Source organism: Pimephales promelas, chromosome 10 (assembly GCF_988280905.1).
Source record: "Pimephales promelas chromosome 10, fPimPro1.hap1.1, whole genome shotgun sequence".
In the NCBI taxonomy this organism is placed as follows: Eukaryota; Metazoa; Chordata; class Actinopteri; order Cypriniformes; family Leuciscidae; genus Pimephales; species Pimephales promelas.
Genome location: NC_142778.1, coordinates 15545698 through 15617786, shown reverse-complemented (window position 1 = coordinate 15617786; position 72089 = coordinate 15545698).

The following is a 72089-nucleotide window of genomic DNA, read 5'->3' as shown; positions in this document are numbered from 1 at the left end:
TGAATGTTGACAAATGTCTGTCTTCCTCTACCTGCACTTCCACCACAGCCCGTGACAGAACGATCGACCACAACAGTGACAGCATGGGACTTCTCCTAACCCCAGCTCTCACAACCCTCAACCTGTTCCAGGATGGACGATCTTGTGAGGAGTATGTCGTCAGGTTCCTGGAGCTCTCTGCTGGGGTAAGTTGGTCAGATGACGTTCTAAAGTCAGTCTTTTGGCTGGGTTTGGACGATCATCTGTACCAGCAAGCCCTAGCAGCAGCGGTTCCAGGAACCTTTGCCGGATACCTGGACCATGTGTTGTGGTTGAGTGGGTCAGCCTTCACCGATGGTGAGGCTGAAGATGACAGCACCATTTAACCACACACACCCACCATCATCACCTACCGGTCAGAGCCCTCTTCCCCGCTGGTTCCGTCCAGCCCTCCCGAGCCTGAGCTCTCTTCACCGCTGGTTCCGTCCAGCCCTCCCGAGCCTGAACTCTCTTCACCACTGGTTCAGTCCAGCCCTCCCGAGCCTGAACTCTCTTCACCGCTGGTTCCGTCCAGCCCTCCCGAGCCTGAACTCTCTTCACCGCTGGTTCCGTCCAGCCCTCCCGAGCCTGAACTCTCTTCACCGCTGGTTCCGTCCAGCCCTCCCGAGCCTGAACTCTCTTCACCGCTGGTTCCGTCCAGCCCTCCCGAGCCTGAACTCTCTTCACCGCTGGTTCCGTCCAGCCCTCCCGAGCCTGAAATCTCTTCACCGCTGGTTCCGTCCAGCCAGTGGCGTAGCCAGGGGAGGGGCCATGGGGGCACTGGCCCCTCCTGAAAACTGATTGGCCCCCCAGTGTGCCCCCACCCTTCTAATTGTCTGTCACTCAAAAATTCAAATCATAATCTTTCAGCTTGTAGTAGAATAATTCATGATTCCGCGTCGCGCGATGCTTCTCAAAACCACACGGTAAGTTGATATATTTTATACAGCTTATTATTTTTTAAGGAAAGACGATGTGTATTCACCCTGCTGAGGGGAATGTGATAAAGCCTGGAGTGGAGCGAAAGCACGTTCCTCTCTCCACTCTAAGCATTCTGTAATCACTTCGCTCATGGTCCACTGCTCCATGTTCACTCAATTAGTCTTAGATTTTGAGAAGTGCATGTCAGGCTACTGCTCGCTCGTTTGCTGCGGTCGTATGATAGAAAACAGAACGCGGGTCAATATTGGTCGTTTCTCAATACCAAGAACGCAAACTTCGGAGAACGAACTCCCGAGGACGAGAGGACGCGAGTCCGGTCATTCTGCTAATGGAATAGCGCGTTCTTGATCGCGTCACTCAGCACGCGGCTACTCCGGTTATCTCTTATATGGTATAAAACACAACTTTGCTTCTTTTCATCAACAATAAAACGAAATACATATAAAACAGCACTCTGCCTCATTTAATTTATAAATGGACATATTATCATGAACAGATTAATGGCCACAAAAATGTGGTTCAGGTAGCCTACTCACATTGACTATCTTCACTGCATATATTTATAACACGAAATATAAAACACAACCCTGCTTCTTTTTGTTTTCATTTTAAAAATGTGAAACATTATTGATCATTAAAACTGACATTTAACAAACAGACATGTATCGTTTTATTGTATTACACACAGTGAAGAGAATAGTAAAAACATACACATATAAAGAATATTTTATATATTTTAGAATATATAAAATTACAACCCTGTCTCTTTTGTTAAATGTCAGTTTTAATGATAATATCCCATTCAAAAGTATAAGTAGCCTAATAGGTAGGCTATAATAAGCTATACAATGAGAAATAAAGTAAACAATTCAGTTAAACATAAGTCAGCTCTCTAATGGGATACAAAGTTAAAGTTAAATGGCCAGTTAAATATATAAAGTTATGAAACTTCACTTTTCCCACAGCCAGTTAGCATTGTTTGGTCTTATAAGATAAATAAAAACATGCACTGAAAAGTTATGTAGATGGTTGATTAGGCCTATTTGTCAAGATAAGTAATTGTTTTTCATAGATTAAAATAGCTTTTAAATTACGCAAACTGGCAATATTAGATCGGTTTAAAACATCTCTCCTTAAAACGCTATTGGTCTCGACTATTTAAATAAAGTTACAGGAATATGACTTGGCCTAAAAAAAAAAAAAATCAGTCAAAAGAATTTTTTTAATTTAATCCCTGCATCCAGAAACATTCTCAAATAAAAAAAATATAAAAAAGATAATTAAATAAAAATGCATGATTAAATAGCAAAATAAATAATTAATACTACTGGATAATTACGTCACTGTTTCTATGATCCACATATATTACATTAAACTAAATCATACCTTTTTGAAAAAGTAGCTATCTAACAAAGTATTATATGTCATATTTTACAATCAATATGCTCAAGACTAATTAGCCTTCCTCGAAATAAGCAGATTTGGTCTATTCATCAATGCAAATTTACTGCAACTGCTGAAATGCAAATTGAATAGGATGTGGGGAAAAAGATGTATACAATTTTATTACAGTTTTATGAATTCATTAATTGTGTATTTATTATATGAATGATTAATATAATTATGCATTTATATAAATAAGGCTGTTCTATTATTATTTGTGAGTTGGACACTAATACATTGGATTATTTTATTTATAACAGTTTTTCTATCACTTTTGTAAAGTGAAAAGTTAATAAGCAAGTAAATAACTGCTATTAAAAGATAACAGGGTATCACTGTTTATTGCTGATTTTAAAGCTTACTGAACTTGAAATGATTTGGATATCTATAGTTCTACATAAATACACAACATAAGAATGGCCCCTCTGTAATAATTGTGGCCCCTCTTGTGCCCCCCAGTAGAAAAAATCCTAGAATCGCCCCTACGTCCAACCCTCCTGAGCCTGAACTCTCTTCACCGCTGGTTCCGTCCAGCCCTCCCGAGCCTGAACTCCCCTCTCCGCTGGTTCCGTCCAGGCCGGTTTCATATAGACGCCTGTCTCAAATACAAGCCGGTGCAGTTCGATGATTTGGGAAAATAAGAGCCCGGGCTATTATTTTAAGTTTTACGGAATGTATGTATACATAAAGACTGTATCAAAAGGTAACTTCGCGTCCGCTGCCAAGATGGATCCATAGAGATACACAAACTGCTTCGGTGTTGCATAGACATCATCATCGTCTTGCCGCTCCCTTCCCATTCTGTGATTGGTTCCCTAGCTCAGGCGAAAATTTGGTTCATGGTGTCCAGGCTGCCTAGCAGCGTGAATAAAATCGCGCTGTGGCAAGACAGCATGGGGAAACCCAGATTAGGCGCTTGCACAATCCAATCACGTTTGAGAGGGAAACAACAAATTGAGGGTTTCCGAGATTTTTCTTATTTTAAATTTTTTAGAAGTAGTAATGGGTGCTCACGGTTATGGATAGAAATGTAGTGGAGTAAAGAGTACAATATTTCCCTCTCAACTGTACTTGAGTAAAGTCAAGAGTACTCCCCAAAAAATGATCCTCGAGTAAAGTACAGATCCCTCAAAATTGTACTTAAGTACTGTACTAAAGTAAATGTACTCTGATACTGTCCGGCTCTGCTAACTACATACATTTTTGTTTTACAAGATAACTTGTAAAACAAAAATGTTACTTTTCATGTATACTTTCACTGTGATTGTTCTGTGAGGTTTAATTGTGAGTTTTATAGGAGTAAAGGGCATAAATTTTGGGCATATTCGATTAGTAAATTGATCATTTGCATATTCAAATTCATTTTCAAAGAAACTTCTAATACAAAATGTTTTACTTTTCTTGTAGACTTTCATTGTGTAAAGTTTTATTGTGGTAGGAGTAAAGGAAAAAATTAAGCCTAATAAAATTAAGCCTACAAACTGTATATTCTAACCCCCAAATGTTATCACAAGAAACATTTTGCATTTTTACATTTTCAAAAAACATTACTTAGTATGATTTATATGCTGTTTTCCTCATGGGCACCGCTGTCTGGTCCCCACAATGTAGGTGATTTCAGGTTTTACTTTACTTTTGGGGTCCACACAATGTAATGTTAACATGAACACACACACACACTCACTCACTCAGGTACATTTTTATGTTTGTTTTGAGATTAAATCTTATTATTTATAATTGTTTTATTTAAAAATAAAATTATTACAATACATTTTAAACATTTTGTACCTGTTTGCCATGATACATTTTATATTAATTTTGTGTTCTCTCAGGTTAACTTAACTAAATTTGCAGAAGGTGCAATCCTTTTTTGTTATTTTGTTCATTTAGAAGACAAAAAACTAAGTTTGTATTCATATTAAGTTTGTATTCATACATGTTACAGTAAGTTCACTTAACTGTATGTTGTGTTAATTGTTGGCAATGCCAACTTGGCACTTAAAGGGTTAGTTCACCCAAAAATGAAAATTAAGTCATTAATTACTCACCCCCGATCGATTAATCGAGTAATCGGATTAAAAAAAAATTGTGTGTATTTTTGATCAACCAAAACAAATTATGCATAACAAAAATTATGTGGCTGTAAAATGATCAAGCATTTGGCTTTTATTTCTCAACAGAGGTATTTATTTGGCTTCAAAAGTTAAAGGGTTAGTTCACCCAAAAATGAAAATTAAGTCATTAATTACTCACCCCCATGCTGTACCAACCCCGTAAGACCTTCGTTCGTCTTCGGAACACAAATGAAGATATTTTTGATTAAATTTGAGAGCTGCATAACTACCACATTGGCTCCTAAAGGACTGCCTCTTGACGGCCCAGAAAGTCAATGAAGAAAATGTTTAAATATCCCAAGTGACTACCGTGGCTCAACTATATGTTTATCAAGCGACGCGAATACTTTTTGTGCGAAAAAACAAACAAAAATAACGAGTTTATTCGACTATTTCTTTTCTTCCTTGTAGGCCAGAACGAGACTTCCTTAGATTTCCACGACGCATGCGCGAGATTTGCGATCTGCTCACACCAGCTTCACTACTTCAGATCGCAATTCTCGCGCATGCGTCGTGGAAATCTAAGGAAGTCTCGTTCTGGCCTACAAGGAAGAAAAGAAATAGTCGAATAAACTCGTTATTTTTGTTTGTTTTTTCGCACAAAAAGTATTCGCGTCGCTTGATAAACATATAGTTGAGCCACGGTAGTCACTTGGGATATTTAAACATTTTCTTCATTGACTTTCTGGGCCGTCAAGAGGCAGTCCTTTAGGAGCCAATGTGGTAGTTATACAGCTCTCAAATTTAATCAAAAATATCTTCATTTGTGTTCCGAAGACGAACGAAGGTCTTACGGGGTTGGTACAGCATGGGGGTGAGTAATTAATGACTTAATTTTCATTTTTGGGTGAACTAACCCTTTAACTTTTGAAGCCAAATAAATACCTCTGTTGAGAAATAAAAGCCAAATGCTTGATCATTTTACAGCCACATAATTTTTGTTATGCATAATTTGTTTTGGTTGATCAAAAATACACACAATTTTTTTTTAATCCGAATACTCGATTAATCGATCGATTAAGTGCTAGATTAATCGATTACAAAAAGAATCGATAGCTGCAGCCCTAGTACTGTGCCAGTGACGACTGTTAGCAGCCTTAATAATGGAGACTGGTTAGCAGTAGTATACAGTATGATGACCACTGGTGGCTAGCCAAGACCATTGCTGTGGAAACTGAGCATCAAGATGTGAAAGTGGAGTTTCTGCATCCCCATGGTCCAACAGCAAAGTATCAGCCTAAGCTTCTCACAAAGGATGTCTGTTTCTGCCCAGTTAAAGACATCATAGTGAAACTAATGGGAAATGCATCACCAGTCAAATTAAGAAAACGAGAGATATGTTACTTTCTACAGGGGGAAATGCAGGTGCCTCTGTGCCTGGAGTGAAGCAGCCATGGCAGAATTACAAGTTGGGAGCCATGTATCGGTGTCGCACGTCAAAGCCATCAAGTCTCCATATGGTGTCCAGCTCCATTCGTCCACCTACACAAGAATCAAGGTTTGTTCTTGTTGTTGCTGTAGTTGTAGCAATATTGGGAACACGGGTTGGGTTTTTAAACAGGGACGTTTTCCGTCAAGGTCTCAGAAAACCGTAATTTAGCTTACAAGGAAGTTCTGCAGAAATAGCCTAAATTTCTATGATTATAAACTTGATTTGAAATGACAGTTTAAAGAACTAATAGGAGAAATTATGAACATAATGGAAAAGTCAAACAAGTAGCCTCGAAAAACAATTCCTAGCCGTCATTTATTTTGATTGACCCAAATGATAAAGAGCGAGCTTCATGTTTAGTAATTGGTGACAGATGGAGAATAACTTAACAGTATACAGAGACACGGGAAGAACAGGTTTATCAGCCTGGTGCAGAGTAGAAATGCGTGTTGCGAGTAACACCTTACAAAAGTAACGCAATTACAGTATTGCTTTTTGCTATAACGCAATACTAAAAACAAATCATATTATACGCCTACCCTTTACAATCTCAGTAATGCACGTTACAACTCATTTGTACCAAGAAACATTTTGGCACCAGAAAAAAAATCAGTGAGTACAAGAGTAACGTTATTTCCTGTTGCTGGAATCCAATGGTTGAGATTGTGCAAACTACGGGAGAGCTCGCCTCCTCTTAACGAGACGGTAGCTACGCTGATGAATCAAGCCTAAATAGATTTCTATAGGCTGTGTGTTTGTACTTTAAAGACATACTTTCATGATAAGAGATGCTGCTGTCAGCTCATCCTGATCGATCCTGAGTTTCTTGCTGTGCCCCGTGCGTAAATGCGCACAGCATCTTGATTCATTCACCCATAAGCAGAAACGGGCCAAAACGTTTTGTGACTTTCCGGGTGGGTGAAGCTGTCCACATTAAAAGAGACGCTGTGCGCATTTAATCACAGGGCACAGCGGCATAGCTTTATATTTTAAATTGACACGCCGACAGGATCAGTCCGAAATTCTCAGAACGTAGCCTAATGTTAAATGAAGTTTTATGTAACAAAGTTCGGAAGGAGCATGTTCAGGTAATCATCCAATTAGCACAAGAAGAAACCAGTATAAATAAAACCTTCCCTTACCTCCTGTCTCATGACTAATTTCTCAGCATCCCACCACCACCCCTTCACCCCACATTCGGCTGGGTCCGCTCATAGATACCTATGATCTCTAAGGTTAGGGGGAGTACTCTGGGGTCGGGCTGAATTCCGAGCTCAGAGCCCTCCCCCCGGACAGCAAACCAAATACGCATTATAATATTACACCAGATTTCATTAAAGGGCACCTATTATGCCCCTTTTTACAAGATGTAATATTGGTCTCGGGTGTCCCCAGAATGTATTTGTGAAGTTTCAGCTCAAAATACCCCACAGTTAATTTATTATAACCATTTGAAAATGTCATTTTGGGGCCTGCTTAAAAATGAGCTGTTTCGGGGGTATACCACCTTAAATGCAAATGAGCTGCATATCCCCGCCCTGCCTTTGGATGAGGGCGTAACTTGATACCTATCAGTGATGCGCGGGTTGATCCGAAATGAGCGGGTGCCTGCGGTCACCCGCGGTTACCCGCAGTTACGGGTCATCCAAAAATGTTTTTAATGATATTCGGGTCGCGGTCGGTCGGGTCGTTTGAAAAAAGATGCCAATTAAACATTTGTGTTAATATAGTAGCCTACTAGACACAATTTTTGATGAAATATACAGCCCTACACATTATTGGCTGAATACTGGCACGAAGATAACACACAAGCTCAGTCTAAACAGTTCTCGGTTCTGGTGATTCGAGAACCGCTGTCCCTGTGCGTTCGGTAGTAGCCTACGCAGTATCTATGCGCAGTATCAGCTGCTCGTGCTCATCACTTCTCTCAACAGTGGCACCAACATGTCTCGGTTCAGTGAACTTTTCGAGTTACTGGAGTAGGGAAATTCAGGATAAATTGATTTATTTCGATTCGGATGGACTGTCAGGCATGTCCGAAAGTGAGTAACTTTAGTAACTTGTGGTTTAGCGCTGACGCAAGACGCGAACTGTTTCGAACGATTCAGTTCGATTTAGTGTACTGGTTCGACCGGTTCACTAAAAAGAACCGGTTCAAAAGAACGATTCGTTCACGAACCGGCCATGTCTATGATCACTACAGTCTGCAGAGAGATGGAGGCGGCAAGAGAAAAGGTGAAGACTGGGGAGTGGAAGCTCCGCAAATACACAAATAGAAAGAGTAAAAGTGTGGGAGACATTTGCTGAAATAATGAAAGATGATGACTGGCTTTGCCTTTGTTATGTGTAGGCCTACGTCTTCTTGCGATGCTGTGTTGTTACACGTCTATGGCCCAATAACGCTCCGATGAGCATTTGCTACTTTTAAAAAATGCGGTCAGGAAGCGGGTCGGGTACAATATTTTTTTAATTTTTTTTTTTTTTTTTTTTTGCGGTCCGAGTTGCGGGCGGGTAGTTGAAAACGTCGGTCGGTTGCGGGTTGTTTATACATTGACCCGCGCATCACTGATACCTATGGCAGTCGGTACTGAGAGAGTGAGAGAAACCTCTGTTTTTAATGTCATTCAGCGTACGTTTGAATCGGAATTTATAAATGGTATGGACAAATGAGAATGGACCAGTACGTCTCGGTATGGTTATTTGATACATTTATGTACTTATAGAGTTATTGTAATTGTGTCCCATTTGCAATTATGGATGTGGAACACACACACACACACACACACACAGACACACACAAACACTAATGCTGGCACAATTTTTGAAACTACATACACATACTGTGATAAAGTTTGCTATGTGCAAGCGAAATTACATATTTCGCTATGCGAGGGACCTGTTGCGTCATGTTTACTTGTCATACAGATGCTTCTGTGGCAAATGTGAGGAGATGGCTCAAAATGGCCGCAGCGTGAGTGGGTACAACACTGCTGTCTGCTCATTGTTTTAGCTCTACACATTCTAATAACTGTGATTACAAAACTCAAGATCTGTTGAAAACATTTTCAAATTCAGTACAAGTGGTATTGGCACAAGAGGATCACTATCTGTCACTATAATGGCATCGGATCTACAAAATCAGATTTCCTTACAAACCTTGTGGAATGGAAAACAACAGATCAAGACAGATATGCTTTCTCATCTTGATCAGGGTTCTCAAGTTTGAGCAAAAGCTTGGAGTGAGATCACACACGGTTAGGGGAGGAGCCATAATGAAGCCCCGCCCCACCCATCCCGCCCCCAATTTTACCCATTGTTAATAATTAATCAGAACAAATTAAAATTATAACAATTAGTAAATCTGATAAATGACAGAGCAATTCATCACATCAAATACTCTTTAATGCAGTATTACAAATATAGCTAACCAAAAATATAACAAATTGCTCCAAACAGTTTCAAACAAATCTTTAAAAATTGCATTTTGATTTTTGAATGCGTCTTCTATCTAGACGAATGATTTATTGTGTGGTGGGACATTGAGAACAAATGGACAGATTAGAGTGCACCACCTCTTCCACTGTCTCCTCCTCTAATCTGGCAACCTTTTTAGGGGGCTTACCCTTTGGTGCCCAAAATGACAAAATATCTTTCTGCTTTTTTCCTGACATCTTTAAAAAATACAAATGCAACATTATGACAATGATTAAATATTACCCAGAGCAATCTGCTGTAATACATCCTTAATGTAACTAGAAAGACTATTAATTTTACAGTATAATATAATTTAAAATAAAATCAGTAAATCTTCATTCCTTTCCATACCCACTAACATTTCTCTTAGTTTCAGATAACGTAAGATAGCCAAACTGAGCCTGGTTGCAAAGTAGTTGTAGAGTTTTTGACTGCATCAATAATAATGTACGATGGGCTACATATTAAATGTTCTAGCCCAAAAATGTTAAACGAGCTTCTTCCAATTTACCCTCTTCTCCATCACGACACATGTGTTCGCGCGATGTTGTTGGTTACCTAGTAACGAACGTACGGTGGCCGAGGATGTTCCGTCCATTTCCGTGTGTTCGCGCTACTGAATGACATGTCATGAGGTGCGTTCCATTCGACAGGGTCCCTACGCAGTGTTCACTGCTCCCTACTCCCTGAACACGGTATATCAGTTGAAGTTGACTTCACTGACTTCCTGTGAAGTGATGTATTGATGTTCCCTTATTCCCTATGCCGTTTGCAGTTCGAACTGAACAAGTTCGTTTCGTTCGAATTGGAATCTCACTTAAGATGGCGAAATACCCTGTGAAGTCCACTTCGCAGTCCACTTACGGTCGAATGGAATGCACCTATGTATAGATCAGTGGTGCACGCAGCGCGCATGTTGCCTAGTAACGAACGCAATCTGGCGGAGATACGCGCTGGCGGCAGGAAACTTCACTTTGTTTGCCTGCGCCTCGTATACAACGTTAGAAAGCTTTCAGCCAGGACAACTTGGTTGGCATTGCCTTTTCAGCGTGAGAAATACACAGTGTGGCGTGTGAGCGTGTGAACCGGTCGAAATGCGTGTGTCTCACGGCCAATGCGTGAGACTTGAGAACCCTGATCTTGATTCAAAGGTTGATCCAATCCAAATAAAACTCAACAGCATTCAGATATCACTGGATACACATGGTGAACATGTCTCATCTTTAGAGCAACGAAATGGGGCCAATGAGGACAATTTACAAGAACTCATTACTCGGACTAACGAGCTAACTAAAGACAATGCCTACCTGATGGACAAGATTCAGGATCTGGAGAACCGAAGCGGATCTTCTAATCTTCGTTTTGTCAAGATTCTGGAGTTTTCTGAGGGCCGTGACATTCTAGGTTTTATGTCTGAGCTCCTCTCACTGCTTTTTGGACGAGAAAATTTTACAACTCCTCTAATGATCGAGAGGGCTCATTGCACTCCAACATTCCGTCATAGATCTGGTCCAAGGCCGATCCTGATCAAAATGCTCAACTTTCAGGACAAAGTGAGTCAAACGACGTTTATCTGGCCTTCTCATGGAGATGCCGTGGTATAAGATGGCTGGGGCTGCACGGCCTGAATTTTTGTTTTTTTGTGATGTTGTTTGTTTGTGTTGCTTTTTTGTGTTTTTGTTATTATATTATCATTCAATTGCAACCCTATTATTTGTTATTCTCTTTCTCTGTTACCTGTACTTTATATTATTCTCTAATGATTTTGTATTCCCTTGAACTCTTATTTTTAAATGAATAATCATAAAGGGTTAAAAATTATTCATCTGAATATTAGAAGCTTATACAAAAAATTGATTTATTCCGTGCATGGGTAGTCTATCATAATCCAAATATTATTACACTTTCTGAGACATGGCTTAACAGTAAAATTTCTGACAATGAAATTCAAATAGAAAACTATACACTATATAGATTTGATAGAGGCTCACTGGGTGGCGGTGTGGCTACATACGTTTCTTCTAACTTAGTATCCGACCTAATTACACCTTTAGTTGAACCAAAACATTTTGAATGTCTGTTTGTGAAAATAACTTTATCAGAATAAATATATAACTATTGGAAACGTGTATAGACCTCCCTCTGTCCCTGTTGAGTCCTCTGACTGTTTAAGCTCCACCATTGACTCGATTCCTCCACCATTGACTCGATTCCTTGTAAGAATGAAATTATTATTTTAGGTGATTTTAACAAAAATTGGCTAGATAAGTCTTCTACTAAGCATAAAAATAATTTAGGAAACCTAAACCTTACACAAATTATAATGGAACCTACTCGAATTGCCTCAACATGTCAGTCGTTACTCGATTGGATACTTGTCTCTCACCCGGATAGAATGTTTAAAGCAGGTGTTTTGTCTGATTGGAAGATTGCTTGTGAAATGGATGACATTTCTTTTGTTGTAAGAAGTGAAAGACATCCTTAGTCTTGGCGAGACAATGTACAATGGCAGGAAACCAAATGAGAAAAGAAATGATTACATACGTCAAAAAATGAGAGAGATGGCAAGACTCTTGATAACTGCAAGAGCTATCACACCTTTGAAGACCACTGAACCCTTGTTATGCCCAGTAATTTCCCCCACGTGATACAAGCAGTGAGATCTGTTGCTGGTTATGACTTGGATAACAACTCCTATAAAATCCCATCATTGGCTTTAAAATTGGGTCACAGTTTGGCTAAGGTTGCAGGCATTGTGCAATGCAAAGCCATCATTGAAAATCGCAATGCCGTCGCAGAGTCTGTCAAGCAATTCGCCACTCTGTATGAGAAAAGATGGGTGGAATCTATTTCAGGTGCTGCACTGGGTACACTTCATCAAGCCAAATGGAATAAACCACATGTTTTGCCCTTTACACAGGATGTGTCCCTGCTGCACAAGTTTCTTGCTACTGAGCGTGCTAAGTGCATGAAGGACCTTGAGGAAGAACCCAACATCAAAAGTTTTGGGAATCTTGCACAAGTGACTTTGACGCAGGTGGTACTATTTAACAGAAGGCGGCAAGGGGAAGTTTCAAAGATGGAACTCCAGGCGTTCACATCCAGAAATCGAACAGAGTTGAATCCTGACATTATGATGGGCCTTACGGAGTTTGAGACGAAGGTTGCAAAGTACTTTGAAAGAGTAGAGATTCGAGGTAAAAGGTCTCGAATGGTGCCCGTGCTTCTCACACCTGACATGATTGCTGCAATGGACCTCCTCATTAAAACCAGGAGTGAGTGTCAAGTCCACAGACAAAATGTCTACTTGTTTGCCCGCCCATGTGTGCTTTCCCATTACAGAGGCTCCGACTGCTTCCGAAAGTTTTCAAAACTACAAGCTCACCTCAACAAGACTGAGAAAACAAGTCGCCACTTTGTCAACAGTACTGAACTTGAAAGAAAATGAAATGGATCAACTTGCTACCTTTCTAGGACATGATATAAGGGTCCACAGGGAATTCTATCGCCTTCCAGAAAGTACACTGCAGCTCGCAAAAGTTAGCAAACTGTTGATAGCCATGGAAAAGGGAAGACTGTCAGACCTGCAAGGGAAAGGGCTGGATGACATTGAGATCAATCCCGAAGGTGAAATTTAGTTTTAAATGTAGTTTATAATTACTTCTCATATCACAATTATAATTGTATTTAGTCTTTGATTAAAATACTTGGTCCAAACTGTTTTTTTTTTACCCAACCAGATGAAGTAGCCACGAGTGATGATGATTCTAGTGAAGAAGCCATTGCTGACCTACATCAACATGAAGGTATACTGACTTATGTGATAACATCTTTAGGTTATGACCAGGGAGACAGACAGTAGAGACCTGATGATAGTGTTAGATGGGCTTAAAGGAACAGTGGTAAATAAATTAAAAAAGATTATGTATAAACATGGTGCTGAATAATTTGGAATCATTGATAGAAAGAAGGTGGACCGGTTTTAATTAATTAATTAATTCTAAACAGCAGCAAGAGATAAAGAAATGGTGAGTGAGAGAAGACAACTAAGCAATAGTTACAGTACATGATAAAGGTAATTAATGTTTTGCTAAAAGTCTGGTTAGCAGTACAGGAGGAGTAAGTTAGGAAAGTCTTTTATTGAGATGTTAAGTCAAAAAGAAATAGGTAACTTGAACATTTAAAGTAAGAGGTAGAGGAATAGTTAACTTAAAAGATTACTCAGATACAGGAAACAATGAGGAGAGATAGTGTACTTTTTGATACAAGTGGGCCTTTTCAAGCCAGCAGGTTCAGACTTCCACTCAGCTCGTTTGTTGTCTGACATTCAGTGATTCTTGAGAATTTGGATAAAACAGGTTTTAATTTTAAAAATAAAAAGTTAGTTAAATTACAAAATCTGAAGGTATATCATTATAAACCAAGGTCTTGGCTGTTCAGCAATGTACCGGTGCAACCTCCTCATTTTGTATTTTTTTTATAAAATAGGCGTTTCTCCAGTTATCACTTTGTTTTTGTCAACACCGGCAGACAAAATAAATAGCAAATTATTTTTTATTTATTTGGTCTATTATGTATTTAGACTTTTTAAATCATTATCTGGCATTCTTAGTACACATGCTGTTAAATGTTGAATATTTACTTTTGTTAATTTTTTTATGTTTCGCATGTAGTCCTTTAAAAGATCTAACATCATACAACGTTTACTTTAAGCCTAAATAGAAAAAGTAATGTTTTTTTTATTTAACAAACATATTTTTGTATTAAAAGAGACTATTACTTTAATAACTCAACAGCACCGAAGAAACATATTCTAAGCATAGTCCTGTCAAGCGTTTGTATGACTGTGCGTTTTCCCCACACTTGAAAGAGATAGGTTCTTCTCACTATCTGAAGCTATAAACTGGATTCCACTCAATGATTAGGCCTTTGAATTATTTCCATCCATTTATTTACTTGTAGGTAAAAAACCTTTAAAGACAAACAACAAACAGTATTAATCACAAGAAAATCCAATAAAGTGCATTAGTTGGCAGATTTAACAGGTTTGCAGTTTGCACTAAGTCACAAATACATCAGTACTTTAAGTTAATGAACCATTTAAACATGAACATACCACCAAACCCAAACCACATCGCACATTGGTTTTAGTTGACAAGTATTAAACATTCAATTCATGATGGTAAGTATTATACGGCTCAATAACAATAAATTACATTTAATTCTACATTTTAAAAGTACAAAATAAATGCATTTTTAGCTTCATTCGTAGCATGAAATAACATATACTTTTAACCATTTTTATAGATGAATTGCTATTTTAATAAATTAAACAAATCACTTAAGTTATTTTCTTTATTTCTGTCCAATGGCTTTAAGCAGTATTTCATGATTCAATATTAAATGATTAAAGCTGTTACAATTTCAAACACTGAGCTACTAGATTAAACCAGGCAAATTAGAAAACCTCTGCGATTCATTCAAATGTACACAAACAGGCATATTTTAACACACTAAAGCAATAAACACCATATTAAAATAAGCTACTTAAGGACAACGGCGGGATTTACAGAGAGACATACTAATAGCAGCAACCAGCGAGCATAGCAGTTCAGAATGACTTGCTTCAGCAGAGCTTCAATCTTACCGGCTGTCACTCCAGAGTTCTTTTGGTCAGTACCCAGTCCCGCACAGTGTTCAAAACAGACACCAAGCTCTACTTGAGCCAGCGCTGCTGTCTGCCGTAGCATTAGTTCCCAGTGCACACAAACAATAGAAGCGGCGCGTTGCCTTATCCAGCCTGTGCACGCGCAACTGATTTCAGATTAGCTTCACCTAGTACTAATGAGGGAATGCGGAGTGACGCACCGTTTGCCGCAACAGTCCTTTAAAACAAATAAAACTCCCTCTGACGGTGGTGACTTTAGAACTGACGGTGGTGACACTAATCTGACGGTGGTGAGTGGCCTCATTAAAACATAAAATTCCAAAATGTATACCACTCAATTCAATGGGTTCTTCCTTAAAAACTTTATTTAACTATTTGGTCCAAAAATTAGCAATCCTGGGCACTGTGATAAACATTTTTCAAGGAATATAAGGTACAATTAAGCAATATCTAAATGTACCCCATCCCCTTATCATCATATATATAAAAAAAATTACAAAATAAAGATAAAAAATCATAGTACAAAATAAAGTCATTACCAGTAGGAATAATGTACAATGCTACACTGACATCATCCTAAACTGTCATCTAGTGCCCCCTATTCATAAAATTATATTCTACTGAAATCTGGACAGTTAACTGTATATTGGATGTAAAGAACAGATAACAACAATTGTGAGCACTCTGGCAAACATTCAATAAGAAACGTTCAATTAGCAATAGGCTATCATTAATAGAAGTACCCCTTAATAATCATCAATTAAAAATATTTACCAGTAGCAATAAATAAGAAATATTTCATACCTGACCTCATATTTAATGTAGTGTCATGTAGTGCCCCCAACTCATATAGATCATATTCTTATGTGAACTAGACTACTGCATAAACTGAACTAATAAATGAATAATGTCTGGTCTATTTTCCATAAACTGAAATGTTTCAAAATACAGAAGCCATTCTGTGCACCACAAAATACATCTGGCACAAAAATAATAATTCAAATGTGAACTCCTGTGAGTATTCCCCAACTTATTAACATCACTCCACCACTCATTTAGCATTATCAGGAAGTATATGGTGTATATGTTTCTCCTCTATGAAGTCCATAACTTCAGCAGACAGGTTGTATATCTCCCTCGTCCTGCTTGCACGACCTGGTGATGATGGTTCCACAAGTTTGACCAGAATATGTTCAAATGGTATGAAGCACTTATCCTTTCCAACTCTTTTTGGATAGAATTGTGTGTTGGGCCCATGAGGGTGGAAAAACTCCACTTCCACATCTTGATGATTAGCGTCCACAGTGACAGCCTTTGCTAACCACCAGTTCTGGTCATAAATGACAGCAAGCCAATCTCCGCAATGAACTACATCAGCAGATAGATCTGTCACAGTTCCATCAGGGGTGTATTCCAGAAAGCAGGTTATGTGACTTACCCGGGTAAGTTTAGGAGTAAGTAAGCGGATAACCTCTGCTTTCGGTTTCAAAAGCGAGAGTAACTTTCGGGTTATGTAAGTAACCATAGCAACTGACTCTCTGAAGATAACCTGCTCCGGAGTAGGTTATGTTGCAGGGTTAGTTTGTTTCAGAGAGGTTTCAGAGCATGGCGTGCCCTTTTGACGAGGATCCTGTGGACGTAGAGGCACAGATTATACGGGGTTTTTTTCGCCGTGAGAGGGTGATAAGACCACGTATCGATGTCTTTTCATATCCTGACGAATATTTGCATGAGCGCTATCGTTTTTCTAGGGAGTCGTTAATTTATTTAACAAACTTACTAAAACCACACATCGCAAACGTGACAAACCGCGGGTCAGCGATTAGCGCCGAACATATTCTTTGTATTGCTCTGCGCTTTTTTGGTACGGGGAGTTTTCTCTACAATGTGGGCGATGCAGAGCATGTGGGAAAGGCAACAGTGTGTAGGGCCGTTCGTACAGTATGCATGGCACTGAAACGGTTTCTACACACTTTTGTACAGTTCCCTGGCCATAAACCTGTGCGCGTTATTAAAGAAGAATTCCACAGGGTGGCAGGTACACTCTCAGAAAGTCTGTCATCTACTTCAATAAAATGACATTTCTTAATAGGTTTATTTTGACTGGACATGCACGTAAAAGGTTACACAGACTTCTTAAACTCGTAATTAATCTTTATTTCAGGGTTCCCAAACGTGATTGGGTGCATTGATGGCACCCACATTCCTATTAAAGCTCCATCTATCAATGAGGGAGACTATGTTAATAGGAAGTCTGTGCATAGCATCAATGTGCAGGTAATAGCTATATTTTTTGTTACTTAATATTGGGGTTACCAATAATAAACTTATTGTTCTCCACAGGTAATATGTGATGCAACCCACCTCATCACTAATGTTGAGGCAAAATGGCCTGGTTCTGTACATGATGCCAGAATATTTAGAGAGTCATCTCTGTGCAACAAATTTGAGCAGGGTACGTTTTGTTAGACAAATGCTTGTAGTCTTTATTACATTTACAAAACACCTCAAACATTACAGGACACTTCTATGGTTACTTGCTGGGGGACAGAGGATACCCTTGCCTCCCCTATATGATGACACCCTACCCTGATCCTGAGCCCGGACCACAGACACGCTTCAACCGGTCTCACAGCCGAACACGGGCCAAGGTGGAGATGACAATAGGCATTCTGAAGGCGAGGTTTCAGTGTCTGCGTGGGCTCAGGGTCACTCCAAATAGGGCATGTGACATCACAGTCGCTTGTGTGGTACTTCACAACATTGCCACAATAAGAGGAGAGAGGCATCCCCCCTGTCCTGATGAAGAGGACCTAGAACAACACCCAATGAATCTAGCAGACCACAGAGATGGCAGAATGCTTAGAGACATGATTTGTCAAAATCACTTTATTTAATTTCTTTTATTTCTCCAGATCCTGAAATAAAGAGACATGACAGATTTGTATTAATTGCTTTATACACACACATGAAAAAAAAAAAAAAAGATTCATGTTCACATATGATTCTCACCTTAAGGCGATGCTCCAGCAATTTGATTTCAAGTTTGGCCTTTTTAATGGCCAGCCTTTTCTCCTCTTGCTGAAGCTGTATAAGGTCCATGTCCATGTCACTTTTTTTTAATTTGCCTTAATAGATGGACCTTATACAGCTCCTTTGCAGACAACTAGGAAGGCAAAGTAAATAAGATGGTTAAAAAAGAAAATCAGCCATAGTAACATTATGTGATAAGGACAACCAGGGACAAGTTCTTACACTGCTAAGATTAGATGTAGAGGTAGTTGGACCCTCATCTGCATTTACATCCCCAGCTACATTCTGTCACGGGACAAATTACACATTTTTCAGTCCATCTAAAAAGCTATGCATTGTCCAATATATGCATCATACCTCTGTGGGTCTCCCAGCACTTTCTAATTCAGTCACAGCAGATGTGGTCTCTTCATCATCATCCTAGAGTGGAAATATGCAAGGTTACTTTGTCTGGCAGACATAGTGAAAGATCTAAAAGCAACTGGTTCTTAAAATGCATCACTAACAATTGTGACAGACTGTGTGGTTTCAGGAGGATCCAATAATACAATGCGTCCATCAGCAACTGCAAGAAAAAAAAGACACTCAATGTGTAAATGACTAAAGTATGACAGACACTGAATAAAGGCATTAGGAACATGCAAGAATAAAAACAGATTACTGTATACATACAGCATATGCTGAAAAAGAGAATATGAAGAGTTCAGATGCAAAAGCCTCTAAATGCCATTTAAAATTTTCTTCTTTAATGATGATTTTTATCAAACTTGTATATTTAAGTTCAGTAATTTCACTTAAATAACAATTAATAGGTAATTATCATTGCAATTTAAGTGAAATCACTGAACTTAAATATACAAGCTTGATAAAAATGATCATTCTAGAAGAAAATTTCAAATGGCACTTAAAGGCTTTTGCATCTGAACTCTTCATATGTATCCATAATGCACAAGTGAAACAATGACTGCATTTGGGAAGCATTTAGCCTTCTTTCTAATGACAAGAGTTAAGGATTGTTTTGTCCAAACATATGATTAAATAATCACAAGTACTATGGTATACCTACATTGTACCAAGTCACTTGAGTTGTTGTGGGAGGAAGCAAATTCTGACGAAGTGCCCTCTGGAATACCATCGACCACAGGGCGACCTTTATTAAGAGAAAGAGCCAACTCCTCCGATGGAGTGAGAGGAGTTGGAGGTGGACCCCCGCCAGTTAGACGGGCCTCAGCCTTCTTTCTATTAGCTATATAGAAAGAATGCTGTAAAAGTAACTTTAGACATTGATCTTAAAACAATTAAAATAAAATATTACCTTTTTGAAGAATATTTTTGTGTTTCATTTTGACTTGGCAAAGAGTTCTTTTGGCTCCAGAAGGATTACACCTTATAAAACAAGAGGCCTATATTTCATGACAATATACATTGTACTGTATTCTTAAGAAACTGATGTAAAGAAAAGAACATGCTTGTCAAGTAATGCCACATGCTAAAAAAGACAATTGTTCAACTTTGCAAATGAACAAAAGAAAGGCAAGCATATTAAAAAAGTAAAAAAATAAAAATAAAAACGTACGTATTTACTCTGTCAGTTATTTTTTGCCAAGCCAATTGTCTTTCCTTTGCGTATGCAGCTGTGTTGCTTTTTTTCATGATAATGGGCTTGTACTCCTCATAAGCCAACATTAAAACTTCTAATTCACCTTCAGAGAAGTACGCGGCACGTGACTTTTCACCCTTAGTTTCCATGGTGACTCCTGAATTCGGTGATCCATTGAAAATGCCTTTATATGTTCGCCGGGCGCGCGCATTAACTCGAGGTTATTAGCAGTAGGTTGATTAAACTAACTCGACACAGGTGTTTTGGAACCGACATACCCAGAGTAAGCAGGTTTTGGGTTAATCAACCCAGAGTTTAGGGTTAATCTGATGGTTAATTAACCCAGCTTTCTGGAATACACCCCAGGACCACTCTTGGTCAGTGGTTCTTGCTCCATTGGCTCTTGCTCTCTTTCCTCCCGTTCCATTACCTCCATCAACATTGCCAAAGGACCTTTCCTCTTATGCATTGGTGTAGGACCATCATCCTCAACCTGTACCCTGGGTTTGTTGGCAGTCAACTGGAATATTGTTGGGCTGAAACAATCGCACAACAGTGGCTCACTGCAGAAACAGGACAGTGATCTGCAATGGATCTCAGAGTCGTTTCTGTGTGTCGGTGTGACCTGATGGAGTTTCCTTGTTGCAGGTACAGGTTTTGGTGGTTGAGAAAGGAGTGCATCGTATGGCTGCATGTCAGCTTCAGCAATGATATAGAGCTTAGTGCTGCAGAGGCTTCTGCCAACCATCTCATGGAAGATATTCCCATTCACAATGTCATTCCCCCGCAGAATAAGGCTGTCTGCAGTCCTTTTCACAGTTCCTCCAATGCCGTCTAGGGCACCTTTCCCATGTGAGGTGGGGAAGAAATTCCAGGTTGTTCTCTTGAAACCTAGAGTTGGAGGGACACTGCAGAGGAGAAAAAAGTTATTAGGGCCCAAGCCCTGAAAGGGCGAAGGCCCTATTGTTTTCCTTAGGATTATTATTATTAGGGCCCAAGCCCTGAAAGGGCGAAGGCCCTATTGTTTTCCTTGGGATTATTAGGGCCCAAGCCCTGAAAGGGCGAAGGCCCTATTGTTTTCCTTGGGATTATTATTAGGGCCCAAGCCCTGAAAGGGCGAAGGCCCTATTGTTTTCCTAAGGATTATTTTTCTTTACTATTATTATTATAATTATTATTATTTTACTACCTTTTGGGCACTTTTGGGGCCCTTAACGTGCTCGAAAACTCTTGAAACTTTGCACACGGGTCAGAACCAGCGGCCATCAGAGCCGGGCTGAAGCTGGTACCCGGGCGTGGCAGGGCGGCTCGTCAGCGCCCCCTGGAACGGGGTCCGAACACTTGGTCCATAACTCAAACACGCTTGTATGTAATAATATGAAACTCGGTACACATGTTGATCTCATCGTTTCATCTATACCTCGCGCTCTTACTTTTTACCCCAGCCCAACAGGAAGTCGGCTATTGAGGTTTGTTTGTAAAACGATCGCAATGGAATGTCAAATACTCCTCCTAGAGCTTTGATCCAAATTCGACGAAACTCGGTCAGCATGAAGTCAAGACATTGAGGATGAAAGTTTGCGAGGGGATTTTTTATATCTCGAACGGTTTGTCCGTGGCGGGGAAACGAAATCATGGCGAGAAACGTGAAACAGGAAGTGTGTTATAACTTCAGCATACATTAACTGATCTTGATGAAACTTCAGCAGTGTGTTCGCTGTAAGAGGACGATCACATGGATGTGACTATTGTGAGTCAAAGTTATAGCGCCACCAACTGGCAGCAGGAAGTGTGTCACTTTCAAAATGCTTAGATATCACCCTTTTATTTTTACCCGATTTGCTTCAAACTTCATATGTATAATGGAAACATACGGCAGATGAAGACCTGTGAATGGATTCTTGATATCTTTGAAACTGTTGCCGTGGCGACGCATCAAACTTTACCCTTCTTTTAGGATGCTTTTAGGATGCTTTTGAGACCCTTAGCATGCTTCAAATTGCATGAAACTCGACAGACACATCACATTTATTAGCCAGTAGACATGTGCAAAGTTGCAGAAACGGGCGTGGTGAGGGCTCAGTAGCGCCACCTTTTGACAAAAGTGGGGTGGTTAGTTTTAACTAGAGTTACAAAAATTGGTATGTATATTGTACTCCTCGAGCCGGACAACTTTCTAATTGACACTTATTAGCTAGGACCCACGGAAAGTCAGATATTTTTGTTTGAATATGGCCACTCTGAGCCTACATGTGTCTTTGGCTGGCTGGCTGGCTGGCTGTCTGTGTGTGTGTGCAGGGGGAGGGGGCTTAACCATTTCACTGCTGTGTGTATGACCTGCATAAAGAAAATACATTTCTCAAGCCTGGTATTTTTTAAATAAGTTTTTATTTTTATTTTTTATAAGTAAAGGCATATAACTAGTTTAATTGTAGTGAATTGACAATAGTTTTATATAATTAGTTTATTAATCAGATTAACTTGGTCAATAAACTTGGTCTGAAAATTTGGTCCATAAATCAAACACACTTGCATGTAATAATATGAAACTTGGTACACATATAGATCTCATCGTTTCATATATAGCCTACTTCACACTCTTACTTTTTACCCCAGCCCAACAGGAAGACGGCTATTTAGGGTTGTGTTTAAAACACATGCAATGGAATTTAAATTATTGCTCCTAGAGCACTGAACCAAATTCGACGAAACTCGATCAGCGTGAAGTCAAGACATTAAGGATGAAAAAGTGCCACGGGATTTTTGATATCTCGAACGGTTTGGCCGTGGCGAGGAAACGAAATTATGGCGAGAAACATGAAACAGGATGTCTGTTATAACTTCAGCATACATTAACTGATCTTGATGAAACTTCAGCAGTGTTTTCGCTGTAAGAGACCGATCACATGGATGTGACTATTGTGAGTCAAAGTTATAGCGCCACCAACTGGCAGCAGGAAGTGTGTCACTTTCAAAATGCTTTGAAATCACTCTCTTATTTTTAACCGATTTGCTTCAAACTTCATCTGTATAATGTAAATACACGGCAGATGTAGACCTGTGAATGAATTTTTGATATCTTTGATACTGTTGCCGTGGCAACGAAACAAACTTTAACATTCTTTTTTGATGCTTTTGGGACTCTTAGCATGCTTGAAATTGCTTGAAACTCAACAGATACATCACATTTATTAGCCAGTAGACATGTGCAACTATGGCAAAAGATTAAAGTAATGTCAAAAAAGTAAACACTAAAAGCCTCATATCTTCTAAAAATGTAATTATACATCATTTGTTTCTAAATTAAATTATACAAATATTATAACGTCCCCAATTTTTCCTTTTTTTCATTTAAGAATTATGTTTACGTTCAAAAACAGCCAGAATTGTTGTAAAATTCAGAAAAAAATAATAATCTGAGTCATACGTAGTGCTATACTGCCCTCTTGTGTTCAATATCAGGTAGGCCTATTGTGTATATTCCCACCGGTTAATCAACGTGTGACTCTGCTGGGACTTGGGAGCTTTTAAATCGCTTACTTAAAACCGAAAGTCAAAATACGGATGTCCGCACAAGACATTAATGGTGTGGAGTAGAGCGAGCATTTTAAATAAATTCCTATTAAGTAGGATTGAACTAAACAGAAAGAATGTTCACTCTGTTCTGCTGGTTCCTCGCTGGTGGATCATATGATTACTTTGTCATAATCTATGACAAAAATGCTATTATAAACTATATTAATAATAGATAATACACATTGCTCTTATTTTTAAAAAATACATTCATGAAAAACAAGATAACAAAAATCATAAAAAGATAAAGCCATGGCTGCTATAAATGTTTGAAATGCATAGGACAGATGTTTAATGACGCAGCAACATATAATTGAAAGGCAATTAATAATCTGTCATTACGTCACTGCATTATGATATTACGGCTCTAATACGGTGCAGCACAAAGCACTTATGTGCATCCCGAGCGGAGAATGATGTGCTTGAAGCCACATGAAGTTACAGCGCATTGAGTCCGTATTGAAAAGTTCAAAGCACAAAGGAAATACATATTTATGAACAGTGTATTATACATTATCTATCTATGCAATAGTTTATTGAGCCTTTTCTTTTAAAGGTTTTAAATTTCAGTTACTGTGTGCGTGAAGAACAATTATAGTGCTCTGACTCTAGTGTTGTGATCTAACCGACAGCGTCTGACACCCGGTAGAAAGTAACACGATTAAGTTACAGCAATAAAGTCCAGCAAGAAAAAGTTTCTTCATTCGAAAATATAGACCTTTAGACCTTTATCTTAAAGACCCAGTATAATAGGATTAACATTGAATCATCTTGAAGATCGTTTCATCATTGACTGTAACCGAATGCGACGTGCTGTTTGAATGCTGAATGGAGAATGACTGACAGGCGCAGAGAGGGAAAAGTTTACGTGTTCTTGAATTTAATGACTTAAATATTAATTTCTATATCACATAATAGCTTCAGAACACTTATAATACAGTACACAAAAACTTTATGGTACTTTAGAAAGTTTTTGTGCCTTTGTGCCTTACATAGAATAGTATATGCACAATATGAATCAGCCTCGTCAAAGATGGCAGTGTCAGAGCCGATACCGATCCTGAGTATCTAATCGGCGCACTTCTTTTCAACAGTCAAATTGAAATTGAAATTGCTTGAAACTCAACAGATACATCACATTTATTAGCCAGTAGACGTGCAAAGTTTCAGAAACGGGCATGGTGCAAGGACTAAATAGAGCCACCTTTTGACAAAAGTGGGGTTGTTAGTTTTATCTACAGTTACAAAAATCGGTATATACATTGTACTCCTCAAGCCGGACAACTTTCTATTACATAGTCATTAGCTCGGACCAAGAGGAAGTCAGATATTTTGGTTTGAATATGGTGAGCCTCTCTCTGAGCCTACGTCCCTGTATGGCAAGCCCTTTTAACATTTAAAAGCTAAGTTTGCCTATCCGGAATTAACATTGTAGATATCAACAACGTCTTTCTGTCTAGTCGTAATTACATTTTGGATAGTTTGTATTATCATTTAAGATATCTGTAACATAATTTTGACTAGTCGAAATGACAGAGTATGGCAAGCCGTTTTAACATTTAATCTTGAAAGGGCCAAAGCCTTCGGCACCGCCACCCGGGTGCCTTTAGGTAACTAAAGGAACCGGGGTTGCGGTGCCACCGGCTTGGGCCCGCCATCGCTGCTCGCAGCTATATTTCTTCTTTAGTATTATTATTATTTTGCTACCTTTTGGGCACTTTTGGGGCCCTTAACGTGCTCGAAAACTCTTGAAACTTTGCACACGGGTCAGAACCCGCGGCCATCAGAGCCGGGCTGAAGATGGTACCCGGGCGTGGCAGGGCAGCTCGTCAGCGCCCCCTGGAACGGGGTCCGAACACTTGGTCCATAACTCAAACACGCTTGTATGTAATAATATGAAACTCGGTACACACGTTGATCTCATCGTTTCATCTATACCTCGCGCTCTTACTTTTTACCCCAGCCCAACAGGAATTTGGCTATTGAGGTTTGTTTGTAAAACGCTCGCAATGGAATGTCAAATACTCCTCCTAGAGCTTTGATCCACATTCGACGAAACTCGGTCAGCGTGAAGTCAAGACATTGAGGATGAAAGTTTGCGAGGGGATTTTTTATATCTCGAACGGTTTGTCCGTGGCGAGGAAACGAAATCATGGCGAGAAACGTGAAACAGGAAGTGTGTTATAACTTCAGCATACATTAACTGATCTTGATGAAACTTCAGCAGTGTGTTCGCTGTAAGAGGACGATCACATGGATGTGACTATTGTGAGTCAAAGTTATAGCGCCACCAACTGGCAGCAGGAAGTGTGTCACTTTCAAAATGCTTAGATATCACCCTTTTATTTTTACCCGATTTGCTTCAAACTTCATATGTATAATGTAAACATACGGCAGATGTAGACCTGTGAATAGATTCTTGATATCTTTGAAACTGTTGCCGTGGCGACGCATCAAACTTTACCCTTCTTTTAGGATGCTTTTAGGATGCTTTTGAGACCCTTAGCATGCTTCAAATTGCATGAAACTCGACAGACACATCACATTTATTAGCCAGTAGACATGTGCAAAGTTGCAGAAACGGGCGTGGTAAGGGCTCAGTAGCGCCACCTTTTGACAAAAGTGGGGTGGTTAGTTTTAACTAGAGTTACAAAAATTGGTATGTATATTGTACTCCTCGAGCCGGACAACTTTCTAATTGACACTTATTAGCTAGAACCCACAGAAAGTCAGATATTTTTGTTTGAATATGGCCACTCTGAGCCTACATGTCTCTGTGTCTTTGGCTGGCTGGCTGGCTGTCTGTGTGTGTGTGTGTGTGTGTGTGTGTGTGTGCAGGGGGAGGGGGCTTAACCATTTCACTGCTGTGTGTATGACCTGCATAAAGAAAATACATTTCTCAAGCCTGGTATTTTTTAAATAAGTTTTTATTTTTATTTTTTATAAGTAAAGGCATATAACTAGTTTAATTGTAGTGAATTGACAATAGTTTTATATAATTAGTTTATTAATCAGATTAACTTGGTCAATAAACTTGGTCTGAAAATTTGGTCCATAAATCAAACACACTTGCATGTAATAATATGAAACTTGGTACACATATAGATCTCATCGTTTCATATATACTTCACACTCTTACTTTTTACCCCAGCCCAACAGGAAGTTGGCTATTTAGGGTTGTGTTTAAAACACATGCAATGGAATTTAAATTATTGCTCCTAGAGCACTGAACCAAATTCGACTAAAACTCGATCAGCGTGAAGTCAAGACATTAAGGATGAAAAAGTGCCACGGGATTTTTTATATCTCGAACGTTTTGGCCGTGGCGAGGAAACGAAATTATGGCGAGAATCATGGAACAGGATGTGTGTTATAACTTCAGCATACATTAACTGATCTTGATGAAACTTCAGCAGTGTTTTCGCTGTAAGAGACCGATCACATGGATGTGACTATTGTGAGTCAAAGTTATAGCGCCACCAACTGGCAGCAGGAAGTGTGTCACTTTCAAAATGCTTTGAAATCACTCTCTTATTTTTAACCGATTTGCTTTAAACTTCATCTGTATAATGTAAATACACGGCAGATGTAGACCTGTGAATGAATTTTTGATATCTTTGATACTGTTGCCGTGGCAACGAAACAAACTTTAACATTATTTTTTTATGCTTTTGGGACTCTTAGCATGCTTGAAATTGCTTGAAACTCAACAGATACATCACATTTATTAGCCAATAGACATGTGCAACTATGGCAAACGATTAAAGTAATGTCAAAAAAGTAAACACTAAAAGCCTCATATCTTCTAAAAATGTAATTATACATCATTTGTTTCTAAATTAAATTATACAAATATTATAACTTCCCCAATTTTTCCTTTTTTTTCATTTAAGAATTGTGTTTACGTTCAAAAACAGCCAGAATTGTTGTAAAATTCATAAAAAAATAATAATCTGAGTCATACGTAGTGCTATACTGCCCTCTTGTGTTCAATATCAGGTAGACCTATTGTGTATATTCCCACCGGTTAATCAACGTGTGACTCCGCTGGGACTTGGTAGCTTTTAAATCGCTTACTTAAAACCGAAAGTCGAGATACGGATGTCAGCACAAGACATTAATGGTGTGGAGTAGAGCGAGCATTTTAAATAAATTCCTATTAAGTAGGATTGAACTAAACAGAAAGAATGTTCACTCTGTTCTGCTGGTTCCTCGCTGGTGGATCATATGATTACTTTGTCATAATCTATGACAAAAATGCTATTATAAACCATATTACTAATAGATAATACACATTGCTCTTATTTTTGAAAAATACATTCATGAAAAACAAGATAACAAAAATCATAAAAAATATAGCCATGGCTGCTATAAATGTTTGAAATGCATAGGACAGATGTTTAATGACGCAGCAACATATAATTGAAAGGCAATTAATAATCTGTCATTACGTCACTGCATTATGATATTACGGCTCCAATACGGTGCAGCACAAAGCACTTATGTGCATCCCGAGCGGAGAATGATGTGCTTGAAGCCACATGAAGTTACAGCGCATTGAGTCCGTATTGAAAAGTTCAAAGCACAAAGGAAATACATATTTATGAACAGTGTATTATACATTATCTATCTATGCAATAGTTTATTGAGCCTTTTCTTTTAAAGGTTTTAAATTTCAGTTACTGTGTGCGTGAAGAACAATTATAGTGCTCTGACTCTAGTGTTGTGATCTAACCGACAGCGTCCGACACCCGGTAGAAAGTAACACGATTAAGTTACAGCAATAAAGTCCAGCAAGAAAAAGTTTCTTCATTCGAAAATATAGACCTTTAGACCTTTATCTTAAAGATCCAGTATAATAGGATTAACATTGAATCATTGAAGATCGTTTCATCATTGACTGTAACCGAATGTGACGTGCTGTTTGAATGCTGAATGGAGAATGACTGACAGGCGCAGAGAGGGAAAAGTTTGTCTTCTTGAATTTAATGACTTAAATATTAATTTCTATATCACATAATAGCTTCAGAACACTAACAATACAGTACACAAAAACTTTATGGTACTTTAGAAAGTTTTTGTGCCTTTGTGCCTAACAGAATAGTATATGCACAATATAGAATTTGAATCAGCCTCGTCAAAGATGGCAGTGTCAGAGCCGATACCGATCCTGAGTATCTAATCGGCGCACTTCTTTTCAACAGTCAAATTGAAATTGAAATTGCTTGAAACTCAACAGATACATCACATTTATTAGCCAGTAGACATGTGCAAAGTTTCAGAAACGGGCAATGTGCAAGGACTAAATAGCGCCACCTTTTGACAAAAGTGGGGTTGTTAGTTTTATCTACAGTTACAAAAATCGGTATATACATTGTACTCCTCAAGCCGGACAACTTTCTAATACATAGTCATTAGCTCGGACCAAGAGGAAGTCAGATATTTTGGTTTGAATATGGTGAGCCTCTCTCTGAGCCTACGTCCCTGTATGGCAAGCCCTTTTAACATTTAAAAGCTAAGTTTGCCTGTCCGGAATTAACATTGTAGATATCAACAACGTCTTTCTGTCTATTCGTAATTACATTTTGGATAGTTTGTATTATCATTTAAGACATCTGTAACATAATTGTGACTAGTCGAAATGACAGAGTATGGCAAGCCGTTTTAACATTTAATCATAAAAGGGCCAAAGCCTTCGGCACCGCTACCCGGGTGCCTTTAGGTAACTAAAGGAACCGGGGTTGCGGTGCCACCGGCTTGGGCCCGCCATCGCTGCTCGCAGCTATATTTATTCTTTAGTATTATTATTATTTTGCTACCTTTTGGGCACTTTTGGGGCCCTTAACGTGCTCGAAAACTCTTGAAACTTTGCACACGGGTCAGAACCCGCGGCCATCAGAGCCGGGCTGAAGATGGTACCCGGGCGTGGCAGGGCAGCTCGTCAGCGCCCCCTGGAACGGGGTCCGAACACTTGGTCCATAACTCAAACACGCTTGTATGTAATAATATGAAACTCGGTACACATGTTGATCTCATCGTTTCATCTATACCTCGCGCTCTTACTTTTTACCCCAGCCCAACAGGAATTTGGCTATTGAGGTTTGTTTGTAAAACGCTCGCAATGGAATGTCAAATACTCCTCCTAGAGCTTTGATCCACATTCGACGAAACTCGGTCAGCGTGAAGTCAAGACATTGAGGATGAAAGTTTGCGAGGGGATTTTTTATATCTCGAACGGTTTGTCCGTGGCGAGGAAACGAAATCATGGCGAGAAACATGGAACAGGAAGTGTGTTATAACTTCAGCATACATTAACTGATCTTGATGAAACTTCAGCAGTGTGTTCGCTGTAAGAGGACGATCACATGGATGTGACTATTGTGAGTCAAAGTTATAGCGCCACCAACTGGCAGCAGGAAGTGTGTCACTTTCAAAATGCTTAGATATCACCCTTTTATTTTTACCCGATTTGCTTCAAACTTCATATGTATAATGTAAACATACGGCAGATGTAGACCTGTGAATGGATTCTTGATATCTTTGAAACTGTTGCCGTGGCGACGCATCAAACTTTACCCTTCTTTTAGGATGCTTTTAGGATGCTTTTGAGACCCTTAGCATGCTTCAAATTGCATGAAACTCGACAGACACATCACATTTATTAGCCAGTAGACATGTGCAAAGTTGCAGAAACGGGCGTGGTGAGGGCTCAGTAGCGCCACCTTTTGACAAAAGTGGGGTGGTTAGTTTTAACTAGAGTTACAAAAATTGGTATGTATATTGTACTCCTCGAGCCGGACAACTTTCTAATTGACACTTATTAGCTAGGACCCACAGAAAGTCAGATATTTTTGTTTGAATATGGCCACTCTGAGCCTTTGGCTGGCTGGCTGGCTGGCTGGCTGTCTGTGTGTGTGTGTGTGTGTGTGTGCAGGGGGAGGGGGCTTAACCATTTCACTGCTGTGTGTATGACCTGCATAAAGAAAATACATTTCTCAAGCCTGGTATTTTTTAAATAAGTTTTTATTTTTATTTTTTATAAGTAAAGGCATATAACTAGTTTAATTGTAGTGAATTGACAATAGTTTTATATAATTAGTTTATTAATCAGATTAACTTGGTCAATAAACTTGGTCTGAAAATTTGGTCCATAAATCAAACACACTTGCATGTAATAATATGAAACTTGGTACACATATAGATCTCATCGTTTCATATATACTTCACACTGTTACTTTTTACCCCAGCCAAACAGGAAGTTGGCTATTTAGGGTTGTGTTTAAAACACATGCAATGTAATTTAAATTATTGCTCCTAGAGCACTGAACCAAATTCGACGAAACTCGATCAGCGTGAAGTCAAGACATTAAGGATGAAAAAGTGCCACGGGATTTTTGATATCTCGAACGGTTTGGCCGTGGCGAGGAAACGAAATTATGGCGAGAAACATGGAACAGGATGTGTGTTATAACTTCAGCATACATTAACTGATCTTGATGAAACTTCAGCAGTGTTTTCGCTGTAAGAGACCGATCACATGGATGTGACTATTGTGAGTCAAAGTTATAGCGCCACCAACTGGCAGCAGGAAGTGTGTCACTTTCAAAATGCCGTGGCAACGAAACAAACTTTAACATTATTTTTTGATGCTTTTGGGACTCTTAGCTTGCTTGAAATTGCTTGAAACTCAACAGATACATCACATTTATTAGCCAATAGACATGTGCAACTATGGCAAAAGATTAAAGTAATGTCAAAAAAGTAAACACTAAAAGCCTCATATCTTCTAAAAATGTAATTATACATCATTTGTTTCTAAATTAAATTATACAAATATTATAACTTCCCCAATTTTTCCTTTTTTTTCATTTAAGAATTGTGTTTACGTTCAAAAACAGCCAGAATTGTTGTAAAATTCATAAAAAAATAATAATCTGAGTCATACGTAGTGCTATACTGCCCTCTTGTGTTCAATATCAGGTAGGCCTATTGTGTATATTCCCACCGGTTAATCAACGTGTGACTCCGCTGGGACTTGGGAGCTTTTAAATCGCTTACTTAAAACCGAAAGTCAAAATACGGATGTCCGCACAAGACATTAATGGTGTGGAGTAGAGCGAGCATTTTAAATAAATTCCTATTAAGTAGGATTGAACTAAACAGAAAGAATGTTCACTCTGTTCTGCTGGTTCCTCGCTGGTGGATCATATGATTACTTTGTCATAATCTATGACAAAAATGCTATTATAAACCATATTAATAATAGATAATACACATTGCTCTTATTTTTGAAAAATACATTCATGAAAAACAAGATAACAAAAATCATTAAAAAAAAATATAGCCATGGCTGCTATAAAGCAACATATAATTGAAAGGCAATTAATAATCTGTCATTACGTCACTGCATTATGATATTACGGCTCCAATACGGTGCAGCACAAAGCACTTATGTGCATCCCGAGCGGAGAATGATGTGCTTGAAGCCACATGAAGTTACAGCGCATTGAGTCCGTATTGAAAAGTTCAAAGCACAAAGGAAATACATATTTATGAACAGTGTATTATACATTATCTATCTATGCAATAGTTTATTGAGCCTTTTCTTTTAAAGGTTTTAAATTTCAGTTACTGTGTGCGTGAAGAACAATTATAGTGCTCTGACTCTAGTGTTGTGATCTAACCGACAGCGTCCGACACCCGGTAGAAAGTAACACGATTAAGTTACAGCAATAAAGTCCAGCAAGAAAAAGTTTCTTCATTCGAAAATATAGACCTTTAGACCTTTATCTTAAAGATCCAGTATAATAGGATTAACATTGAATCATTGAAGATCGTTTCATCATTGACTGTAACCGAATGTGACGTGCTGTTTGAATGCTGAATGGAGAATGACTGACAGGCGCAGAGAGGGAAAAGTTTGTGTTCTTGAATTTAATGACTTAAATATTAATTTCTATATCACATAATAGCTTCAGAACACTAATAATACAGTACACAAAAACTTTATGGTACTTTAGAAAGTTTTTGTGCCTTTGTGCCTAACAGAATAGTATATGCACAATATAGAATTTGAATCAGCCTCGTCAAAGATGGCAGTGTCAGAGCCGATACCGATCCTGAGTATCTAATCGGCGCACTTCTTTTCAACAGTCAAATTGAAATTGCTTGAAACTCAACAGATACATCACATTTATTAGCCAGTAGACGTGCAAAGTTTCAGAAACGGGCAATGTGCAAGGACTAAATAGCGCCACCTTTTGACAAAAGTGGGGTTGTTAGTTTTATCTACAGTTACAAAAATCGGTATATACATTGTACTCCTCAAGCCGGACAACTTTCTAATACATAGTCATTAGCTCGGACCAAGAGGAAGTCAGATATTTTGGTTTGAATATGGTGAGCCTCTCTCTGAGCCTACGTCCCTGTATGGCAAGCCCTTTTAACATTTAAAAGCTAAGTTTGCCTGTCCGGAATTAACATTGTAGATATCAACAACGTCTTTCTGTCTATTCGTAATTACATTTTGGATAGTTTGTATTATCATTTAAGACATCTGTAACATAATTGTGACTAGTCGAAATGACAGAGTATGGCAAGCCGTTTTAACATTTAATCATAAAAGGGCCAAAGCCTTCGGCACCGCTACCCGGGTGCCTTTAGGTAACTAAAGGAACCGGGGTTGCGGTGCCACCGGCTTGGGCCCGCCATCGCTGCTCGCAGCTATATTTAGGGCCCAAGCCCTGAAAGGGCGAAGGCCCTATTGTTTTCCTAACGATTATTATTAGGGCCCAAGCCCTGAAAGGGCGAAGGCCCTATTGTTTTCCTAAGGATTATTAGGGCCCAAGCCCTGAAAGGGCGAAGGCCCTATTGTTTTCCTAAGGATTATTAGGGCCCAAGCCCTGAAAGGGCGAAGGCCCTATTGTTTTCCTTGCGATTATTTTTCTTCTCTATTATTATTATAATAATTATTATTTTACTACCTTTTGGGCACTTTTGGGGCCCTTAACGTGCTCGAAAACTCTTGAAACTTTGCACACGGGTCAGAACCCGCGGCCATCAGAGCCGGGCTGAAGCTGGTACCTGGGCGTGGCAGGGGGGCTCGTCAGCGCCCCCTGGAACGGGGTCCGAACACTCGGTCCATAACTCAAACACGCTTGCATGTAATAATATGAAACTCGGTACACATGTTGATCTCATCGTTTCATCTATACCTCGCGCTCTTACTTTTTACCCCAGCCCAACAGGAAGTCGGCTATTGAGGTTTGTTTGTAAAACGCTCGCAATGGTATTTGAAATACTCCTCCTAGAGCTTTGATCCACATTCGACGAAACTCGGTCAGCGTGAAGTCAAGACATTGAGGATGAAAGTTTGCGAGGGGATTTTTGATATCTCGAACGGTTTGTCCGTGGCGAGGAAACGAAATCATGGCGAGAAACGTGAAACAGGAAGTGTGTTATAACCTCAGCATACATTAACTGATCTTGATGAAACTTCAGCAGTCTGTTTGCTGTAAGAGGACGATCACATGGATTTGACTATTGTGAGTCAAAGTTATAGCGCCACCAACTGGCAGCAGGAAGTGTGTCACTTTCAAAATGCTTTGATATCACCCTTTTATTTTTACCCGATTTGCTTCAAACTTAATCTGTATAATGTAAATACATAGCAGATGAAGACCTGTGAATGGATTCTTGATATCTTTGATACTGTTGCCGTGGCAGAGCATTAAACTTTAAAATTCTTTTTTTTTGATGATTTTGAGACTCTTAGCGGCTTTTGGGGCCCTTAACGGGTTTGAAAACTCTTGAAACTTTGCACACAGGTCAGATTCCACAGCCGTCAGAGCCGGGCTGAAGATGGTACCTGGGTGTGGCAGGGGGGCTAGACAGCGCCCCCTGGAACGGGGTCCGAACACTTGGTCCATAACTCAAACACGCTTGCATGTAATAATATGAAACTCGGTACACATGTTGATCTCATCGTTCATATATACCTCAAACTATTACTTTTTACCCCAGCCCAACAGGAAGTTGGCTATTGAGGTTTGTTTGTAAAACGCTCGCAATGGAATGTGCAATACTCCTCCTAGAGAATTCAAACACACGGCACGAAACTCGGTCAGCATGAAGTCAAGGCATTGAGGATGAAAGTTTGCGAGGGGATTTTTGATATCTCGAACGGTTTGGCCGTGGCGAGGAAACGAAATTATGGCGAGAAACGTGAAACAGGAAGTGTGTTATAACTTCAGCATACATTAACTGATCTTTATGAAACTTCAGCAGTGTGTTCGCTGTAAGAGGACGATCACATGGATGTGACTATTGTGAGTCAAAGTTATAGCGCCACCAACTGGCAGCAGGAAGTGTGTCACTTTCAAAATGCTTTGAAATCACCCTTTTATTTTTACCCGATTTGCTTCAAACTTAATCCGTATAATGTAAATATACGACAGATGTAGACCTGTGAATGGATTCTTGATATCTTTTAAACTGTTGCCGTGGCAACGCATCAAACTTTACCATTCTTTTAGGATGCTTTTGAGACCCTTAGCATGCTTCAAATCGCATGAAACTCGACAGACACATCACATTTATTAGCCAGTAGACATGTGCAAAGTTTCAGAAACGGGCGTGGTGAGGGCTCAGTAGCACCACCTTTTGACAAAAGTGGGGTTGTTAGTTTTAACTAGAGTTACAAAAATCGGTATGTATATTGTACTCCTCGAGCCGGACAACTTTCTAATTGACACTCATTAGCTAGGACCCACAGAAAGTCAGATATCTTTGTTTGAATGTAGAGAAAATCTTAGAATTTTGCCAGTCTCTCAGTGTCTCTCTGTGTGAGTGAGAGGAGGGGCGCCTGTCAGGTTAATTTTAACCCTTTATTTGCTGTGTGCGACTTCTCTGGCATTTTCGGGGGCCTTAACATCCTCTAAAACTCTTGAAACTTTGCACACGGGTCAGAACCCATGGCCATCAGGGCCGGGCTGAAGCTGGTCATCGGGCGTGGCAGGGCGGCTCGACAGCGCCCCCTGGACTGGGATTCGAACATTTGTTCATAAATCAAACACACTTGCGTGAATTAATATGAAACTCGGTACAATTATAGATCACATCAGGCCAAACAACTTTCGTGCTCTAAGTTTTACGACAATTAAAATGGAAGTTGAGAATTATGGGTTGTTTGAATAGTTGTCCTAGGAGAAATACATCAAATTACAACGCATGTGTTTACCAATCACAACCAAACTCGGTGTGCAAGAAGTCAAGACATTGAGGATGAAAGTTTGTGAGGGGATTTTTGATATCTCAAACGGTTTGGCCGTGACGAGGAAACGAAATTATGGCGAGAAACGTGAAACAGGAAGTGTGTTATAACTTCAGCATACATTAACATATCTTGATGAAACTTCATCAGTGTGTTCGCTGTAAGAGGACGATCACATGGATGTGACTATTTCGAGTCAAAGTTATAGCGCCACCAACTGGCAGCAGGAAGTGTGTCACTTTCAAAATGCTTTGAAATCAACCTCTTATTTTTACCCGATTTGCTTCAAACTTCATCTGTATAATGTAAATACATGGCAGATGAAGACCTGTGAATGGATTCTTGATATCTTTGATACTGTTGCCGTGGCAACGCATCAAACTTTAAAATTCTTTTTTTTTTTGATGATTTTGAGACTCTTAATGGCTTTTGAGGCCCTTAACGGGTTTGAAAACTCTTGAAACTTTGCACACAGGTCATATCCCACAGCCATCAGGCCCGGGCTGAAGATGGTACCTAGGCGTGGCAGGGGGGCTAGACAGCGCCCCCTGGAACGGGGTCCGAAAACTTGGTCCATAAATCAAACACGCTTGCATGTAATAATATGAATGAAAAACTTCATCTGTATAATGTAAACAGATGAAAAACTTCATCTGTATAATGATGAAAAACAGATGAAAAACTTCATCTGTATAATGTAAACATACGGTAGATGTAGACCTGTGAATGGATTCTTGATATCTTTTAAACTGTTGCCGTGGCAAAGCTTCAAACTTTGAAATTATTTTAGGATGCTTTTGAGACTCTTAGCATGCTTGAAATTGCATGAAACTCAACAGACACATCACATTTATTAGCCAGTAGACATGTGCAAAGTTTCAGAAACGGGCATGGTGCAGGGACTAAATAGCGCCACCTTTTGACAAAAGTGGGGTTGTTATTTTTATCTACAGTTACAAAAATCGTTATATACATTGTACTCCTCAAGCCAGACAACTTTCTAATTCATAGTCATTAGCTCAGACCAAGAGGAAGTCAGATATTTTGGTTTGAATATGGTGAGACTCTCTCTGAGCCTACGTCCGTGTATGGCAAGCCCTTTTAACATTTAAAAGCTAAGTTTGCCTATCCGGAAATTAACATTGTAGATATCAACAATGTCTTTCTGTCTAGTCGTAATTACATTTTGGATAGTTTGTATTATCATTTAAGATATCTGTAACATAATTGTGACTAGTCAAAATGACAGACTATGGCAAGCCGTTTTAACATTTAATCATGAAAGGGCCAAAGCCTTCGGCACCGCCACCCCGGTGCCTTTAGGTAACTAAAGGAGCCAGGGGTTGCGGTGCCACTGGCTTGGGCCCGCCATCGCTGCTCGCAGCTATATTTATTATTATTATTATTATTATTATTATTTATACGACTATTTGGGCACTTTTGGGGCCCTTAACGTGCTCGAAAACTCTTGAAACTTTGCACACGGGTCAGAATCCGCGGCCATCAGGGCCGGGCTGAAGATGGTACCCGGGCGTGGCAGGGGGGCTAGACAGCGCCCCCTGGAACGGGGTCCGAAAACTTGGTCCATAAATCAAACACGCTTGCATGTAATAATATGAAACTCGGTGCACATATAGATCTCATCGTTCATATATACCTCAAACTATTACTTTTTACCCCAGCCCAACAGGAAGTCGGTTATTTAGGGTTGTTCATAAAACACTCGCAATGGAATTTGAAGTACTCCTCCTAGAGAATTCAAACACACGGCACGAAACTCGGTCAGCATGAAGTCAAGGCATTGAGGATGAAAGTTTGCGAGGGGATTTTTGATATCTCGAACGGTTTGGCCGTGGCGAGGAAACGAAATTATGGCGAGAATCGTGAAACAGGAAGTGTGTCAGAACTTCAGCATACATTAACTGATCTTGATGAAACTTCAGCAGTTTGTTTGCTGTAAGAGGACGATCACATGGATGTGAATATTGTGAGTCAAAGTTATAGCGCCACCAACTGGCAGCAGGAAGTGTGTCACTTTCAAAATGCTTTGAAATCACCCTCTTATTTTTACCCGATTTGCTTCAAACTTAATCTGTATAATCTAAATACATAGCAGATGAAGACCTGTGAATGGATTCTTGATATCTTTGATACTGTTGCCGTGGCAACGCATCAAACTTTAAAATTCTTTTTTTTGATGATTTTGAGACTCTTAGCGGCTTTTGGGGCCCTTAACGGGTTTGAAAACTCTTGAAACTTTGCACACAGGTCAGATCCCACAGCCATCAGAGCCGGGCTGAAGATGGTACCTGGGTGTGGCAGGGGGGCTAGACAGCGCCCCCTGGAACGGAGTCCGAACACTTGGTCCATAAATCAAACACGCTTGAATGTAATAATATGAAATTCGGTACACATGTTGATCTCATCGTTTCATCTATACCTCACACTCTTACTTTTTACCCCAGCCCAACAGGAAGTCGGCTATTGAGGTTTGTTTGTAAAACGCTCGCTATGGAATGTGCAATACTCCTCCTAGAGAATTCAAACACACGGCACGAAACTCGGTCAGCATGAAGTCAAGGCATTGAGGATGAAAGCTTGTGTGGGGATTTTTGATATCTCGAACGGTTTGGCCGTGGCGAGGAAACGAAATCATGGCGAGAAACGTGAAACAGGAAGTTTGTTATAACTTCAGCATACATTAACTGATCTTGATGAAACTTCAGCAGTATGTTCGCTGTAAGAGGACGATCACATGGATGTGACTATTGTGAGTCAAAGTTATAGCGCCACCAACTGGCAGCAGGAAGTGTGTCACTTTCAAAATGCTTTGAAACCACTCTCTTATTTTTAACCGATTTGCTTCAAACTTCATCTGTATAATGTAAATACACTGCAGATGTAGACCTGTGAATGAATTTTTGATATCTTTGATACTGTTGCCGTGGCAACGAATCAAACTTTAACATTCTTTTTTGATGCTTTTGGGACTCTTAGCATGCTTGAAATTGCTTGAAACTCAACAGATACATCTCATTTATTAGCCAGTAGACATGTGCAACTATGGCAAAAGATTAAAGTAATGTGAAAAAAGTAAACACTAAAAGCCTCATATCTTCTAAAAATGTAATTATACATCATTTGTTTCTAAATTAAATTATACAAATATTATAACTTCCCCAATTTTTCCCTTTTTTCATTTAAGAATTATGTTTACGTTCAAAAACAGCCAGAATTGTTGTAAAATTCAGAAAAAAAATAATAATCTGAGTCATACGTAGTGCTATACTGCCCTCTTGTGTTCAATATCAGGTAGGCCTATTGTGTATATTCCCACCGGTTAATCAACGTGTGACTCCGCTGGGACTTGGGAGCTTTTAAATCGCTTACTTAAAACCGAAAGTCAAAATACGGATGTCCGCACAAGACATTAATGGTGTGGAGTAGAGCGAGCATTTTAAATAAATTCCTATTAAGTAGGATTGAACTAAACAGAAAGAATGTTCACTCTGTTCTGCTGGTTCCTCGCTGGTGGATCATATGATTACTTTGTCATAATCTATGACAAAAATGCTATTATAAACTATATTAATAATAGATAATACACATTGCTCTTATTTTTAAAAAATACATTCATGAAAAACAAGATAACAAAAATCATAAAAAGATATAGCCATGGCTGCTATAAATGTTTGAAATGCATAGGACAGATGTTTAATGACGCAGCAACATATAATTGAAAGGCAATTAATAATCTGTCATTACGTCACTGCATTATCATATTACGGCTCTAATACAGTGCAGCACAAAGCACTTATGTGCATCCCGAGCGGAGAATGATGTGCTTGAAGCCACATGAAGTTACAGCGCATTGAGTCCGTATTGAAAAGTTCAAAGCACAAAGGAAATACATATTTATGAACAGTGTATTATACATTATATATCTATGCAATAGTTTATTGAGCCTTTTCTTTTAAAGGTTTTAAATTTCAGTTACTTTGTGCGTGAAGAACAATTATAGTGCTCTGACTCTAGTGTTGTGATCTAACCGACAGCGTCTGACACCCGGTAGAAAGTAACACGATTAAGTTACAGCAATAAAGTCCAGCAAGAAAAAATTTCTTCATTCGAAAATATAGACTTTTAGACCTTTATCTTAAAGACCCAGTATAACAGGATTAACATTGAATCATCTTGAAGATCGTTTCATCATTGACTGTAACCGAATGCGACGTGCTGTTTGAATGCTGAATGGAGAATGACTGACAGGCGCAGAGAGGGAAAAGTTTACGTGTTCTTGAATTTAATGACTTAAATATTAATTTCTATATCACATAATAGCTTCAGAACACTTATAATACAGTACACAAAAACTTTATGGTACTTTAGAAAGTTTTTGTGCCTTTGTGCCTTACATAGAATAGTATATATGCACAATATAGAATTTGAATCAGCCTCGTCAAAGATGGCAGTGTCAGAGCCGATACCGATCCCGAGTATCTAATCGGCGCACTTCTTTTCAACAGTCAAATTGAAATTGAAATTGCTTGAAACTCAACAGATACATCACATTTATTAGCCAGTAGACGTGCAAAGTTTCAGAAACGGGCATGGTGCAAGGACTAAATAGCGCCACCTTTTGACAAAAGTGGGGTTGTTAGTTTTATCTACAGTTACAAAAATCGGTATATACATTTTACTCCTCAAGCCGGACAACTTTCTATTACATAGTCATTAGCTCGGACCAAGAGGAAGTCCGATATTTTGGTTTGAATATGGTGAGCCTCTCTCTGAGCCTACGTCCTTGTATGGCAAGCCCTTTTAACATTTAAAAGCTAAGTTTGCCTATCCGGAATTAACATTGTAGATATCAACAACGTCTTTCTGTCTAGTCCTAATTACATTTTGGATAGTTTGTATTATCATTTAAGATATCTGTAACATAATTTTGACTAGTCGAAATGACAGAGTATGGCAAGCCGTTTTAACATTTAATCATGAAAGGGCCAAAGCCTTCGGCACCGCCACCCGGGTGCCTTTAGGTAACTAAAGGAACCGGGGTTGCGGTGCCACCGGCTTGGGCCCGCCATCGCTGCTCGCAGCTATATTTAGGGCCCAAGCCCTGAAAGGGCGAAGGCCCTATTGTTTTCCTTCCGATTATTTTTTTTTTTCTTTTATTTTTCTAACGACTATTCGGGCACTTTTGGGGCCCTTAACATGCTCGAAAACTCTTGAAACTTTGCACACGGGTCAGAACCCGCGGCCATCAGAGCCGGGCTGAAGCTGGTACCTGGGCGTGGCAGGGCGGCTCGTCAGCGCCCCCTGGAACGGGGTCCGAACACTTGGTCCATAACTCAAACACGCTTGTATGTAATAATATGAAACTCGGTACACATGTTGCTCTCATCGTTTCATCTATACCTCACACTCTTACTTTTTACCCCAGCCCAACAGGAAGTCGGCTATTGAGGTTTGTTTGTAAAACGCTCGCAATGGAATGTTAAATACTCCTCCTAGAGCTTTGATCCAAGTTCGACGAAACTCAGTCAGCGTGAAGTCAAGACATTGAGGATGAAAGTTTGCGAGGGGATTTTTGATATCTCGAACGGTTTGTCCGTAGCGAGGAAACGAAACTATGGCGAGAAACGTGAAACAGGAAGTGTGTTATAACTTCAGCATACATTAACTGATCTTGATGAAACTTCAGCAGTGTGTTCGCTGTAAGAGGACGATCACATGGATGTGACTATTGTGAGTCAAAGTTATAGTGCCACCAACTGGCAGCAGGAAGTGTGTCACTTTCAAAATGCTTTGAAATCACCCTTTTATTTTTACCCGATTTGCTTCAAACTTCATCTGAATAATGTAAACATACGATAGATGTAGACCTGTGAATGGATTCTTGATATCTTTTAAACTGTTGCCGTGGCAACGCATCAAACTTTACCATTCTTATAGGATGCTTTTGAGACCCTTAGCATGCTTCAAATTACATGAAACTCGACAGACACATCACATTTATTAGCCAGTAGACATGTGCAAAGTTTCAGAAACGGGCGTGGTGAGGGCTCAGTAGCGCCACCTTTTGACAAAAGTGGGGTTGTTAGTTTTATCTACAGTTACAAAAATCGGTATGTATATTGTACTCCTCGAGCCGGACAACTTTCTAATTGACACTCATTAGCTAGGACCCACAGAAAGTCAGATATGTTTGTTTGAATGTAGAGAAAATCTCAGAATTTTGCCAGTCTCTCAGTGTCCCTCTGTGTGAGTGAGAGGAGGGGCGCCTGTCAGGTTAATTTTAACCCTTTATTTGCTGTGTGCGACTTCTCTGGCATTTTCGGGGGCCTTAACATCCTCGAAAACTCTTGAAACTTTGCACACGGGTCAGAACCCATGGCCATCAGGGCCGGGCTGAAGCTGGTAACCGGGCGTGGCAGGGCGGCTCGACAGCGCCCCCTGGACTGGGATTCGAACATTTGTCCATAAATCAAACACACTTGCATGAATTAATATGAAACTCGGTACAATTATAGATCACATCAGGCCAAACAACTTTCGTGCTCTAAGTTTTATGACAGTTCAAATGGAAGTTATTTATGAATTATGAATTATGGGTTGTTTGAATAATTGTCCTAGGAGAAATACATCAAATCACAATGCATGTGTTTACCAATCACAACAAAACTCGGTGTGCATGAAGTCAAGACATTGAGGATGCTCAATTCCGGACGGATTTTTGATATCTCGAACGGTCTGGCCGTGGCGAGGAAATGAATTTGACTAAAAAAGGACACATAAAGTGTGTTATAACTTTGCTCAATTTACCTACAGTTACAAAACTTACCACGTATATTGTTCTCGTCAAGCCGATCAACTTTCCAATTTAAAGTCATTCGCTCTGAGCAACAGAAAGTCAGATATTGTAGTTTGAATGGATTTATTTCCCCTGCGATTCTCTCTCTCTCTCTCTCTCTCTCTCTCTCTCTCTCTCTCTCTCTCTGTGTGTGTGTGTGTGTGTGGGTGTGTGTGTGTGTGGGGAGGGGAGGGCTGTTGTCTGTGTTTATGTGTGTGTGTGTGTGTGTGTGGGTGTGTGTGTGTGTGTGGGGAGGGGAGGGCTGTTGTCTGTGTTTATGTGTGTGTGTGTGGCTGGCTGTGATTTTTCCTTCAAGTCCTTGTCTCTAAGTCCTTGTCTTTTTGCATAACAATTTTGTATAACAATATTTTTAAATGACAAAACAGGCATATAACCCCCATCTTTTAAATGTATAGATTGCTTTAAATGAAAGTAAGATTGTATTTGTAATTGAAGTTGAATGAATTTAAAATTCATGTGCTATATTTCATTCAATATATTTGTTTTCCTTAAGATTTTAAAACACTAACTTCATTGTTATCTGAATTACAAATATTTGTTTCTGTATAAAATAATACTCTGACTAAAAACACATTTGATGTTTTTTTTTGTATTTTTATTTACATGTATTTATGTGTGTGTGTGTGTGTGTGTGTGTATATATAAAGTGCAGGGTTTTTTTAGATAAAGTAGAATTTCTATAACTATGTGTTGAACTAATAAATCACTCTTGTGTGTGTTAAACACAATCTACTTAATACAGACAACTTCATTATAAAGATAAATAACAAATCCAAAAAATATATGATTATAATCTATGACAAAAAAAGCCATTACAAACTATATTATTGGAAAATACACATTGCTCTTTGTATTGTTGTAAAATATTCATGAAAAACAAGATAACAAAAATCAAAAAGATAAATTATTTTAGATATAGCCATGTTTTAAATGTATAGCAGAGATGTTAATTGAGGCAGCAACATACAAACTTTCTAGAACAACATGGACCTGGATAGCTGGTTTTTATGGAGGACAGTGAAGAGGAAGAGGGTGCAAATCAAACAGCTCATTCTCAGACTACACAGCAAACAGCTTAAGTTTTTAGTGCTTTGTTTGAGGTTTTTAGTGCTCTGTCCTATCTATTATCAACATATAATAGATGGAACAGAACAAGAAAGGCAATTAATAATCTGTCATTGCGTCACTGCATTATGATATGAAAGGCTCAGTACAGTGTGGCACAAAACGCTTATGCGCATCCCGAGTAGAGAATGATGTGCTTAAAGCCACATGGAGTTACAGCGCACAGCGCATCGAGTCCGCATTGATGCAAGCTCTACAATACACTTCTTTTTGATAGTCAAAGCGGGGGTTACGTTTTTACACGTCGTACAGAATAACCCTAAAGGCACCAAGGTGGCGGTGCCACCGGCTTTTTATTAAATATAAATATAGCTGTGAGCAGCGATAAAGGGCCAAAGCCGGCGGTACCACCATCCCGGTGCCTTTGGGTAACTAAAGGCATCGGGGTTGCGGTGCCACCGGCTTGGGCCCGCAATCGCTGCTCGCAGCTATATTTATTATTATTATTATTATTTATACGACTATTCGGGCACTTTTGGGGCCCTTAACATGCTCAAAAACTCTTGAAACTTAGCACACGGGTCAGAACCCGCGGCCATCAGGGCCTGGCTGAAGATGGTACCCGGGCGTGGCAGGGGGGCTAGACAGCGCCCCCTGGAACGGGGTCCGAAAACTTGGTCCATAACTCAAACACGCTTGCATGTAATAATATGAAACTCGGTGCACATATAGATCTCATCGTTCATATATACCTCAAACTATTACTTTTTACCCCAGCCCAACAGGAAGTCGGTTACTTAGGGTTGTTCATAAAACACTCGCAATGGAATTTGAAGTACTACTCCTAGAGAATTCAAACACACGGCACGAAACTCGGTCAGCATGAAGTCAAGGCATTGACGATGAAAGTTTGCGAGGGGATTTTTGATATCTCGAACGGTTTGGCCATGGCGAGGAAACGAATTTATGGCGAGAAACGTGAAACAGGAAGTGTGTTATAACTTCAGCATACATTAACTGATCTTGATGAAACTTCAGCAGTATGTTCGCTGTAAGAGGACGATCACATGGATGTGACTATTGTGAGTCAGAGTTATAGCGCCACCAACTGGTAGCAGGAAGTGTGTCACTTTCAAAATGCTTTGAACTCACCCTTTTATTTTTACCCGATGTGCTTCAAACTTAATCTGTATAATGTAAATACATAGCAGAAGAAGACCTGTGAATGGATTCTTGATATCTTTGATACTGTTGCCGTGGCAACGCATCAAACTTTAAAATTCTTTTTTTTTATGATTTTGAGACTCTTAGCGGCTTTTGGGGCCCTTAACGGGTTTGAAAACTCTTGAAACTTTGCACACAGGTCAGATCCCACAGCCATCAGAGCCGGGCTGAAGATGGTACCTGGGTGTGGCAGGGGGGCTAGACAGCGCCCCCTGGAACGGGGTCCGAACACTTGGTCCATAAATCAAACACGCTTGCATGTAATAATATGAAACTCGGTACACATGTTGATCTCATCGTTTCATCTATACCTCATGCTCTTACTTTTTACCCCAGCCAAACAGGAAGTCGGCTATTGAGGTTTGTTTGTAAAACGCTCGCAATGGAATGTGCAATACTCCTCCTAGAGAATTCAAACACACGGCACGAAACTCGGTCAGCATGAAGTCAAGGCATTGAGGATGAAAGTTTGCGAGGGGATTTTTGATATCTCGAACGGTTTGGCCGTGGCGAGGAAACAAAATTATGGCGAGAAACGTGAAACAGGAAGTGTGTTATAACTTCAGCATAGATTAACTGATCTTGATGAAACTTCAGCAGTGTGTTCGCTGTAAGAGGACGATCACGTGGATGTGACTATTGTGAGTCAGAGTTATAGCGCCACCAACTGGCAGCAGGAAGTGTGTCACTTTAAAACTGCTTTGATATCACCCTCTTATTTTTAACCGATTTGCTTCAAACTTCATCTGTATAATGTAAAAATACAGCAGATGTAGACCTGTGAATGGATTCTTGATATCTTTGATACTGTTGCTGTGGCAACAAATCAAACTTTAACATTCTTTTTTGATACTTTTGGGACTCTTAGCATGCTTGAAATTGCTTGAAACAGATAGATACAGATAGCTCGACAGATACATCACATTTATTAGCCAGTAGGCATGTGCAACTTTGGCAAAAGATTAAAGTAATGTCAAAAAAGTAAACAGTAAACACTAAAAGCCTCATATCTTCTAAAAATGTAATTATACATCATTTGTTTCTAAATTAAATTATACAAATATTATAATTAAACCAGTTTTTCCCTTTTTTCATTTAAGAATTATGTTTACGTTCAAAAACAGCCAGAAAGGTTTTAAAATTCAGAAGAAGAAAAAATAATCTGAGTCATACGTAGTGCTATACTGCCCTCTTGTGTTCAATATCAGGTAGGCCTATTGTGTATATTCCCACCGGTTAATCAACGTGTGACTCCGCTGGGACTCGGGAACTTTTAAATCGCTTACTTAAAACCGAAAGTCAAAATACAGATATCCGCACAAGACATTAATGTTGTGGAGTAGAGCGAGCATTTTAAATAAATTCCTATTAAGTAGGATTGAACTAAACAGAATGAACGTTCACTCTGTTCTGCTGGTTCCTCGCTGTTGGCGCGCACAGTTATGAATGCTTGTGCAGCCATGAGTTTTAGTTTAATTTTAAAATTAGCGCAATTTCGGGATTTTTATTATTTGAATTTATTTTTAAAAAACACAATGTTGAGTTTTATTGTAACACTGTTTAATCGCGCCCACGGTTATATTTTGTATATTATATATAATTATAATGTATTTCTGTATAAAATAATACTACAATAAAAAACACATTTGTGACCGAACTGATCCAGCAAAATTAGTCACAGTGACCCAAATTTAAAAATTGAGATTTTGATATTAATGGAAAGAGGACACTGTAAGCTTTCAAATGATACCTTGGTCATACCTTGAATGGTTGTAACGATATACAGATTTGAATTCTGGTCGTCTGCCCTTTTTTTCCAATTGAAAACCTAAGAAAATCGCTTTTAAAGTTTTTTTGCCCGTTTTTTTTTTTTTTTGATATCTTTCAAAATCCATAGCATTTTAAGGGATAAACTATTTATTTTATATAGCTTAATTTGACCAAATAGATTAACATATAAATGCAATTTAACGAGGCTGAAACTCAACTTATTTTTAATTTTTTTGAAATAAATAATTAAAAAGTCACTTTTACAAAAATGTTCAAAATCAGAAAGATTAAAGAGGAGTCAGAGAGAAATTCAGTTTTCATACGGATTAGCCCACATAAGCAGAGAGCAGTCTGTTTTCTTTCATTTTGAATGGTTGTGTTTAAAAGTAGACATTTCAATATATATGTCTGTGAGGATACCTTATACGCTGACTTTCGGTTCATGAGACAAGCTTCAGTTCACGTGCCGCGCGTAGCCGCGTCGTGATTAGGCCTAGCCTATTGTCTGCAATTTATTTCTTATTATTAAATCCTAGTAATTGGTTGATGAAACATTGATTTAAATTAAGATAATTATTTTAAAACGAAATTTACTTTAAAGAAAGGCTTTGTGCTTGCATGTTTAAGCTATGTGAAAGTTTTAGTGCTGCTTCCAGAGAACGGTCACGTTCGGATTGTTTTTCCTCATAAATGCGAACACGGAAAATAAAATAAAGATTTTATGTTCTGGAGAGAGTCAACCCTTCTTCATCCGGTGAGTATTACTTTTGGTTTGTGCAGTGTGGTTCACATAGGCCAATTTATTAAAATATTTAATTATCTGGGAATTGGATGCTGAAATTGCCCAATTTAAAAAAAAAATAGTAATAATTTAAGTTTTGTGGTGTAAGTCTACGTATTTTATAGGCTAATGTTAACTTCAAATAATACTAATAGTAATTTAAAGATGTTGTAGCTAGCATTGGGTCTGGACGTGAAGGATAACTTCGGGAGTTGAAGGGACGTGTCGGTGTCGTGATTCTGTCTTCTCACACCGCGACACAGGTTCGTGGATCTGAGTGTCGCGATCGTTACAGCCTTACATAGGCTATATTCTTCTTGCAGATAAATATACTCACGCAGTTTAGGTTAGAAGCCTCCAGTGAGTTCAACGTTTCAGGGGATACCCGGGAAATGCTCAGAGGTGACGAGGGGAGTTGAGAAGAGCAATGTTTATTTCAGCGAAGCTTTGACAACTTTAATCGTTATTTAAATACCTTTACTCAATTATCTCGACTACGAAACCCTGTGAGATTATTTTTGAATGTCTGTTCTTTTAAATTAGCAAAAAAAAAAATATAATTTTTTTTTTGTTATTTCATGGTTTTTCCACATAATCGGCCCATATCTTAAAATGGAAGGTTGCAACTTCCGACTCATTTCGCCAGAGCGGGTCACATTTGATTTTTATTTTTTAAACAATGTAATGTGTAACCTAAAAATAAACAGATTATTTGATAAATGATATATTTAAATCTCCATATTGTAGCCTAATATCTGCAGGGCAGCCTAGTCTTAATAAATGTATGCTTCATTTTTCATTAGTAAATTTGATCAATAAATTCAATAATTTAGAATAATAAGACACTATAGGGCTGTTACCCTAGGTAAGGCTGATCAAATTAAATCGGTTACACAATAATGTTACGAGATTGGTTTAACAGGAGTCAATTAAAAATCGCTGTAAAGAACGATACTTTTAAACATAACCCTAAATCACCATAAGGTGTCGCCAGATGACCGTCTTAATGAACGAGTCATGGATTCAAAATGCTGAATCATTCAGTAATGAGAAAACACATTGCTTTGAGATGCGCGATGGGTCGCTGTGATCTTTGTTTAACTATTTTCTCTGCTGAAACAGAAAAAAAGTCAATATTGCATCTAAAAAGTCAATATTGCATCTAAAATGTAAGTGACTTGACTTGTGTGTGTGACTATGTTTGTTGTAGTGATAAGAGTTGCATCCTTGTTAAAGTTTAAGGCCTTGTGTTTTTATGAAGAGTTCAGATGCAAAAGCCTCTAAATGCCATTTGAAATGTTCTTCTTTAATGATGATTTTTTATCAAACTTGTATATTTAAGTTCAGTAATTTCACTTAAATAACAATTAATAGGTAATCATCATTGCCATTTAAGTGAAATCACTGAACTTAAATATACAAGCTTGATAAAAATGATCATTCTAGAAGAAAATTTCAAATGGCACTTAGAGGCTTTTGCATCTGAACTCTTCATATCTTTCTTTCTTTTTTTTTCTTTTTTTACAAAATATGCATATAACCCATATATTTTAGATTTATTATTTGTTTTAAATTAAATTAAGATTGTATTTTTGGTAATTGAACCTGAATGAATTTAAAAATGAATGTGCTATATTTCAGATCATATATTTGTTTTTCTTAAAATTTGAACTAACTTTATTCTCAGCTGAATTATAAATATTTTATTTCTGTATGAATTAAAAACACATTTGATTTTTCTTTTTTAATCAATGTAGAATGTGTAACTGAAATATAAACAGATTAGGGCTCTGTTCGAGGACAAGTAACTAAAACCAATGCGACATGATGAATGTTTGTTTCCCAAACCATCTGAGTAACAGCTTACTTTTCTTTCTTACTATATTCTTTCTTACTATAAACTGTGCTGTAGAGCTTGCATCAGTCAAAGCAGGGTTACATTTTGCATGTCGTGCACAATAAACCTAAAGGCACCAGGGTGGCGGTGCCACCGGCTTCATATATATATGTATATATACAGTATATATATATATATATATATATATATATATATATATATATATATATACAGTATATATATATATATACAGTATATATATATATATATATATATAGCTGTGATCCGCGATGAAGGGCCAAAGCCAGTGGCATGGCCACCCTGGTGCTTTTAGGTAACTAAGGAACCGGGGTTGCGGTGCCACCGGCTTGGGCCCTTCATCGCTGCTCGCAGCTATATTTAGGGCCCAAGCCCTGAAAGGGCGAAGGCCCTATTGTTTTCCTTAGGATTATTATTATTATTATTAGGGCCCAAGCCCTGAAAGGGCGAAGGCCCTATTGTTAGGGCCCAAGCCCTGAAAGGGCGAAGGCCCTATTGTTTTCCTTAGGATTATTATTATTATTAGGGCCCAAGCCCTGAAAGGGCGAAGGCCCTATTGTTTTCCTTGGGATTATTTTTCTTTACTATTATTATTATAATAATTATTATTTTACTACCTTTTGGGCACTTTTGGGGCCCTTAACGTGCTCGAAAACTCTTGAAACTTTGCACACGGGTCAGAACCCGCGGCCATCAGAGCCGGGCTGAAGCTGGTACCCGGGCGTGGTAGGGCGGCTCGTCAGCGCCCCCTGGAACGGGGTCCGAACACTTGGTCCATAACTCAAACACGCTTGTATGTAATAATATGAAACTCGGTACACATGTTGATCTCATCGTTTCATCTATACCTCACACTCTTACTTTTTACCCCAGCCCAACAGGAAGTCGGCTATTGAGGTTTGTTTGTAAAACGCTCGCAATGGAATGTCATATACTCCTCCTAGAGCTTTGATCCAAATTCGACGAAACTCGGTCAGCGTGAAGTCAAGACATTGAGGATGAAAGTTTGCGAGGGGATTTTTTATATCTCGAACGGTTTGTCCGTGGCGAGGAAACGAAATCATGGCGAGAAACGTGAAACAGGAAGTGTGTTATAACTTCAGCATACATTAACTGATCTTGATGAAACTTCAGCAGTGTGTTCGCTGTAAGAGGACGATCACATGGATGTGACTATTGTGAGTCAAAGTTATAGCGCCACCAACTGGCAGCAGGAAGTGTGTCACTTTCAAAATGCTTTGATATCACCCTTTTATTTTTACCCGATTTGCTTCAAACTTCATATGTATAATGTAAACATACGGCAGATGTAGACCTGTGAATGGATTCTTGATATCTTTGAAACTGTTGCCGTGGCGACGCATCAAACTTTACCCTTCTTTTAGGATGCTTTTTGGATGCTTTTGAGACCCTTAGCATGCTTCAAATTGCATGAAACTCGACAGACACATCACATTTATTAGCCAGTAGACATGTGCAAAGTTTCAGAAACGGGCGTGGTGAGGGCTCAGTAGCGCCACCTTTTGACAAAAGTGGGGTTGTTAGTTTTAACTAGAGTTACAAAAATTGGTATGTATATTGTACTCCTCGAGCCGGACAACTTTCTAATTGACACTTATTAGCTAGGACCCACAGAAAGTCAGATATTTTTGTTTGAATATGGCCACTCTGAGCCTACATGTCTCTGTGTCTCTGTGTCTTTGGCTGGCTGGCTGACTGGCTGGCTGTCTGTGTGTGTGTGTGTGTGTGTGTGTGTGTGTGTGTGTGTGTGTGTGTGTGTGTGTGTGTGTGTGTGTGTGTGTGTGTGTGTGCAGGGGGAGGGGGCTTAACCATTTCACTGCTGTGTGTATGACCTGCATAAAGAAAATACATTTCTCAAGCCTGGTATTTTTTAAATAAGTTTTTATTTTTATTTTTTATAAGTAAAGGCATATAACTAGTTTAATTGTAGTGAATTGACAATAGTTTTATATAATTAGTTTATTAATCAGATTAACTTGGTCAATAAACTTGGTCTGAAAATTTGGTCCATAAATCAAACACACTTGCATGTAATAATATGAAACTTGGTACACATATAGATCTCATCGTTTCATATATACTTCACACTCTTACTTTTTACCCCAGCTCAACAGGAAGTCGGCTATTTAGGGTTGTGTTTAAAACACATGCAATGGAATTTAAATTATTGCTCCTAGAGCACTGAACCAAATTCGACGAAACTCGATCAGCGTGAAGTCAAGACATTAAGGATGAAAAAGTGCCACGGGATTTTTGATACCTCGAACGGTTTGGCCGTGGCGAGGAAACGAAATTATGGCGAGAAACATGAAACAGGATGTGTGTTATAACTTCAGCATACATTAACTGATCTTGATGAAACTTCAGCAGTGTTTTCGCTGTAAGAGACCGATCACATGGATGTGACTATTGTGAGTCAAAGTTATAGCGCCACCAACTGGCAGCAGGAAGTGTGTCACTTTCAAAATGCTTTGAAATCACTCTCTTATTTTTAACCGATTTGCTTCAAACTTCATCTGTATAATGTAAATACACGGCAGATGTAGACCTGTGAATGAATTTTTGATATCTTTGATACTGTTGCCGTGGCAACGAAACAAACTTTAACATTCTTTTTTGATGCTTTTGGGACTCTTAGCATGCTTGAAATTGCTTGAAACTCAACAGATACATCACATTTATTAGCCAGTAGACATGTGCAACTATGGCAAAAGATTAAAGTAATGTGAAAAAAGTAAACACTAAAAGCCTCATATCTTCTAAAAATGTAATTATACATCATTTGTTTCTAAATTAAATTATACAAATATTATAACTTCCCCAATTTTTCCCTTTTTTCATTTAAGAATTATGTTTACGTTCAAAAACAGCCAGAATTGTTGTAAAATTTAGAAAAAAATAATAATCCGAGTCATACGTAGTGCTATACTGCCCTCTTGTGTTCAATATCAGGTAGGCCTATTGTGTATATTCCCACCGGTTAATCAACGTGTGACTCCGCTGGGACTTGGGAGCTTTTAAATCGCTTACTTAAAACCGAAAGTCAAAATACGGATGTCCGCACAAGACATTAATGGTGTGGAGTAGAGCGAGCATTTTAAATAAATTCCTATTAAGTAGGATTGAACTAAACAGAAAGAATGTTCACTCTGTTCTGCTGGTTCCTCGCTGGTGGATCATATGATTACTTTGTCATAATCTATGACAAAAATGCTATTATAAACTATATTAATAATAGATAATACACATTGCTCTTATTTTTAAAAAATACATTCATGAAAAACAAGATAACAAAAATCATAAAAAGATATAGCCATGGCTGCTATAAATGTTTGAAATGCATAGGACAGATGTTTAATGACGCAGCAACATATAATTGAAAGGCAATTAATAATCTGTCATTACGTCACTGCATTATGATATTACGGCTCTAATACGGTGCAGCACAAAGCACTTATGTGCATCCCGAGCGGAGAATGATGTGCTTGAAGCCACATGAAGTTACAGCGCATTGAGTCCGTATTGAAAAGTTCAAAGCACAAAGGAAATACATATTTATGAACAGTGTATTATACATTATATATCTATGCAATAGTTTATTGAGCCTTTTCTTTTAAAGGTTTTAAATTTCAGTTACTGTGTGCGTGAAGAACAATTATAGTGCTCTGACTCTAGTGTTGTGATCTAACCGACAGCGTCTGACACCCGGTAGAAAGTAACACGATTAAGTTACAGCAATAAAGTCCAGCAAGAAAAAGTTTCTTCATTCGAAAATATAGACCTTTAGACCTTTATCTTAAAGACCCAGTATAATAGGATTAACATTGAATCATCTTGAAGATCGTTTCATCATTGACTGTAACCGAATGCGACGTGCTGTTTGAATGCTGAATGGAGAATGACTGACAGGCGCAGAGAGGGAAAAGTTTACGTGTTCTTGAATTTAATGACTTAAATATTAATTTCTATATCACATAATAGCTTCAGAACACTTATAATACAGTACACAAAAACTTAATGGTACTTTAGAAAGTTTTTGTGCCTTTGTGCCTTACATAGAATAGTATATGCACAATATAGAATTTGAATCAGCCTCGTCAAAGATGGCAGTGTCAGAGCCGATACCGATCCTGAGTATCTAACCGGCACACTTCTTTTCAACAGTCAAATTGAAATTGAAATTGCTTGAAACTCAACAGATACATCACATTTATTAGCCAGTAGACGTGCAAAGTTTCAGAAACGGGCATGGTGCAAGGACTAAATAGCGCCACCTTTTGACAAAAGTGGGGTTGTTAGTTTTATCTACAGTTACAAAAATCGGTATATACATTTTACTCCTCAAGCCGGACAACTTTCTATACATAGTCATTAGCTCGGACCAAGAGGAAGTCCGATATTTTGGTTTGAATATGGTGAGCCTCTCTCTGAGCCTACGTCCCTGTATGGCAAGCCCTTTTAACATTTAAAAGCTAAGTTTGCCTATCCGGAATTAACATTGTAGATATCAACAACGTCTTTCTGTCTAGTCGTAATTACATTTTGGATAGTTTGTATTATCATTTAAGATATCTGTAACATAATTTTGACTAGTCGAAATGACAGAGTATGGCAAGCCGTTTTAACATTTAATCATGAAAGGGCCAAAGCCTTCGGCACCGCCACCCGGGTGCCTTTAGGTAACTAAAGGAACCGGGGTTGCGGTGCTACCGGCTTGGGCCCGCCATCGCTGCTCGCAGCTATATTTATTATTATTATTATTATTTATACGACTATTCGGGCACTTTTGGGGCCCTTAACATGCTCAAAAACTCTTGAAACTTAGCACACGGGTCAGAACCCGCGGCCATCAGAGCCGGGCTGAAGATGGTACCCGGGCGTGGCAGGGGGACTAGACAGCGCCCCCTGGAACGGGGTCCGAAAACTTGGTCCATAAATCAAACACGCTTGCATGTAATAATATGAAACTCGGTGCACATATAGATCTCATCGTACATATATACCTCATACTATTACTTTTTACCCCAGCCCAACAGGAAGTCGGTTATTTAGGGTTGTTCATAAAACACTCGCAATGGAATTTGAAGTACTACTCCTAGAGAATTCAAACACACGGCACGAAACTCGGTCAGCATGAAGTCAAGGCATTGACGATGAAAGTTTGCGAGGGGATTTTTGATATCTCGAACGGTTTGGCCATGGCGAGGAAACGAAATTATGGCGAGAAACGTGAAACAGGAAGTGTGTTATAACTTCAGCATACATTAACTGATCTTGATGAAACTTCAGCAGTGTGTTCGCTGTAAGAGGACGATCACATGGATGTGACTATTGTGAGTCAAAGTTATAGCGCCACCAACTGGTAGCAGGAAGTGTGTCACTTTCAAAATGCTTTGATCTCACCCTTTTATTTTTACCTGATGTGCTTCAAACTTAATCTGTATAATATAAATACATAGCAGATGAAGACCTGTGAATGGATTCTTGATATCTTTGATACTGTTGCCGTGGCAACGCATCAAACTTTAAAATTCTTTTTTTTAATGATTTTGAGACTCTTAGCGGCTTTTGGGGCCCTTAACGGGTTTGAAAACTCTTGAAACTTTGCACACAGGTCAGATCCCACAGCCATCAGAGCCGGGCTGAAGCTGGTACCTGGGTGTGGCAGGGGGGCTAGACAGCGCCCCCTGGAACGGGGTCCGAACACTTGGTCCATAAATCAAACACGCTTGCATGTAATAATATGAAACTCGGTACACATGTTGATCTCATCGTTTCATCTATACCTCACGCTCTTACTTTTTACTCCAGCCAAACAGGAAGTCGGCTATTGAGGTTTGTTTGTAAAACGCTCGCAATGGAATGTGCAATACTCCTCCTAGAGAATTCAAACACACGGCACAAAACTCGGTCAGCATGAAGTCAAGGCATTGAGGATGAAAGTTTGCGAGGGGATTTTTGATATCTCGAACGGTTTGGCCGTGGCGAGGAAACAAAATTATGGCGAGAAACGTGAAACAGGAAGTGTGTTATAACTTCAGCATACATTAACTGATCTTGATGAAACTTCAGCAGTGTGTTCACTGTAAGAGGCTGATTACATGGATGTGACTATTGTGAGTCAAAGTTATAGCGCCACCAACTGGCAGCAGGAAGTGTGTCACTTTCAAAATGCTTTGATATCACCCTCTTATTTTTAACCGATTTGCTTCAAACTTCATCTGTATAATGTAAAAATACAGCAGATGTAGACCTGTGAATGGATTCTTGATATCTTTGATACTGTTGCTGTGGCAACAAATCAAACTAACATTCTTTTTTGATACTTTTGGGACTCTTAGCATGCTTGAAATTGCTTGAAACAGATAGATACAGATAGCTCGACAGATCACATTTATTAGCCAGTAGGCATGTGCAACTTTGGCAAAAGATTAAAGTAATGTCAAAAAAGTAAACACTAAAAGCCTCATATCTTCTAAAAATGTAATTATACATCATTTGTTTCTAAATTAAATTATACAAATATTATAACTTCCCCAATTTTTCCTTTTTTTCATTTAAGAATTATGTTTACGTTCAAAAACAGCCAGAATTGTTGTAAAATTCATAAAAAAATAATAATCTGAGTCATACGTAGTGCTATACTGCCCTCTTGTGTTCAATATCAGTTAGGCCTATTGTGTATATTCCCACCGGTTAATCAACGTGTGACTCCGCTGGGACTCGGGAACTTTTAAATCGCTTACTTAAAACCGAAAGTCAAAATACAGATATCCGCACAAGACATTAATGTTGTGGAGTAGAGCAAGCATTTTAAATAAATTCCTATTAAGTAGGATTGAACTAAACAGAATGAACGTTCACTCTGTTCTGCTGGTTCCTCGCTGTTGGCGCGCACAGTTATGAATGCTTGTGCAGCCATGAGTTTTAGTTTAATTTTAAAATTAGCGCAATTTCGGGATTTGTATTATTTGAATTTATTTTTAAAAAACACAATGTTGAGTTTTATTGTAACACTGTTTAATCGCGCCCACGGTTATATTTTGTATATTATATATAATTATAATGTATTTCTGTATAAAATAATACTACAATAAAAAACACATTTGTGACCGACCTGATCCAGCAAAATTAGTCACAGTGACCCAAATTTAAAAATTGAGATTTTGATATTAATGGAAAGAGGACACTGTAAGCTTTCAAATGATACCTTGGTCATACCTTGAATGGTTGTAAAGATATACAGATTTGAATTCTGGTCGTCTGCCCTTTTTTTCCAATTGAAAACCTAAGAAAATCGCTTTTAAAGTTTTTTTGCCCGTTTTTTTTTTTTTTTTTTTTGATATCTTTCAAAATCCATAGCATTTTAAGGGATAAACTATTTATTTTATATAGCTTAATTTGACCAAATAGATTAACATATATAAATGCAATTTAACGAGGCTGAAACTCAACTTATTTTAAATTTTTTTGAAATAAATAATTAAAAAGTCACTTTTACAAAAATGTTCTAAAATCAGAAAGATTGAAGAGGAGTCAGAGAGAAATTCAGTTTTCATACGGATTAGCCCACATAAGCAGAGAGCAGTCTGTTTTCTTTCATTTTGAATGGTTGTCTTTAAAAGTAGACATTTCAATATATATGTCTGTGAGGATACCTTATACGCTGACTTTCGGTTCATGAGACAAGCTTCAGTTCACGTGCCGCGCGTCTCCGCGTCGTGATTAGGCCTAGCCTATTGTCTGCAATTTATTTCTTATTATTAAATCCTAGTAATTGGTTGATGAAACATTGATTTAAATTAAGATAATTATTTTAAAACGAAATTTACTTTAAAGAAAGGCTTTGTGCTTGCATGTTTAAGCTATGTGAAAGTTTTAGTGCTGCTTCCAGAGAACGGCCACGTTCGGATTGTTTTTCCTCATAAATGCGAACACGGAAAATAAAATAAAGATTTTATGTTCTGGAGAGAGTCAACCCTTCTTCATCCGGTGAGTATTACTTTTGGTTTGTGCAGTGTGGTTCACATAGGCCAATTTATTAAAATATTTAATTATCTGGGAATTGGATCTCCTCCATAATGCTGAAATTGCCCAATTTTAAAAAAATTAGTAATAATTTAAGTTTTGTGGTGTAAGTCTACGTATTTTATAATGTTAACTTCAAATAATACTAATAGTAATTTAAAGATGTTGTAGCTAGCATTGGGTCTGGACGTGAAGGATAACTTCGGGAGTTGAAGGGACGTGTCGGTGTCGTGATTCTGTCTTCTCACACCGCGACACAGGTTCGTGGATCTGAGTGTCGCGATCGTTACAGCCTTACATAGGCTATATTCTTCTTGCAGATAAATATACTCACGCAGTTTAGGTTAGAAGCCTCCAGTGAGTTCAACGTTTCAGGGGATACCCGGGAAATGCTCAGAGGTGACGAGGGGAGTTGAGAAGAGCAATGTTTATTTCAGCTAATTTAAAGCTTTGACAACTTTAATCGTTATTTAAATACCTTTACTCAATTATCTCGACTACGAAACCCTGTGAGATTATTTTTGAATGTCTGTTCTTTGAAATTTTTTTTTTTTTTTTTTTTGTTATTTCATGGTTTTTCCACATAATCGGCCCATATCTTAAAATGGAAGGTTGCAACTTCCGACTCATTTCGCCAGAGCGGGTCAGATTTGATTTTTATTTTTTAAACAATGTAATGTGTAACCTAAAAATAAACAGATTATTTGATAAATGGTATATTTAAATCTGCATATTGTAGCCTAATATCTGCAGGGCAACCTATAGTCTTAATAAATATGCTTCATTTTTCATTAGTAAATTTGATCAATAAATTCAATAATTTAGAATAATAAGGGCTGTTATCCTAGGTAAGGCTGATCAAATTAAATCGGTTACACAATAATGTTACGAGATTGGTTTAACAGGAGTCAATTAAAAATCGCTGTAAAGAACGATACTTTTAAACATAACCCTAAATCACCATAAGGTGTCGCCAGATGACCGTCTTAATGAATGAGTCATGGATTCAAAATGCTGAATCATTCAGTAATGAAAAAACACATTGCTTTGAGATGCGCGATGGGTCGCTGTGATCTTTGTTTAACTATTTTCTCTGCTGAAACAGAAAAAAGTCAATATTGCATCTAAAAAGTCAATATTGCATCTAAAATGTAAGTGACTTGACTTGTGTGTGTGACTATGTTTGTTGTAGTGATAAGAGTTGCACCCTTGTTAAAGTTTAAGACCTTGTGTTTTTGGATATATATCTTTCTTTCTTTTTTTTTTCTTTTTTTACAAAATATGCATATAACCCATATATTTTAGATTTATTATTTACTTTAAATTAAATTAAGATTGTATTTTTGGTAATTGAACCTGAATGAATTTAAAAATGAATGTGCTATATTTCAGATCATATATTTGTTTTTCTTAAAATTTGAACTAACTTTATTCTCAGCTGAATTATAAATATTTTATTTCTGTATGAATTAAAAACACATTTGATTTTTCTTTTTTAATCAATGTAGAATGTGTAACTGAAATATAAACAGATTAGGGCTCTGTTCGAGGACAAGTAACTAAAACCAATACGACATGATGAATGTTTGTTTCCCAAACCATCTCAGAGTAACAGCTTACTTTTCTTTCTTACTATATTCTTTCTTACTATAAACTGTGCTGTAGAGCTTGCATCAGTCAAAGCAGGGTTACATTTTGCATGTCGTGCACAATAAACCTAAAGGCACCAGGGTGGCGGTGCCACCGGCTTCATGTATATATATATATATACAGTATATATATATATAGCTGTGATCCGCGATGAAGGGCCAAAGCCAGTGGCATGGCCACCCTGGTGCTTTTAGGTAACTAAGGAACCGGGGTTGCGGTGCCACCGGCTTGGGCCCTTCATCGCTGCTCGCAGCTATATTTTTCCTTCCGATTATTTTTTTTTTTCTTTTATTTTTCTAACGACTATTCGAGCACTTTTGGGGCCCTTAACATGCTCGAAAACTCTTGAAACTTTGCACACGGGTCAGAACCCGCGGCCATCAGAGCCGGGCTGAAGATGGTACCTGGGCGTGGCAGGGCGGCTCGTCAGCGCCCCCTGGAACGGGGTCCGAACACTTGGTCCATAACTCAAACACGCTTGTATGTAATAATATGAAACTCGGTACACATGTTGCTCTCATCGTTTCATCTATACCTCACACTCTTACTTTTTACCCCAGCCCAACAGGAAGTCGGCTATTGAGGTTTGTTTGTAAAACGCTCGCAATGGAATGTTAAATACTCCTCCTAGAGCTTTGATCCAAGTTCGACGAAACTCAGTCAGCGTGAAGTCAAGACATTGAGGATGAAAGTTTGCGAGGGGATTTTTGATATCTCGAACGGTTTGTCCGTGGCGAGGAAACGAAACTATGGCGAGAAACGTGAAACAGGAAGTGTGTTATAACTTCAGCATACATTAACTGATCTTGATGAAACTTCAGCAGTCTGTTCGCTGTAAGAGGACGATCACATGGATGTGACTATTGTGAGTCAAAGTTATAGTGCCACCAACTGGCAGCAGGAAGTGTGTCACTTTCAAAATGCTTTGAAATCACCCTTTTATTTTTACCCGATTTGCTTCAAACTTCATCTGAATAATGTAAACATACGATAGATGTAGACCTGTGAATGGATTCTTGATATCTTTTAAACTGTTGCCGTGGCAACGCATCAAACTTTACCATTCTTATAGGATGCTTTTGAGACCCTTAGCATGCTTCAAATTGCATGAAACTCGACAGACACATCACATTTATTAGCCAGTAGACATGTGCAAAGTTTCAGAAACGGGCGTGGTGAGGGCTCAGTAGCGCCACCTTTTGACAAAAGTGGGGTTGTTAGTTTTATCTACAGTTACAAAAATCGGTATGTATATTGTACTCCTCGAGCCGGACAACTTTCTAATTGACACTCATTAGCTAGGACCCACAGAAAGTCAGATATGTTTGTTTGAATGTAGAGAAAATCTCAGAATTTTGCCAGTGTCTCAGTGTCCCTCTGTGTGAGTGAGAGGAGGGGCGCCTGTCAGGTTAATTTTAACCCTTTATTTACTGTGTGCGACTTCTCTGGCATTTTCGGGGGCCTTAACATCCTCGAAAACTCTTGAAACTTTGCACACGGGTCAGAACCCATGGCCATCAGGGCCGGGCTGAAGCTGGTAACCGGGCGTGGCAGGGCGGCTCGACAGCGCCCCCTGGACTGGGATTCGAACATTTGTCCATAAATCAAACACACTTGCATGAATTAATATGAAACTCGGTACAATTATAGATCACATCAGGCCAAACAACTTTCGTGCTCTAAGTTTTATGACAGTTCAAATGGAAGTTATTTATGAATTATGAATTATGGGTTGTTTGAATAATTGTCCTAGGAGAAATACATCAAATCACAATGCATGTGTTTACCAATCACAACCAAACTCAGTGTGCATGAAGTCAAGACATTGAGGATGCTCAATTCCGGACGGATTTTTGATATCTCGAACGGTCTGGCCGTGGCGAGGAAATAAATTTTATGACTAAAAAAGGACACATAAAGTGTGTTATAACTTTGCTCAATTTACCTACAGTTACAAAACTTACCACGTATATTGTTCTCGTCAAGCCGATCAACTTTCCAATTTAAAGTCATTCGCTCTGAGCAACAGAAAGTCAGATATTGTAGTTTGAATGGATTTATTTCCCCTGCGATTCTCTCTCTCTCTCTCTCTCTCTCTCTCTCTCTCTCTCTCTCTCTGTGTGTGTGTGTGTGTGTGTGGGTGTGTGTGTGTATGGGGAGGGGAGGGCTGTTGTCTGTGTTTATGTGTGTGTGTGTGTGTGTGTGTGTGTGTGTGTGTGGGTGTGTGTGTGTGTGGGGAGGGGAGGGCTGTTGTCTGTGTTTATGTGTGTGTGTGTGGCTGGCTGTGATTTTTCCTTCAAGTCCTTGTCTCTAAGTCCTTGTCTTTTTGCATAACAATTTTGCATAACAATATTTTTAAATGACAAAATAGGCATATAACCCCCATCTTTTAAATGTATAGATTGCTTTAAATAAAAGTAAGATTGTATTTGTAATTGAAGTTAAATGAATTTAAAATTCATGTGCTATATTTCATTCAATATATTTGTTTTCCTTAAGATTTTAAAACACTAACTTCATTGTTATCTGAATTACAAATATTTGTTTCTGTATAAAATAATACTTTGACTAAAAACACATTTGATGGTTTTTTTTGGTATTTTTATTTACATGTATTTATGTGTGTGTGTGTGTGTGTGTGTGTGTGTGTGTGTGTATATAAAGTGCAGGTTTTTTTTAGATAAAGTAGAATTTCTATAACTATGTGTTGAACTAATAAATCACTCTTGTGTGTGTTAAACACAATCTACTTAATACAGACAACTTCATTATAAAGATAAATAACAAATCCAAAAATTATATGATTATAATCTATGACAAAAAAAGCCATTACAAACTATATTATTGGAAAATACACATTGCTCTTTGTATTGTTGTAAAATATTCATGAAAAACAAGATAACAAAAATCAAAAAGATAAATTATTTTAGATATAGCCATGTTTTAAATGTATAGCAGAGATGTTAATTGAGGCAGCAACATACAAACTTTCTAGAACAACATGGACCTGGATAGCTGGTTTTTATGGAGGACAGTGAAGAGGAAGAGGGTGCAAATCAAACAGCTCATTCTCAGACTACACAGCAAACAGCTTAAGTTTTTAGTGCTTTGTTTGAGGTTTTTAGTGCTCTGTCCTATCTATTATCAACATATAATAGATGGAACAGAACAAGAAAGGCAATTAATAATCTGTCATTGCGTCACTGCATTATGATATGAAAGGCTCAGTACAGTGTGGCACAAAACGCTTATGCGCATCCCGAGTAGAGAATGATGCGCTTAAAGCCACATGGAGTTACAGCGCACAGCGCATCGAGTCCGCATTGATGCAAGCTCTACAATACACTTCTTTTTGATAGTCAAAGCGGGGGTTACGTTTTTACACGTCGTACAGAATAACCCTAAAGGCACCAAGGTGGCGGTGCCACCGGCTTTTTATTAAATATAAATATAGCTGTGAGCAGCGATAAAGGGCCAAAGCCGGCGGTACCACCATCCCGGTGCCTTTGGGTAACTAAAGGCATCGGGGTTGCGGTGCCACCGGCTTGGGCCCGCAATCGCTGCTCGCAGCTATATTTATTATTATTATTATTATTATTATTATTTATACGACTATTCGGGCACTTTTGGGGCCCTTAACATGCTCAAAAACTCTTGAAACTTAGCACACGGGTCAGAACCCGCGGCCATCAGGGCCGGGCTGAAGATGGTACCCGGGCGTGGCAGGGGGACTAGACAGCGCCCCCTGGAACGGGGTCCGAAAACTTGGTCCATAAATCAAACACGCTTGTATGTAATAATATGAAACTCGGTACACATGTTGATCTCATCGTTCATATATACCTCAAACTATTACTTTTTACCCCAGCCCAACAGGAAGTCGGTTATTTAGAGTTGTTCATAAAACACTCGCAATGGAATGTGCAATACTCCTCCTAGAGAATTCAAACACACGGCACGAAACTCGGTCAGCGTGAAGTCAAGATATTGAGGATGAAAGTTTGCGAGGGGATTTTTGATATCTCGAACGGTTTGGCCGTGGCGAGGAAACGAAATAATGGCGAGAATCGTGAAACAGGAAGTGTGTCATAACTTCAGCATACATTAACTGATCTTGATGAAACTTCAGCAGTTTGTTCGCTGTAAGAGGACGATCACATGGATGTGACTATTGTGAGTCAAAGTTATAGCGCCACCAACTGGCAGCAGGAAGTGTGTCACTTTCAAAATGCTTTGAACTCACCCTTTTATTTTTACCCGATGTGCTTCAAACTTAATCTGTATAATGTAAATACATAGCAGATGAAGACCTGTGAATGGATTCTTGATATCTTTGATACTGTTGCCGTGGCAACGCATCAAACTTTAAAATTCTTTTTTTTTATGATTTTGAGACTCTTAGCGGCTTTTGGGGCCCTTAACGGGTTTGAAAACTCTTGAAACTTTGCACACAGGTCAGATCCCACAGCCATCAGAGCCGGGCTGAAGATGGTACCTGGGTGTGGCAGGGGGGCTAGACAGCGCCCCCTGGAACGGGGTCCGAACACTTGGTCCATAAATCAAACACGCTTGCATGTAATAATATGAAACTCGGTACACATGTTGATCTCATCGTTTCATCTATACCTCACGCTCTTACTTTTTACCCCAGCCCAACAGGAAGTCGGCTATTGAGGTTTGTTTGTAAAACGCTCGCAATGGAATGTGCAATACTCCTCCTAGAGAATTCAAACACACGGCACGAAACTCGGTCAGCATGAAGTCAAGGCATTGAGGATGAAAGTTTGCGAGGGGATTTTTGATATCTCGAACGGTTTGGCCGTGGCAAGGAAACAAAATTATGGCGAGAAACGTGAAACAGGTAGTGTGTCAGAACTTCAGCATACATTAACTGATCTTGATGAAACTTCAGCAGTGTGTTCACTGTAAGAGGCTGATTACATGGATGTGACTATTGTGAGTCAAAGTTATAGCGCCACCAACTGGCAGCAGGAAGTGTGTTACTTTCAAAATGCTTTGATATCACCCTCTTATTTTTAACCGATTTGCTTCAAACTTCATCTGTATAATGTAAAAATACAGCAGATGTAGACCTGTGAATGGATTCTTGATATCTTTGATACTGTTGCTGTGGCAACAAATCAAACTTTAACATTCTTTTTTGATACTTTTGGGACTCTTAGCATGCTTGAAATTGCTTGAAACAGATAGATACAGATAGCTCGACAGATACATCACATTTATTAGCCAGTAGGCATGTGCAACTTTGGCAAAAGATTAAAGTAATGTCAAAAAAGTAAACAGTAAACACTAAAAGCCTCATATCTTCTAAAAATGTAATTATACATCATTTGTTTCTAAATTAAATTATACAAATATTATAATTAAACCAGTTTTTCCCTTTTTTCATTTAAGAATTATGTTTACGTTCAAAAACAGCCATATTGGTTGTAAAATTCAGAAGAAGAAAAAATAATCTGAGTCATACGTAGTGCTATACTGCCCTCTTGTGTTCAATATCAGTTAGGCCTATTGTGTATATTCCCACCGGTTAATCAACGTGTGACTCCGCTGGGACTCGGGAACTTTTAAATCGCTTACTTAAAACCGAAAGTCAAAATACAGATATCCGCACAAGACATTAATGTTGTGGAGTAGAGCAAGCATTTTAAATAAATTCCTATTAAGTAGGATTGAACTAAACAGAATGAACGTTCACTCTGTTCTGCTGGTTCCTCGCTGTTGGCGGCTTGGCGCGCACAGTTATGAATGCTTGTGCAGCCATGAGTTTTAGTTTAATTTTAAAATTAGCGCAATTTCGGGATTTGTATTATTTGAATTTATTTTTAAAAAACAAAATGTTGAGTTTTATTGTAACACTGTTTAATCGCGCCCACGGTTATATTTTGTATATTATATATAATTATAATGTATTTCTGTATAAAATAATACTACAATAAAAAACACATTTGTGACCGACCTGATCCAGCTAAATTAGTCACAGTGACCCAAATTTAAAAATTGAGATTTTGATATTAATGGAAAGAGGACACTGTAAGCTTTCAAATGATACCTTGGTCATACCTTGAATGGTTGTAAAGATATACAGATTTGAATTCTGGTCGTCTGCCCTTTTTTTTAAAGTTTTTTTGCCCGTTTTTTTTTTGTTGTTGTTGTTGATATCTTTCAAAATCCATAGCATTTTAAGGGATAAACTATTTATTTTATATAGCTTAATTTGACCAAATAGATTAACATATATAAATGCAATTTAACGAGGCTGAAACTCAACTTATTTTTAATTTTTTTGAAATAAATAATTAAAAAGTCACTTTTACAAAAATGTTCTAAAATCAGAAAGATTGAAGAGGAGTCAGAGAGAAATTCAGTTTTCATACGGATTAGCCCACATAAGCAGAGAGCAGTCTGTTTTCTTTCATTTTGAATGGTTGTCTTTAGACATTTCAATATATATGTCTGTGAGGATACCTTATACGCTGACTTTCGGTTCATGAGACAAGCTTCAGTTCACGTGCCGCGCGTCTCCGCGTCGTGATTAGGCCTAGCCTATTGTCTGCAATTTATTTCTTATTATTAAATCCTAGTAATTGTTTGATGAAACATTGATTTAAATTAAGATAATTATTTTAAAACGAAATTTACTTTAAAGAAAGGCTTTGTGCTTGCATGTTTAAGCTATGTGAAAGTTTTAGTGCTGCTTCCAGAGAACGGTCACGTTCGGATTGTTTTTCCTCATAAATGCGAACACGGAAAATAAAATAAAGATTTTATGTTCTGGAGAGAGTCAACCCTTCTTCATCCGGTGAGTATTACTTTTGGTTCGTGCAGTGTGGTTCACATAGGCCAATTTATTAAAATATTTAATTATCTGGGAATTGGATCTCCTCCATAATGCTGAAATTGCCCAATTTTAAAAAAATTAGTAATAATTTAAGTTTTGTGGTGTAAGTCTACGTATTTTATAATGTTAACTTCAAATAATACTAATAGTAATTTAAAGATGTTGTAGCTAGCATTGGGTCTGGACGTGAAGGATAACTTCGGGAGTTGAAGGGACGTGTCGGTGTCGTGATTCTGTCTTCTCACACCGCGACACAGGTTCGTGGATCTGAGTGTCGCGATCGTTACAGCCTTACATAGGCTATATTCTTCTTGCAGATAAATATACTCACGCAGTTTAGGTTAGAAGCCTCCAGTGAGTTCAACGTTTCAGGGGATACCCGGGAAATGCTCAGAGGTGACGAGGGGAGTTGAGAATAGCAATGTTTATTTCAGCGAATTTAAAGCTTTGACAACTTTAATCGTTATTTAAATACCTTTACTCAATTATCTCGACTACGAAACCCTGTGAGATTATTTTTGAATGTCTGTTCTTTGAAATTAGCAAATATATATATATATATATTTTTTTTTTGTTATTTCATGGTTTTTCCACATAATCGGCTCATATCTTAAAATGGAAGGTTGCAACTTCCGACTCATTTCGCCAGAGCGGGTCACATTTGATTTTTATTTTTTAAACAATGTAATGTGTAACCTAAAAATAAACAGATTATTTGATAAATGGTAGGCTATATTTAAATCTGCATATTGTAGCCTAATATCTGCAGGGCAGCCTAGTCTTAATAAATGTATGCTTCATTTTTCATTAGTAAATTTGATCAATAAATTCAATAATTTAGAATAATAAGACACTATAGGGCTGTTACCCTAGGTAAGGCTGATCAAATTAAATCGGTTACACAATAATGTTAAGAGATTGGTTTAACAGGAGTCAATTAAAAATCGCTGTAAAGAACGATACTTTTAAACATAACCCTAAATCACCATAAGGTGTCGCCAGATGACCGTCTTAATGAACGAGTCATGGATTCAAAATGCTGAATCATTCAGTAATGAGAAAACACATTGCTTTGAGATGCGCGATGGGTCGCTGTGATCTTTGTTTAACTATTTTCTCTGCTGAAACAGAAAAAAGTCAATATTGCATCTAAAAAGTCAATATTGCATCTAAAATGTAAGTGACTTGACTTGTGTGTGTGACTATGTTTGTTGTAGTGATAAGAGTTGCACCCTTGTTAAAGTTTAAGGCCTTGTGTTTTTGGATATATATCTTTCTTTCTTTCTTTTTTCTTTTTTTTTTTTTTACAAAATATGCATATAACCCATATATTTAGGGCCCAAGCCCTGAAAGGGCGAAGGCCCTATTGTTTTCCTTAGGATTATTCTTTTCTATTATTATTATTAGGGCCCAAGCCCTGAAAGGGCGAAGGCCCTATTGTTTTCCTTAGGATTATTCTTTTCTATTATTATTATTATTATTATTATTATTAGGGCCCAAGCCCTGAAAGGGCGAAGGCCCTATTGTTTTCCTTAGGATTATTCTTTTCTATTATTATTAGGGCCCAAGCCCTGAAAGGGCGAAGGCCCTATTGTTTTCCTTAGGATTATTCTTTTCTATTATTATTATTATTATTATTATTATTATTATTTTTCTTACGACTATTCGGGCACTTTTGGGGCCCTTAACATGCTCGAAAACTCTTGAAACTTTGCACACGGGTCAGAACCCGCGGCCATCAGAGCCGGGCTGAAGATGGTACCCGGGCGTGGCAGGGGGGCTCGTCAGCGCCCCCTGGAATGGGGTCCGAACACTTGGTCCATAACTCAAACACGCTTGCATGTAATAATATGAAACTCGGTACGCATGTTGATCTCATCGTTTCATCTATACCTCGCGCTTTTACTTTTTACCCCAGCCCAACAGGAAGTCGGCTATTGAGGTTTGTTTGTAAAACGCTCGCAATGTTATTTGAAATACTCCTCCTAGAGCTTTGATCCAAATTCGACGATACTCGGTCAGCGTAAAGTGAAGACATTGAGGATGAAAGCTTGTGTGGGGATTTTTGATATCTCGAACGGTTTGGCCGTGGCGAGGAAACGAAATCATGGCGAGAAACGTGAAACAGGAAGTTTGTTATAACTTCAGCATACATTAACTGATCTTGATGAAACTTCAGCAGTATGTTCGCTGTAAGAGGACGATCACATGGATGTGACTATTGTGAGTCAAAGTTATAGCGCCACCAACTGGCAGCAGGAAGTGTGTCACTTTCAAAATGCTTTGATATCACCCTTTTATTTTTACCCGATTTGCTTCAAACTTCATATGTATAATGTAAACATACGGCAGATGTAGACCTGTGAATGGATTCTTGATATCTTTGAAACTGTTGCCGTGGCGACGCATCAAACTTTACCCTTCTTTTAGGATGCTTTTAGGATGCTTTTGAGACCCTTAGCATGCTTCAAAATGCATGAAACTCGACAGACACATCACATTTATTAGCCAGTAGACACGTGCAATGTTTCAGAAACGGGCGTGGTGAGGGCTCAGTAGCGCCACCTTTTGACAAAAGTAGGGTTGTTAGTTTTATCTACAGTTACAAAAATCGGTATGTATATTGTACTCCTCGAGCCGGACAACTTTCTAATTGACACTCATTAGCTAGGACCCACAGAAAGTCAGATATGTTTGTTTGAATGTGGTCTTGCTTAATCTGAGCCTACATCTCTGTCTTTGCCTGTCTGTGTATGTGTGTGTGTTTGTAGGGGGAGGGGTCTTAACCATTTCACTCCTGTGTGTATGGCCTGCATAAAAAATAAATGCCTTAAGCCTGGTATTTTTTTTAATAAGTTTTTTATTTTTTATAAGTAAAGGCATATAACCAGTTTAATTGTAGTGCATTAATAGTTTTATAGGTTTATTAATTAAATTAACTTGGTCCATAAACTTGATCTGAAAATTTGGTCCATAAATCAAACACACTTGCATGTAATAATATGACTTGAGTGTTAATCACATCATGTTTTCAGTTTGAATATAAAATATATAAATTATGTAAAAAAAATAAAGTTGATCCAGCTGGAGCGCAGGCTGAGAATAGCGCTGTCATGACTGGATCACGAGATCATCAGTCATGCCCTCTCATACCTTACGCGCACACCACGCCCACTTACATCAGATCACATCAACATGTCAGCCGGAGGGATAACGAGGGTCGTCGTCGCTTTTGGATTCAAGAATTTCTTACAACAAGATGGCAAAAGAACAGCGCTTTGCAAGACATGCAACGTTAAGATCGCGGTCAGATGACAACCTCCAATTTCGTCCGTCATTTGAAGAGCCATTCTGCCCACTGTGCCCAGTAAGTGCTTGTCAATTTGTTAATGTTATCTGGTTAGCTCGTTCGTAGTTAGCTAGCTAATGTAAGTTAAAGGAGAACTCCGGCGCAAAATTACACATTGTTACCTAGTCAACCGTTATCTGAGATTTGTTTTCATGACTGCCGAATGTAAATAGTTTTATCTATAAAAACAGTTTAGCCTATAAGTGACGTCCGACATTCTGCATATTGTGTTATTTTGTTAAGCCCCACTAAAGGCATAAAAAACTGTAAAGCACAATCAAGTTTTCACACTATATTCCAAGACTTCTAAAGTCATTCAATAGCTTAATGTGTGGTAAAATTAATATTTTAGTCTCTAAGTTAAAGTTAACGGAAAGTCATCTCGCCTCAGTCATTCTCCATGCATCAGCATTAGCGCGTCGCGTTCGGTTGCGACAGTAACACGACGACACTCTCTTCAAGATCAATGTTCCCAATATTATACTTTATTTGTAGATAAGGCATAAAGGTCTATGATTTGCATAAAATGACTATCTTGCTGGAGTGGAGTTTATTGCCCTTTAGAATACACTAAGCATTAGTGCTGCACGATTAATTATATCGCAGTCGTAATAGCGATCTCAAACCTATGCAATTATATAACGCAAAATGCCGCGATTTTATATGAAATAAACAAAGTAGGGCTATTAGCGCAGCATCTCTTCTTTTTTGTCATCCTTTGACTAGTGTTACAAGATCCCCCTCTTATTGGTTCAAATGCCTTTTCGCATTTTGCACGACAAGAAGTGAAAAGCTGCCTGTGAGTGCCCTAGATTAGAATAGATGAGACTCGCATAATGCGCATGCACTGACCGTGTGCCAGCCCAGAATAAACAGTTCTCTTTCGAGCTTGAACGAACAATAGCACACACAATTATGCCAAAATGTGATTTTGTCTAGTATCTTCATAACATAAGAAAATTCTATGGATGAAAAGAGTTGTGCTATGAGGCGCGTGTGAGATCCGCGTCTCGGCAACGGGTGCTCTTAAAGGGCCAGCAGCGAATAAAGCGTTCTTTCAGTAAAGTTAAAAGAACAAAGGGAAATTAGAAAATTACTCACTGATCTTGAGTAAAGAACTTTTGTAGCTTTAATAAGGATTATTATATATATAATTTATGATTCAGGCAGCGCAGACTGTTTGATAACTTTATTCAATTTCTGTACCTGTTAAGACAGGAAGGGCACAGGTAAATATGTTTTTTATTATGGGTTTATGTGGGGATTGTTTGAAGTTCACTTAATTTAAAAGCTGTTATATATTTTTTTTAAGCGTAATAATTTTTTAAAAAGTTGATGGCTTTCAATTGATGGAATCACTGTAATGTTGGTTTGGTTGATGGTTTATTGATCATTATAGGTGTTATCAATCATTTATTGTTGTTGTTGTTTTTAGTTTGAGTTGAGAAATAAACATTAATCTGTGTGTGCATTTTACTTTAGAACCAAGCAAGTTGGACTCATGAAACCATTTTATTATATCGGAGTCGCAAATCGCAATTGCAATATTGGCTCAAATATGACATTTTCCCAAATCGTGCAGCCCTACTAAGCATAGATTATAGATACCATCCCTTCGCTATGTTCTTTTCAATTGAGAAGCGTTTGCGTGCTGTGACTTGGTGTTGCTTCAAGTGCATCATTCTGCACACGGGATGCGCATGATTGCTTATAATACTTTGGGGAGACAAGGGGGCGTGGCCTAAGGGAATAGCACTCGTGATGTTAAGTGATGTTACCCCGCCATCGCTGATACAACCTTTAGCAGTCATGTTTTTGCTTCTTGAGAGAGAGAGAAAGTGTGTGTGTGTGTGTGTGTGTGTGAGCAATGGCGGTTCTAGGCGGGGGCCTGGGGGGGCCAGTGCCCCTGCGACAACAAGCTTGGACCCCCTTGTGGCCCCCTAAATGTGGAGTCAGTGTGAAATATTTTTTTATAGTGTGTCACGCATTGAGCATGACAGTCACTCGTTTCAGTCTTTTGTCTCACACTCCCGTCACACATTGTATTTCTCATGCGGAAAAACTATTAATAATATATTTAATATACGCAATTTCTCTGGCCGCGCCGCTCTCACGTGAGAATCAAGCGCGTCTCGCCTGGAGTTCAGCAGTCGACCCTGCTACGCATCAGCCAATCAAAAAAAGAGAAGTGCTACTACATTGGTTGTTAGTTTTATCTACAGTTACAAAAATCGGTATATACATTGTACTCCTCAAGCCGTACAACTTTCTAATACATAGTCATTAGCTCGGACCAAGAGGAAGTCAGATATTTTGGTCTGAATATGGTGAGCCTCTCTCTGAGCCTACGTCCCTGTATGGCAAGCCCTTTTAACATTTAAAAGCTAAGTTTGCCTGTCCGGAATTAACATTGTAGATATCAACAACGTCTTTCTGTCTAGTCGTTACACTTTGGATAGTTTGTATTATCATTTAAGATATCTGTAACATAATTGTGACTAGTCGAAATGACAGAGTATGGCAAGCCGCCTTAACATTTAATCATGAAAGGGCCAAAGCCTTCGGCACCGCCACCCGGGTGCCTTTAGGTAACTAAAGGAACCGGGGTTGCGGTGCCTCCGGCTTGGGCCCGCCATCGCTGCTCGCAGCTATATTTTATTATTATTATTTTGTAACCTTTTGGGCATTTTTGGGGCCCTTAACGTGCTCGAAAACTCTTGAAACTTTGCACACGGGTCAGAACCCGCGGCCATCAGAGCCGGGCTGAAGCTGGTACCCGGGCGTGGCAGGGCGGCTCGTCAGCGCCCCCTGGAACGGGGTACGAACACTTGGTCCATAACTCAAACACGTTTGTATGTAATAATATGAAACTCTGTGCACATGTTGATCTCATAGTTTCATCTATACCTCGCGCTTTTACTTTTTACCCCAGCCCAACAGGAAGTCGGCTATTGAGGTTTGTTTGTAAAACGCTCGCAATGGAATGTTAAATACTCCTCCTAGAGCTTTGATCCAAAT